The sequence below is a fragment of the Abramis brama genome (genome assembly GCF_963993115.1).
Source record: "Abramis brama genome assembly, chromosome: 21".
Lineage (NCBI taxonomy): Eukaryota > Metazoa > Chordata > Actinopteri > Cypriniformes > Leuciscidae > Abramis > Abramis brama.
In genome coordinates, this window is record NC_139983.1 from 549,508 (window position 1) to 617,500 (window position 67,993).

General features: G+C 41.7%; 1 protein-coding gene across 1 annotated transcript; it reads left to right on the forward strand.

Annotated features, from left to right (window-relative positions):
- Positions 1–8,828: 8,828 nt before the first annotated feature.
- LOC311071955 (nuclear factor 7, ovary-like) lies at positions 8,829–38,047 on the forward strand. The gene is made up of 6 exons (XM_084096592.1): positions 8,829–9,465; positions 24,902–24,997; positions 25,223–25,453; positions 25,531–25,553; positions 25,635–25,753; positions 34,169–38,047. Exons 1-6 carry the CDS (start codon positions 9,064–9,066, stop codon positions 34,654–34,656), a joined length of 1,359 nt encoding a protein of 452 aa, XP_083952718.1. The 5' UTR covers positions 8,829–9,063; the 3' UTR covers positions 34,657–38,047.
- The last annotated feature ends 29,946 nt before the right edge of the window (positions 38,048–67,993 follow it).

Here is a 67,993-nt window from a genome sequence, read left to right on the forward strand (position 1 = left end):
AATAATTAGCGTAGCTGCTGTTCGTAATATTAATGCATTCAATCTGATTCAACTGTAGTATAAAAGGTAGGTATTATGTGAATGCTTGGCTAAAGAGATGCGTCTTTAATCTAGTTTTAAACTTGGACAGCGAGTCTGAGCCTCGAACAATATCAGGAAGGCCATTCCACAGTTTAGGAGCTAAATGTGAAAACGCCCTCCCTCCTTTAGTGGACTTAGATATCCTAGGAATGACCAGAAGCCTCGAATTTAGTGATCTTAAAGAGCGCGATGGATTGTAGGGCGATAGAAGTTCCGTTAAATACACGGGAGCTAAACCATTTAGGGCTTTATAGGTCAGTAGTAATACTTTGTAATTGATACGGAACTTTATAGGTAACCAATGTAGAGACGACAGAATTGGTGTTATATGATCATATTTTCTTGATCTAGTAAGAACTCTAGCAGCTGCATTTTGGACTAACTGTAGCTTGTTTATTGAGGATGCAGGACAACCTGCTAATAAAGCATTACAGTAATCTAGTCTCGAGGTCATGAATGCATGAACTAACTTTTCTGCATCAGAAACTGATAGCATGTTACGTAGCTTAGCAATGTTTCTAAGGTGGAAAAAGGCTGTTCTTGTAACATATGAAATATGATTTTCAAAAGACAAGTTGCGGTCTAATATAACACCCAGGTCTTTTACTGTAGAGGATAAAGTAACAGGACACCCTTCTAAATTAAAGTTGTATTGTAAGAGGTTTTGTGGGCAGTTTTTTGGACTAATAAGTAATACCTCCGTTTTATCTGAATTTAATAGCAGAAAATTACATGTCATCCAGTATTTTATATCTTTAACACACTCTGTTAATTTAGATAATTTATTGTTTTCATCTGGTCGTGATGAAATATATAATTGAGTGTCATCAGCATAACAGTGGAAATTAATTCCATGTTTTCTTATAATATTACCAAGTGGTAGCATATATATTGAAAATAGCAGAGGGCCTAACACAGATCCTTGCGGTACTCCATAGTTTACTGACGTTATCTTCGATTTTTCCCCATTTAAGCAGACAAAATGGTAACGGTCTGATAAGTATGATCTAAACCAGTTTAATGCCTGTCCCTGAACACCAGTGTAGTTTTGTAGTCGGTCTAAGAGTATTTTGTGATCTATAGTGTCGAACGCAGCACTAAGATCAAGTAAAACTAATATTGAGATAAAGCCTTGGTCAGAAGCTAGAAGTAAATCATTTGTGATTTTAACGAGCGCAGTTTCTGTGCTATGATGCGGCCTGAATCCTGACTGAAATTTTTCATAGATGTCATTTTCTTGTAAGAAAGAGCACAGTTGAGCGGACACAACTTTTTCTAGAATTTTAGACATAAATGGAAGATTTGAAATTGGTCTATAATTTGCTAGGTTATTATGATCTAATTGTGGTTTCTTAATGAGAGGTTTTATAACTGCCAACTTGAATATTCTTGGAACATGCCCTAAGGATAAAGACGAGTTAATAATATTGAGAAGAGGCTCTTCCACTACAGGTAACACTTCCTTCAGTAGTTTAGTTGGTATTGGATCTAATAAACACGTTGTTGGTTTAGATGCAATGATAAGTTTATTTAGCTCTTCCTGTCCTATAGTTGCAAAGCGCTGTAGTTTTTCTTGAGGGGCGATAATTGAGGCTGAATCATAAGACACCATTAAAGATTGTACATTTACAATTGTATTTCTGATGCTTTCTATTTTCTCAGTGAAGAAATTCATAAAATCATTACTACTACACTGTAACGGAATATTTTGCTCAGGTAACGTCTGTTTATTTGTTAGTCTAGCCACGGTGTTAAATAAAAACCTAGGTTTATTTTGGTTGTTTTCTATTAGTTTGCGGAGATGCTCAGCCCTGGCTGCTTTTAGGGCCTTTTTATAACGTGACATACTGTCTTTCCAAGCGATTCTAAAAACCTCTAAATTAGTTTGTTTCCATTTACGCTCTAAATTACGAGTTTCTCTCTTTAGAACATGCGTAGCACTGTTGTACCATGGTGCTTTAGTTTTCTCTCTAACCTTTTTTAATCTAATTGGTGCAACGATGTCTAATGTACTAGAGAAAATGGTGCTCATAGTGCTAGTCATTTCCTCTAGTTCATCTGTTTGTTTGGGTTCACTAAGCAGCTGAGATAGATCAGGTAAGCTATTTGAGAATCTATCTATAGTTGTTGGAAGGATTGTTCTGCCTGGTCGATAACGTGGCGCAACATGACAAATTTCAGCGGTACGTAGTATGCAAGTGACCATGTAATGGTCAGTGACTTCATCACTTTGCGGTATAATATCTATATCGGTTGGATTTGTTCCATGTGATATAATTAAATCTAGCGTATGATTAAGACGATGAGTGGGACCAGTTACGTTTTGCTTGACCCCAAAGGAGTTTAATAAATCTGTAAACGCAGCCCCTAACGCATCATTTGAATTATCTACGTGTATGTTAAAATCTCCAACAATTAATGCTTTATCGACATTGACCAAAAGATCTGAGAGAAAGTCTGCAAACTCTTTTAGGAAATCAGCGTAAGGCCCTGGCGGTCTATATACAGTAGCCAAGGCTAGAGATAATAGGGATTTCTTTCTTACATCTAAGAGAGTAACATTTAGCACAAGTACTTCAAACGAATTAAACCTGTGACCTGTTTTCTGAGTAACAGTAAGAATATCTTTATAGATTATAGCAACACCACCGCCACGACCAATCAGACGGGGCTCATGCTTGTAACAGTATCCAGGTGGAGTAGACTCATTAAGACCGAAATAATCATTTGGTTTAAGCCAGGTTTCAGTAAGGCAAAATACATCGAAACTATTATCTGTGACCATTTCATTTACAATAACCGCCTTAGGTGTAAGCGATCTAATGTTTAAAAGACCTAGCTTTATAAATTGTTTTTGTTCACTAATATTGAGATTTTCTGGTTTAATCACAATTAGATTTTTCCTAGATCCTGCAGTAGATTTATTATTTGATCTCACTAAACGAGGAATAGACAAAGTTTCAATATAATGTTCTACATTGGTACTTATATCAATTAAGTTTGGACAGCAAAGAGTGTGATTTGGACTTTGACTTACTAGTCATATGGTGTGTAGCATCTTGGAGATGTTGTCCGACAGAAGAGCCGCTCCGATTCTGCTGGGGTGAAGGCCATCAGCACGGAAGAGCCTAGGTCGCTCCCAGAAAAGATTCCAATTATTTACAAAGAGCAGTCTCTGTTCATTACACCATGACATTAACCATTCATTTAGAGCAAATAATCTACTGAACCTTTCGTGTCCTAGTCGGTAAGTGGGAAGCGGTCCAGACACGATGATCGTTGTTTCAGGCGATGTACTGCGTACCGTCTCGATCAGGCTCCTGTAGTCCTTCTTCAGAACCTCCGACTGCCGCAGCCTGATGTCGTTCGTTCCCGCGTGCAGCACGACAGCTCCGACGGGCTCGTCACCATTCAGAATCCCGGGAACCTGTGCAGCGACATCGAGAACACGAGCACCAGGAAAGCAGTGAGTGTAGGAAAGCACCAGGAAAGCAGAACCAGGGCTGGTTCTGCCAGAGTGGTGCCACTGAAAGGACAGCACATGAAACTTCCAGTATCCGACTGAGGACCTGTGGAAGCAGGGCTACATTAGGGAAGGCATAAAGGCCACTTCTGAGCTATATTGTTTTGACCGCTCGGGGGTGGAGTCTCCATTCGAGCATGGGGAGACAGGGGAGTCCACCGCATGACAACATGTCTGCTCCCACTGTTCGAAGAGCCCGGCGCATGAACCGCCCTCACCGAGCGGAGGTTCCTCTGTGCCAATAGGAGAAGATGGTTAGCCAATCTGCATAGAGGGCGAGACCTGAGACCTCAGTGGTGGTTTATGAAGGCAAACACCGTCCTGTCGTCCGAGTGGACCAGGACATGATGACTCCTGAGTTCCAGCTGGAACTCCTTGAAGGCCAAAGTACCGCTATCATTTCCAGGCGGTTGATGCGCCAATTCGACATACGGGTCACCCATGAGCCGAAAGATATTCTGCCATCGCGCAGGGCACCCTGGCCTGTCTTGGAGGCGGCTGTCACGACTACTTTCCTCCTAGCAACTGAGCTCAGCGTAATCCCATTTTGGTAAAAACAGGGTGATTTTTAAGGGACCAGGGCTCTGACACAGCTGCGGGACACCTTGTGAGTGTGTTGGCTAGTGCGCTAGGCATGGGGTGGGACAAGACCTTTCGACCAGAGCTGGATTGGTCACATGTGGAGCAAGCCCAGCAGAATAACCGAGGAAGCTGCTGCCATGAGGCCTAGCAGCTTCAGAAACCTCTTGAGGGGGTGAAAAGATCCCCACTTTGAACTCTCAAATTTGCTCTTTTAGTGGTCGCCGGATGGCCGCAGGGGAGATTGCTGAGTCAGCTTGCTGACGCATCTTCGTTCCACTGTGAGGCCTGTTCCATGGCAAGAAATGTGGCTTCAGTCTCCTTCGGAGCAATGAGATCTTCGTGCTGAAGGAGAAAGATTCTGACAAGGCCTGGCATTTCTGTGGTTTATATAGGCAGCCAACCCCACCCTTTTCGGTGGTCTGGAATGGCATTTGTTTGTGCACTGGCCAGAGATGGGGACTCGAGTTTGAGACTCGGACACACAGTGACTTCAGACTTGACTTGAGACTCGTCCTCGAAAGACTTCAGACTTGACTCGGACTCGAGCTGCGGGACTCGTGAACAATGTTTATTTTTAGAAAACGTCTGATGAGCTCGCTGTTATTCCCCTCCCTCCGTTGCCTATAACCTGCCTACGTAACACGTGAAGTACTACGTATCTGCTGTGCGCAACCACACATGAGAGGACAACAAACATGTCGACTGCACCGGCCGCTGCTGTGCCATTCATCGTAAGCTTTGGGTTTAAAAACTTCAACAGAGCTGCCAACTGTCACGCATTCACCGTGAGACTCGATTGACACTTTTCACACGCTCTCACGCCACACATCCATTTTCTCACACACAGAAAAATCGCGAAGCAAAGAGGACATGGAGACCGACAGACTAGACAGAGCAGGTTACTTACTCAGGTTACTTCATTACTCAGCTCTCAAATTCTGTCAATTCTATTATGAAATTCAAAAAATAAATACCGTTTTGGCGCTTGTAAATGTGACGTGACAGATCCCTAATGGCACGTGAACCGACCCTTTCTACTAGCTAATAGTAAATAAACAAACACTGTTGAAAGATACAGTACAACTTACCGAAATGTATATTCCATCCTCATACATGATATTGATCAATCAGTGTTTCTCATCCGCGGAAAGGGGTCAATAAAACAGCAGGAGAACAATGTCACATAACATTTACCTCAGAAAAGCCCTTTAATGATCATAATATGGGCTATAGCATGTTAGTTGGCTAGAAAAAAAGAGCTTTGAGAGTATTTTGCTAAATATGTGTACTATATTACGTAGGCTATTTATTATATTTTTACTTGACGCATTTTATTTTACTTTTACTAAAGTTGTGATAATAAAAAAACGCATTATATTTGAGTTATTTTTAACCTTAAGTAATACTACCAGCTGATAGGGCTCTCTGTAGCTATGTTTACATCATTAGGTGAGATTTATTTTTCTTGAGAAACATTAACACCTATATTTTGTACCTAATATTTATCCAAATATTAAATCAAATCACAAGAATTTAATTTAATTGAAATCGTGAAATTTGTGTCAAGCAATAACAAAACGTAGCTTACCAGAAATTGTACCATGTTAACATTGTAACATGTTGCCACTAAACCTAATAAAATTCAGTTTTTGTCATGTTGCAATAGCCTGTTTACACTGATTATATACCAAAATCAAAGTTGATACTGTATGATAATAAATAAAGGAGTCATAATAACATATTACATGCTTTGAATTCCTTATATATAGCTATGCAGTGTTCTAAGCAGCCTGGATGGGTCGCTGTACATGATGCAACACTTATTATAACCACAAGAGACTTGACTTGGACTCTAGCTCAGAGACTTGTGATCATCTCTGGCACAGAGGTGAACAAATCATTCAGGATTTGGGGAAAACAGGAGTAATGCGAGTAAACCGTATCGAAAGAGACCGAAAGTCCCCCTGTGGTGAAAATCCAGATTTTAATATTGTATGTGTCTATGTGCTGTTTTTAATATGCTTAAGACAAACCATGAGTAAATTCATTAGTCAACTCCATTGCTGAGTATTTTCTCCTTAAAACTGCAGACAGTCTCAAAAACACGCTTTGAAAAATCGCTGGTGTTTCTGACGTCACAAACTACCTTGTAACCAATCAGGGGTGCGTTTCCCAAAAGCATCGTTAGCCAACTATGGTCTCAAGTTCCCTCGTTACCAATAGAGTTCAATGGACATTGCGATGAACTTGCGACCATAGTTTGCCAACGATGCTTTCGGGAAATGCACCCCAGATCAACGTGTGATCGTCAACCAGTGGATCTCTGAGCTGAGTGAGTGGAGGCGGGGCTCATTTACATATTCATATGTAACCTTTGGTTAAATATAAAAATACCCGACTACGCCACCTAGGTTCCTTCTCTACCCAGGAAAGTATAAAATACAAATAACCCAAAAAGAAAATTAAACCAAAAAGAATTACAACAAAAGGAAGGACCCTGCTGGTTCAGATTGCACTGAAGACAGAGACGTGACTTTCCAAAAATATACCAGATTTATTTATTACAGGGAAAAGATCATTCACTTAAAAACATCAAAATAGGTCTCAAATACAGCTTACCAATTAATACCGACAGAAACAAGAGACCCCAATTTGAACACTTTAACAGAAGGGGAAAACACAGCAAATCAGTGAATAAACAAAACGTAAAGCAAGTGTCACACCAAATAAAAAGAATATAAAAAAGAAAACAAATACACTCCCCCTTCTGTTAAGCCTCAATATCACAGTTCTGGCCACCAGCGGATATAACTGGCAAATGGATTTACCAAAAAAAACTAACAAAAAAAGAAAAATTACACCACTCAGTCACAGTAACATCATGTTTCACTTCTCAATTAAGACTAATGTTAATATTGTTTGCACTGCTTTAAATGGACCAGGCTACCAGCATAGCAGTTTACTATAACTTAATAGCCCATCGAACATACATTAGGCTACGTCAGTATTTCAACACATTTCTTACGAGCAGCTCGTTAAAGAGCTCGATCGTTAGCGGTTCAAACCGCAATATCCGCTGCCGTCAGTTGTACTAGGACCATGAAACAGTGACAAAATAAATATAAAAAACAGCAGCTAGCGCTCTTGGGCCGCACCTGCAATAAAAACACTAATAGTAAATACATTGAATAATTTCCCCCCTCCCAAAATAAGACACCAATTATAACACTTCTTACCTCGTAGGGGAATTTAAGCTATAGTAACCTTTATATTCCCTGCGCTCGCCACTTCACGCCCACGCATTCCTGATGGCAAACATAGGCTATATTTAGACCATGATCTGCGATTGAGATGGGAACATACGGAAAACAACTCACCAGAGAGGCAAAGCAACTAGAAATGGGTAGCCGGTTACTTCACACCGCACAGAGAAGAATAACAATCAACCAAACTTAGACAGGGTTTTTATCACGCCAGTAGACACAGACGCACCCTCATTATTGCACCGCACAGGTGTACTCAATATCAACTGCGGCTCAACGCCGGTGGGCGTGTCTAGTCATTTGCAATATGCAACCATTACAAGTTCCCCAATTCCAATGAGCAAAACTGAACGTTAGATTATCAACCTGTCACACATAGATCTGCGTATACTAAATGAGGCAAGGGTGTCGAGTTTCATTCATGCTATTTTAAGGCATGAAGACATTTTTTTGCAAGGAAAAAAACCTTAAATATGTAATTTTGGTGATCAAAAATGAGTTTTAAGGGATACAGTTATTGACTACATGGGGACTTTAAGACATTGAAGTATTTTCATGTTTACAATAACTTCTCATTCAATATAAAGCAAGGTCTTTTCACACAAAATGTTATATCAGAACAGGATTTGCTTTCTAGCATGTATTACTTGATTGTGGATTTTATAGAGCGTAAAAAGCATCCCACAAAGGTTATTTCGGTGAGTGCTGATAATGGCACTGGTTTCAATTCAGTTCAGTTGTGTCTTGTGAAAAATCTCCCACTGTTGTTTGCTGACATTGTTCCTCCAGGACACAACATTTGATTGTTGACCACCACAAACCTTATAACTTTATTTAAGTATATAAATAACATTTTAAGTACTTTTATCCACATAAAAATATGATACCACAGTGTAAAAAAAAATACATTTACAGTAAATGTTGGTTGCCAGCAAGCCTGTAAATGAACAAGTTTATTGTAAATCAACTACAATTGTACTGTAAAAACACAGCATAACTGTGAAAACAGTGAAACAAGGGCAGCTGTGAATTGACATGTAGCATTTGAATCCAATGGTCATGATAAGGAGTGCCAAAACAGATTAAATAACAAAAGGATTTATTAAACAAACAAAACACAGATAAGGATACTTGAATAAATAAACTATGTACAAATAAAGAGCAATAAATAAAACACACAAATAAAGTGTCTTTGAGTATATTTTTATTGTCAGTATTTGTTTGTTTTTTTTCCTGTTCTTTAGTGTTTGATTCAAGGTTTTGTAGCATTATACCTGAGAAAGTTTCAATGCAAGTTTTGTTAAAATTTAACTGGAAGAAATCCTGATGTTGGTCTTTGAACCAAAGGTATTCATAAACTCCACCCTCATGAACTCCACCCTCTTACATCACTTACCAGGAAGAGACTGACTTATTTCTATTTTCTGACATGCTGACTCACTTCTCTCTCGACAAATGCAATAAAGAAGCAGCAAACACTTTCAAGAAGGATTTGTGAGACATTTGTTTCTGAACAGACAGCAGATTGTTGTGATTCTCAAGGTTATTAACTTTTAAACCCGTCGTTCAGAAAGTGACAGTAAAGTTTGTGTTGCTGGAGCTCAAACGTTGAAAATGGCTTCACTAAATGTCTCTGCTGAAGAGCTTTCTTGTCCCGTGTGCTGTGAAATCTTCAAGGCTCCTGTTCTTTTATCATGTAGTCACAGTTTCTGTAAAGAGTGTCTTCAACAGGTCTGGATAACCAAGAACACTCAGGAGTGTCCTGTCTGCAGTAGAAGATCCTCAAGAGACAATCCTCCATATAATCTGGTGTTAAATAACTTGTGCGAGTCGTTCCTGAAGGAGAGAAATGAGACGCGTTCATCAGGATCTGAGGATATCTGCAGTTTACACAGTGAGAAACTCAAACTCTTCTGTCTGGAGGACAAACAGCCTGTGTGTTTAGTGTGCTTTACTTCACGACAACATGACAATCATAAATTCAGACCCATCGATGAAGCGGTTTCATCATATAAGGTAAGACAAATGTCTCTTGTCACGTAAGTGAAAGGCCATGTATGCGAGTAGTGAACAAACACGAACACACACACACACACACACATAAATAAGATATATTTCCCAATATATGAATATGAATCATATATTGTGTTAATATATTATAATATATTGAATAATACATAAGTAATTGCCGCTTTTCATATATTGAAAAATATGTGACAATATATTTACTAATATATCATAATGTATGTAATTTTATATTCAGTAATACACTTCATAATATATAGGTACATATGTGATCAGATATGGTTCTGCATGTGTAATGTATTGCAGATATATTTACTCATGCATTATAAACACATATATAGAGAAATATTTAATGTAATATATGCCTTATATTTTATAAATATATCCATTATATCCATATTTTCAAGCTAGTTAACAAAAGTACAAGCACACCTGCATGTACTAACTAGTGTATTTAGCCAAAAGAGAAGAGACAAATAGGGGTTCAATCTTCAACTGGCAGGCAGGAGCCCACTGACAGATCATGTGACCTGCCAGTGGGTGGTGGCAGCTGGCAGTCTTCCCTATCACTCTCACTGCATGGAAACACATTATTTTATTATTATGAATATATTCTTAAGACTCTATTATTTTGTATTATTGATGTTTTAGGTGGGTTTCTCCCAAATAAAGCAGTCAAATGAACGTGATCACGACCAGTGTTTGGAATAACGCCGTTTAAAAGAACGGCGTTAGGTAACAACGTTATTTTTTTAGTAACGGGGTAATCTAACTATCTAATTACTTTTCCCGACGTTACAACGCCGTTAACATTACTGGACGTTAAATGCGGTGCGTTACTATGCATTGATTGAATAAACTGTTTAATCCTATGGTTTAATCCGAACGCACCCCTGGCTCGCACAGCTAGTGAGGAGGTGGGTTAATAATGAGGTAAGCGATTATGATTGGCTAAGGCAGTGTCATGTGTTTCATGGTAGCCAATCAGAGCCAGTGTTTTTACACACATGCCAGCACACGCGCCACACACACACACACCAGCTAAACAGAGATTCTATGAAGCAGCAGAGATGACGAGTCAGGAGCAATCCTGACTGAAAAGTTGGCAGGCGCGATCGAAAAGTTGCAAAGTGTTTACATTTGTGTGCGTGTGTGTGTGTGTGTGGGGCGCGGACGCGATCGAACAGTGGAAACAAAAACATAATCCGTAATTTTGTCTATACAGGACATCCAAACTGCAAAGTGTTTAAGTTACTGCTAATTAAAATTTTAAGGAAAACAAATATATTAATCTGAAATTTAGCTAATTAATTTTCAATTAATTTAGGTACAATTACCAAACATATCTCAAGGTCTTTTTGTCTTTTTATTAATTTAATTATTAAACTAATTATATAAAACATATATAATGTTATATCTGTCGACGTGCAATAAATATCGAAAGTTATGTACAAACACCTGTCTGTTCTACTCATTTCAACTGACTTGTGAAAACTGCTCAAAAAAATCCAAATTCTTTGACATATAGCAACTTTTTTTTTTTAACAGTAACGCAAATAGTTACTTTCCCTGGTAACAAGTTACTTTTATTATAGAGTAATTCAGTTACTTTTTGGAACAAGTAGTGAGTAACTATAACTAATTACTTTTTTAAAGTAACGTTCCCAACACTGATCACGACTGGTTGCTTACTGACGCGACTTCGCTGGCCGCTCAGTCCAAGGAAATTGTTTTGATTTTTATGGGTACTGCCGCTAGTTGTGATGATTTAACAATTTATTTAATGTAATAATGTAGATGCAGATAAATTGCCTATTAAAACATGAATTATCCCAATAACATGAATCTTTCTCATTGCCTTGAGTATTTTCAGCGACAACATGACAAACAGCAGCAAATGTCTTTTCAATAATTCAACAAAAGAAAGCAAACTTAAACTGTAAAATCATGTAGCACCGACTATATCAGTATTTTCACATTTACAAAGACAAAGACTATTTACAAATAAAATTAGTTAAATAATTTTTATAAGACTTGTATTATAATGAAGTGGTTTGGTAAAGTCAACAATCCATTATTTTTGTAGTGGCAAGCCTTCAAATTCCAGACAATATTGCCGAAACTTACCTCCCACTTAATTTTAAGATCCCACATTTTATAGTGGGCCAGGTAGTTTATTCAAAACTCTCAGACTCTGGCATATTTTTCAAAAGGCAATTTGTATGAAATTTACGAGGTGACTAATTCGTATGAATACATACGACCTCATTCATACGAATTTGTGCGTTTTTTGCTAAATCGTAAAAAAATGTGCTAGTTGCCCAATTCGTATGAATTCGTACGAATGACCAACCCCTGACCCTGCCCCTAAACCTACCCATCACGTGGGTTTAGACAAATTGTACGAATTTGTACGAATTAGCCACCTTTTACTCAAGAATTGGTCGTGAGATAGCGTTGAAAGTTTACATACGTCAATGATCGGCTCAATTATTTTTTCCCGCTTAATGAAGTGGCAACATGCCAAACACTTCTTTCGTCATAATCCTCCTGGGATCCTCCTTTTAGGCAATTTGAAACAGTCAGATACCGGCATATTTTACATACTTGATGTTACAAACAATTTTATCTAAATTATAACATTGTTTAGTTCAATTCATTATATATATATTGTAGCGCACAGACTCTTGATAATTGTGGTTAAATTATTGTATTATTTTTGCACCGGCAGTTATAGGGTTAACGTGGGGGAGTTCCCAGGCGGGAATAAAGAGGAGACTAGTGAGTGAGTGAGCAGGCTGGTGCGCTTCTGTTATAGTTGTAGTAAAAAGGTCAGAATCAATGCCTTCCTTGTCTGTCATTCTTCAGACGTTACACTGGTGTCAGAAGTGGGAATGTTCCAGCGCGAATTGGAGTGTGTTCTGCGCGGTCTGAGCAGTCTCGTGGAGGAGATACGAGACAATGTGGGAAGCCGCGGCAGGGAATATCCAGCAATGCGCACAACCTCGATGGGAGAGAGAGAAGTGTCTGGAGCCGGTGCACAAACTACTCAAGGCAAAGGATAGTTGATGTGCCCCCGGGTCATACGAGAGGGGAAGCAGCTGGGCAGAATAGTCGAGCACCCGCATGGTACTGGCAGGTCGAGTTAGCTTCAGAGGCCAAACCAAAGACCACCTTCACCATCGGCCAGGGGCTATGGCAGTTCCGGGTAATGCCGTATGGCCTTTGTAATGCTTCAGCCATTTTCTTCCGGTTGATGGAGCAGGTCCTGGCAGGTGTCTCTCGCCACTGTTGCGTAGTGTATATGGATGCACCAGACTTTGAGGGGGCACTGCAACACCTCCAAGTGGTCTTTGCTGCTATCCGCAGATCTGGGTATGACTCAATCCAAAAAAGTGGCACTTACTAAGGAGAGAAACCACCTTCCTTGGCCGCCGTAGTCGCCACCGATTCGCCCAAAGTAGCAGCAGTGAAGGGGTGGCTTGTTCCAAAGAACATTGTAGAGCTGCGGAGCTTCTTGGGCCTGGCATCGTACTCCTGACGCTTCGTCCAAAACTTCTCCACCATCGCCAGCCCACTGCACCAGCTAACGGAAAAGGGCAGACTCTTCGTCTGGGAGGAGGCATGTGAGGCCGCCTTCAACCTCTTGCTTGTAGTAATGACCAAGGCTCCAGTGCTAGCATACCCTGATCCAGGCCGGCCATTCCTCATTGACACCGATTCCAGTAATGTTGGTATTGTTGCCGTGTTGTCTCAGGAAGATGAAGATGGAGAACATGTCATTGCATACTTCAGCCAGGCCCAGTTACCCGCCGAGAGCTGCTAGCAGTGGTGCTGGCACTCCGTCACTTCCGGCCCTACTTGTACGGAAAGAAGTTCCGGCTGCAGACAGACCAGGCATCCATCACCTGGTTGATAAGCTTCTGAAACCCAGAGGGTCAGGTGGCTCGGTGGTTGGAGATTTTCCAGGACTACAATTTCTAAGTGCAGCACCAGGCCGGCTGTGAGGTGAGCAAAGCAGGAAGAATGAGAAAAGGCCGCAGACAAAGCTATGGTGCGGCAGGTTGATGGTAAGGATGGGGCCTGTGACCCCCTGGAACCTTATGAGTTGCAACAGCAGTAGGAAGCAGATCCCAACCTAAAGAAACTACACGAGTGGATGGTAGCAGGTCAGCGGCCTGAGTGGCAGGAGATAATGGCTCTCAGACCGGAAGTGAAAGCCTATTACTCCCAGTGGGCCACCCTTACTCTCCGTGATGGTCTGCTTTACCATCAGTGGCAGGCACCCGATGGTGAGGCCAATGTCCTGCAACTGCTAGTGCCCCTCTCCTTACGGTGCCAGGTCCTATGGCTCTTGCACAGTTCAGTGGGAACTAGCCATTTAGGGCTGGGCGATATGGCCAAAAAACATCACGATAATTGTCTTATATAAGTCGATATCGATAATTATCACAATAAATGTCAAATCTATATTTCTTTCAAGTTTAAAGGGATAGTTCACTTTAAAATGAAAATTCTGTCATCATATACTCACCCTCAAGTTGTTTCAAACCTGTATGAATTTCTTTCTTCTGCTGAACACAAAGGAAGATATTTTGAAAAATGTCAGTAACCAAACACTTAACTGGTCCCATTGACTTCCATAGTATTTTTTTCCCTACTATATATATATATATATATATATATATATATATATAGGGTAAGTGTACCCATTAAGCCCATGTATCCTTTAAGCCCACTTTCAACTCTGAAGTCAAATAAAAAAAAAAGAGAAAATAATATTTTATGCTGCTCATTATTTTAAACAATCCAGTGATTTGTTACTTCCCTGGCATTTTTTTATTGCATACCAATCACATTTTGCAATGTTGAGTTAGCCCCACCCATGTGCATGCTGTCTCAAGGGACCTCACACTGTCACCCCAAAACTTTGGTGTTTCGAGACCCTTCAGAAATCAACACATTTCTGCAGTTTTCAGCCATTTCTTTGGTAACTACATTGATATTATGTCAAATAAGAGATAAATGTATTGTTTTTTGTGTATGAACAAATAGTACTTTATCATTTTATATAATTTTCCTTTAAATGGAAAGATGAGTTTTATTAACTTGCGTTCAAAGCTAATCTCTAGGTCAAACCATTAGCCTTACAGAAAGGCTAGACTGCCAAAGAATTAAGCATGTAAACTGCAAACAATGTTTTGTGATTCATTTTACATTAATTTACAAATAAATACATCATAAATTGTTTTGTAGAGAAGATTATTTTCATAAATGAGCTTTTTTTTTAAAGATGGGCTTAACCCCCTGGGGTCGGCTATCGCGATAGGCTCGTTTTTTTCCTTATCAGTGAAAAAAAATAAATAAATAAATAAATATATATATATATATATATATATTTTATCTTATATGCTTGTGTTATACATCAATCGATTCTGTTAAGTGTGTATTATTTTTATGTATACTCACAATAAAAACAAAGTGTTGTGCTTTTCGCCAAATAAAGAAAAATAAACATGATGCGAGTTCTGCCTTCTCTCTGTCAGTGAAGTCCATTCTGAAACGCGTCCGAAAATGAACCATAACTCAGCGAATACTCAGTCAAACAGACATACAGACACACAGGCATGAAGCTTGAATTCTCTTCTTTTAAATGAAGTATTTTTTATAAAAAACAAATATTCTCTGTTTATGTAATCTTTATGAAAAGAGAGAGATGTCAGTCGTTCTCATCTCAGCTAATTATTTTTAATGTGACTCCGCCCACGGAGAGCGCGCGCTATTCAAACGCAAATGACTAAGGCGATCCGTGCAAACTGTGAACGCCCCCATATCAGCTCGAGAAAACACATCAAGCTTATACAGATCATTGTACTTGTTTACACCGTCTCGCAGCGCTGTGAGAATAATAATAATGGAAAATGTACCTCAGAAGTGCTGGTATTTCGAGGAGCAGATGCAGCTGAGCTGAGGAATACTGTAGTATGTTTTTTTCATTCTCAAGTGAATCGCGTTTCTGTGTGAATGAATGAACGGCAGAGATGCACTGTTTACCACAGCTCGCACGCTCGCGTTTCTGTGTGTGAATGAATGATCTGCTTTTAGCAAACTGTATTGCTATACTGAGATGAGTAAAAATCGACTGAAATATGTTGAAATAAAATGTATTTGTATAAACAACGTATTAAACTGCAAATTAACATTTATATTCCTTATAAAAAAACAAAAGACCTATGTTACAGACATATGAAAGACAACATTTCATTGACTAGTTTTGGATAGATTATATATTTTTACTGTAAAATATCTGCCATCTCAAATAAGCTTTTGTTTGTTAATTTTTGCTAATATGTTAAATATAGTATTTTTTGTCAATGTAGGCTATATTCAAAGTAATGAATCCTTAACTTTGAAATATGTATGATAAAATGTATACTTTAGTTTTTACAAAGAAAGATTACACTTGAATTGTTGTTGTAATTGTAACCTTTTTAATAAAAAAAATATATATTTACAAGGTAGATGTAAACAAATGTTAAAAGGTAAATATAAGCCTTTTCTTTAAATAATTTTTATTGTGTTTTATTATTGACAAATTTGGGGAGAGGATACATATTCCAAAACTGAAAATACAGTATGAGAATTAACTGCACAATTACTAGACATGTTTTCCTTGGATATTATACAATTTGCAAGCACAATTTGTGGAAAAATAAAATAAAATTGAGATGCTTCCAACTGTGAACCAATGCTCTTGCATTCTTTCTTGTGGCTATAGGTGACACACCTGAATGAATGGCTCATTAAGTATGTGGGCCCCATTGTCTCCTCAGGTGTGAATCACTAAATATGCATGATGGTGTTGAATCGTTGACACCCTTTGCGCATATTGCCTTTCCAAACAAAAAGTGTTTTACAAGATTTAAATCAATGTATTGTGTTATGTGAATGATTAGGCAGGATGATTTTCACATCATTTTGAAGAAAAAACTCTAGGCAACCATTAGTCAAAAGTCTTATTGACACATATTTAGTATGTGTTTTGTGGCCTTATTTCAGAAACTTTAGTTTTTAGTTTTCTCAATAACCATGCATAAACATTATTCTCTCAAAAATACAAACATGTACATACATGTTGCTCACATATTATGGTAGCCCTGTTTGTGCTAAATATAGTGTAATTACACCTTTGCCATTAATATGTTTATAAGCAACTGAAAAAAGCAAAAATGTCAGGGCATGTCAGAACATCTCAAGGACCCCAAAAACCCCTTAGACCCCAGAGGGTTAAATGGTACAGCGTCACAAAACACATGCAAACTATAGCCAGCACAAGCTAACCTTGAATGAAAACATTTCTCAATGTGGGCACATTGAAAATTACTATAATACTTAAGCTCTAATATTTAAGCTCCATGCATGTATTTGTAAACATATCTTACATTTTTAAAGGTAAACATTGTCTTTTTTCACCATTACTCACTGTGGAACCATTTAAGCCCACATTATGTGTTTCAATGAGGAGTCCCTCTAATTGCAAACTTTGATCAATTTTCTGAAAGTGTTTAATGATAACATTTCTTTGTGTGCTTTTACCTTACTAACCTTTTAACCCTACCTTACTTACTACTTTAATTTACAACTATATTTAGATAGGCCTACAAAATACACACATTCATTCAAATGAGATAGAGCCCGTTTTGTCCTAAAGTCCTTTATGTATAACCGGGCATAATTCGGGAGCCTGAGTTAACCCTCTGGGGTCTAAGGTGTTTTTGGGGTCCTTGAGATGTTCTGACATGCCCTGACATTTGTGCTTTTTTCAGTTGCTTATAAACATATTAATGGCAAAGGTATAATTACACTCTATTTAGCACAAACAGGGCTACCATAATATGTGAGCAACATGTATGTACATGTTTGTATTTTTGAGAGAATAATGTTTATGCATGGTTATTGAAAAAACTAAAAACTAAAGTTTATGAAATAAGGCAACAAAACACATACTAAATATGTGTCCACAAGACTTCTGAATAATGCATTTTGTCGCCTAGAGGTTTTTCTTCAAAATGATCTGAAAATCATCCTGCCTAATCATTCACATAAAACAATACATTGATTTAAATTTTGCAAGACACTTTCTGTTTGGAAAGGCAATATGTGAGTGGGCGTCAACGACTCAACACCATCATGCATATTTAGTGGTTCACACCTGAGGAGACAATGGGGCCGCATACTTAATGAGCCATTCATTCAGGTGTGTCACTGAGCCACAAGAAAGAATGCAAGAGCAATATATATATATATTTATATATATATATATATATATATATATATATATATATATATATATATATATATATATATATATATGTGTATATTCTACCAAATTGGTTCACAGTTGGAAGCATCTCATTTTTATTTTTATTTTTTTCCACAAATTGTGCTTGTAAATTGTATAATATCCAAGGAAAACATGTCTAGTAATTGTGCAGTTAATTCTCATACTGTATTTTCAGTTTTGGAATATGTATCCTCTCCCCAAATTTGTCACTAATAAAACACAATAAAAATTATTTAAAGAAAATGCTTATATTTACCTTTTAATAGTTTGTTTACATCTACCTTGTAAATATATATTTATTTTATTAAAAAGGTTACAATTACAACAACAATTCAAGTGTAATCTATCTTTGTAAAAACTAAAGTATACATTTTATCATACATATTTCAAAGTTAAGGATTCATTACTTTGAATATAGCCTAGGCTACATTGGAACAAACACATAATAACATATTATTTGATTACTTTATTTTTGACAAAACATACTATATTTAACATATGAGCAAAAATTTGAGGTGGCAGATATTTTACAGTAAAAATTTATAATCTATCCAAAACTAGTCAACAAAATGTTGTCTTTCATATGTCTGTAACATAGGTCTTTCGTTTATATAAGAAATATAAATGTTAATTTGCAGTTTAATACGTTGCTTATACAAATACATTTTATTTCAACATATTTCAGTCGATTTTTACTCATCTCAGTATAGCAATATAGTTTGCTAAAAGCGGATAATTCATTCACACACAGAAACGCGATTCACTTGAGAATGAAAAAACTTACTACAGTATTCCTCAGCTCAGCTGCATCCGTTGCTCCTCGAAATACCAGCACTTCTGAAGTACATTTTCCATTATTATTATTACGATAGTATTATTGCTCACAGGGCCGCGAGACGGTGTAAACAAGTACAATGATCTGAATAAGCTTGATGTGTTTTCTCGAGCTGATATGGGGGCGTTCACAGTTTGCACGGATTGCCTCAGTCATTTGCGTTTGAATAGCGCGCGCTCTCTGTGGGCGGGGTCACATTAAAAATAATGAGCTGAGATGAGAATGACTGACATCTCTCTCTTTTCATACAGATTACATAAACTCGGAATATTTGTTTTTATAAAAATTACTTCATTTAAAAGAATAGAATTCAAGCTTCATGCCTGTGTGTCTGTATGCCTGATTGACTGAGTATTCACTGAGTTATTGTTCATTTTCGGACGCATTTCAGAATTAACTTCACTGACAGAGAGAAAGCAGAACTCGCATCATGTTTATTTTTCTTTATTTGGCAAAAAGCACAACACTTTGTTTTTATTGTGAGTATACACAAAAATAATACACACTTAACAGGATCGATTGATGTATGAAACTGGTTTGTAAGATCAAAGTCAACAAAGTATTTGGAGTCTCGTTTGAACTGATAAGAAAAAAAGCGAGCAAATCACGCCGGCGTGATTGTCGACCCCAGGGGGTTAAGGCTTGAGATTCCGGGCATGGAAAGGTCCCATAGGGACCCTACATTGCCCACAGTCCTGAGCCCCAGGGACCGTCCGGCTTAAAATACCACCACTTCCTGTCCAGCTTTGACCGGGCAAAACTCGGGACCTAAGTCGAGTTGGGGCTTCGGATGGAGGGGTCACCCAGTGGGCCCCCTATGCCGGGAGTATTGAGCCCTAACTCCGCTTTCTTCCCGAGATATGGTCACTTGATCGGGCATAACTCCAGAGTCGAGCCGACCTAAGGCTGCATACTCCCGGTGTGGGGGCCCACTAGGAGACCCCCCGAAACCCCAGAGTCTGAAGCCCCAACTCTGCTTCCTTCCCGAGATACACCCGGTTAAACTTCCACCTTTGACCAGGCATAACTCCAGAGTCAAGCCGACCTATGGCTCCAGACTCCCGGTGTGTGGGGGCTAGACATGTGCCGGTATTCGGTAATGCGATAAATCGCGGTAATGAATATGCACGATATTGTTATCGCGGGCACTTCAAAATACTGTGAAAAATAATAGATCAGAATTTATATTTATAGAACGCGCATTGGCTTATTTTCCATCAACCGCTTAAACAAACACTGCGTATATGCTGCGCGAAACACGTGTGCACTCTGATGTAAACAATCCCCACATGAAGCACTGTGTGCATGCGGCGCACTGCGCAGTGCTCTAGTCTAATGTAATGAATGCTCACATGGAGAAGAAGCACGGCGGAAGGAGGAACGCTGCCGTCGATTTATCCCCCTTCTAAAAGCAGGGCTGCCAACTCTACACATTCAGTGTGAGACTCACGCAATTTACACTTTTCACACGCTTTCGCGCCACACATCCATTTTCTCACGCAGAGAAAAATCACGGAGCAAAGAGGACACTGACACCGACAGACTAGACAGAGCAGGTTACTTTTGATATGAAAAAAATTCTCAGCTCTCATGTTCTGTCCATTTTATTACGAAATTCAGAAAATAAATACCGTTTTGGCGCTTGTAAATGTGACGTGACCGATCGCTGTAGCGCCTCAGTTCAAGTAAACCGTACGTCTGTTACTTTTTATTGAAAGATACAGTACAACTTACCGAAAGGTATTTATGCCTCATACATAATATTGATCAATCAGTGTTTTTCAACCACGGAAAGAGGTCAATAAAACTGCAGGTGAACAATTATGTCACAGAACGTTACATTTACCTCAGGAAAGCCATTTAATGACCAACACGTTAGTTGACTAGAAAAAATAGCTATAGAGAGTATTTTGCTAAATATGTGCACTTTATTACATTTGTATTATATTTTTACTTTTGTAATAATTTATTATAATGAAAACCAAATTATATTTAATTTAATTTGTTAATTTTTAACATTTAATAATACCAGCTGACAGGGCTCTGTATGTTTACAGAATTATGTGAGATATATTTTTTCTTGAGAAAAATTATGCCCAGAGTCTGGAGCCCCAACTCACCTTAGGTCCCGAGTTTTGCCCGGTCAAACTTCCAGCTTGACTCCAGCTACTCCAGTCACTTGAGGGTAAGAACAGACCAGCAGAGAGAAAAGGAGATGGAAGCATGAGGAGTGACAGAGACAAGAGAGGGGGGAGAGGAAAAAAATTATTTCTTGATCCGGTTCCTGGACACACTGCCGCTCAGTCCTCAACCAGCTAAAAGACTCACTCGCGGTGCCATGCGATGCTACTGGACATCCGTTGGGGGACGCCCCGACGCTCCTCCGGTCGAGGGCAGCCGGCAGCGAGTCCCCCGTTCCCTGCTCCGCCCCCATCATGGCTGTCAGCAGCAGGATCCAGCCCAAGGCGAATGGGAGCGTGCCTCCTTTAATGCCTCCGCTCCTCCATGAGAGATACGAGACCGGTGCATCGCGCAGGTATCGCTCATTATCAATCACGTCATCGGCCTCGTGCCGTTCTCTCACAGCCCTCATCCTTGTCCTGCTCGCCACAATCTGCATTAATAGACAGTTTTAGGTAATAGTGGCCCACAGCTGATTAGCAGAAGTATTTCAGTAAGACAGTAATAACTTGAATTAGCTGGTTAGTTGGAAACTTAAACAATATTAAACACAAAGCTACATATTCTGAACACCCAGTAGAAAATATATACATCAATAATTATTCATACTTGTAGGTTGTGATTCTGAGGAGTTGGTCCAAATAAAGTGGGTACTGTCCCATCTTTAATGGTCAAGTGTTTTGTAAATCCCATTCAAACCTCACAGAGAAGCAGTCGTCAGAAGGTTATACTACTGTTGTATTGCTGATAACCACTGATTTAATTTTAATCCTCATCCTTTGAAAGTGTTTACAAAGAGAGTTCCCTTTCGAAAGGGAACTTGCACTGCGTGATGCTATGGGGAACGCCTCCGCGTGAACCGTTGTCTGAAATGCTTATCTAATCACAGCAATCCTATTGGCCAGTGACAGCCTATGACATCACTACTAGTGCGACCCAGAAGTATATAAGGGGAGCCTGGAGAACATGTCAATAGCTTTTTCATCTTCAGGGATTGTTTTGTCTGATCGCTTCTACCTGAAACTTCAAAAAGGTAATCATGGCTTGTGAAAAACGCTTCAGGAAGTGTGTGCATCTGTGTCTAAGATATTTGAACCTGATGACACACACAACTTGTGTGTTTATTGTTTGGGCTCAGAGCACTCACAATCAGTTCCTGAGGGATCTGCTTGTGCCAACTATGAGTTTTTCCCTTGAGAAAACTCCACTCTCGTCTGTTCTCTTCTCGAGGGAAGAGGGACAGACGTCTGTACCAGGCGGGTCCCGCTTGTGCTGAGGCAGGGCAGAGACTAGAATCGTAGGGTTTTTCAGAGGGAACTCGCTGAGGAGTTGGAGAGAATTGTAAATCTCTCACACCCCTCAGAGACTCGCGAAAATGAGATGCCAGATGAGGATGTGTTGCCCAAAAATCCCTAATATTCTCTGATCCAGCAGCAAGTGCTCTGCTGGCTATAAAAACAAACAGCCCAAGAGAGCAGGAGATGGCTGATGAGGGTGAAGAGGATGTTCAACCCGAACCATCACAGCCACCCTGCCCCACGTATGATAAGTTGTGAGTGTTATGTAACGCGCTTCGGCAAGGCTTCAGCTGCTGTTGGAACTCGTGAGGAAAGAGACCGCTCGTGGCAGACTTGACGAATGTTTTTCTTTCCAGGCATAACGCTCCAGCTCTCCAGTTTAAGCCAAAAAAAAGAGAAAGTCAAATGGCAGGGCATACGCGGCGGTGGGTCTGGCTGGTGATGCCTTGCACACAATGGCAGTGTTGAAAGCATACCAGGCTGATCTGCTGTCAAATTTGAATCTGCGAATCTGCACTTCCTCACCCCAAGCGCTTCTTGCATCAACACTGAGGCTGGACCCATGTTATTCCTTCAATGTAGGAATCTGTCTGTGGGTCTGGCATCGGGTTTGGTAGTAAGTGCACTCTTTCGAGCTCGTATGGCTATAGGCCTCCATTTGTGAATGTCGTTTAGGCCATCGCTCTATGCGCAGCAGGTTGAGCTCTGTAGGTCTCCTCCCTTTATGAGAGTTTTTATTAAGGTTGAACAGTAGACCATGGTTCCCTATTAGAAAGTATCATGGGGTGTTAGGTAGGGTTTTTATAGGATGGTGAAAAAAAATGAGGGTCCTGAAGTTCTAATATATAGGTAGACTATGCATACCCTTCCCAGAGGCCTCCTCTTATGTTTGAGTTGCAGGCTTATGTAGTGGGTAGTGCCAATCTGTAGTAGTGAACAGCTTGGCTGTATTATATGGAAAATTCTCTAGTGAGACCACCTTTCATCTGAGCATCAAACAGACATTCTGTGTGAGATGGCTTCCTCCCAAGGAGGAGTTATTCTACTGAGGCTACCGCTCTGTGAAGCTCCAGATAGAACTACAGAGTCAAGCATTTGGCCCTCGTCGGGCCACCTTGATAGCCAACTTAGACTATTTCAGCAGGTCTCCTTGCACTTTGAGAGTTGTTTTGAGATTATAGCTCTGAACTTCAGTCATATAATATTCGTGTGTCAGCCCTCATGGGGCCACCTCAATATCTGGCTTAGGCTTAGTTACTAGGAAAATGGTGGCGGTCTGCTAAGCATTCTCGCATTGAGCCTCTCAGTAACTGAGTGTAGATTCCTTAGAGCCCATCAGGATATTTTATTCCTGTAAATCTAGTTTTTCCTTGTACTGGCCTCCTCTTACTACAAGAGTCATCTAGCCAAGGCCCGCCTTTTGTACTAGGTGTAAAATGCTAGTGGTGTTACAGGGTAGACAGCAGCATAGGTAGCAAGCAGTATGTATAACCAGCCATATTAAACACTGCATGAAAGGGAATATTCGAAAAAACATAAAATAAGGCACTTTAAGACCTTTTAACCAACTTCATGCTGTTGAAAAAGTCCTATTTAAGGGTTTATTTGATTGAATTGGGCTGCAGTAACCAGGACTGGTCGTGTTTAGTCCAGCTGAACCACATTATAAATACATTTAATATAGTGCTGGGCGGTATACCGGTTCATTCCGAATACTGGTGTTTATTTTTGTTATGATATGATTTTTTAATATACCGCAATACGTATAAAGTGTATGTCGCTTTAACAACGATCTGAGCGCGGCGCGGCACGACACTGTTTGAGAGGGTCTCTTTTCACTGTTGCACTGTGTGCACCACTGTATGTGTTACTAAGCATGATGGTAAAGATGGATGGGTTAAACTATAATTGATAGCTGTCAAATTATATTACAGTATTTCCCATACATTGGTGCACAATATCAACACAGCCTTTAGGAAAATCTATTTGTGGTTGGCACTGACATTGAATAAACATGAGAACGGCACGTTTCAAAGTCAAAACGTGGTGCGGGTGTTTTATATGAATGTATCTGAAGTGTACTGATGGTCTTTAGAAAAGTTTTGATGTTATTTCAATTGAATATTTCTTTATCTTTCCTGATAAAGTAGCGTTTATGAGCGCTGCACTGCTTTGTGTACAGCCATTACCGGGGTAACCACTCCTAAAGCACTTCCTGCCTGCACCTCTTTGTAAACAGCCTTGCAAACCTGTATTAATACTAGTGTGGATCTTTTCTACAATATTCACTTATGACAGTAAAATAGAGCATTCTAAGTCAATCTACTGCAGTATTTCCTCTCTCAATCAGTATAAAATGTAGTTAACACCCACTCATGCTTTGAAAAAAAAAAAATACCGCCATATACCGTGAAACCGGTATAATTTAAAAAAATACTATGATATGGATTTTTGCTCATACCGCCCAGCACTAATTTATTAGATTTGAGGAATTAGTGGCAAAGACATTTTCACGCAGGCCTTGTTGGTATTTGATAACTTTTTGCTTTAATAAATGACATTGTCTTTTACAAACTGTGCTTTGTGTTTTCTCAAGCTGCCTTTGTTTTAATTTCTGAATTAATTTAGTATGAGATGTACACAAAAATAGAAGAAATCAGGATGGCTGTAAATACTTTTTCACAGCATTATATGATCATATCACTGTATTGTCTACTCTTCTACTCTTCACTGTATTCTGGTGTTTTATGTATTTTTGTTCAATTCTAGGAGGAGCTCAATACAGCACTGAAGTCCTTAAAGAAGAAACTTAAACGCAATGAAAAAATTAAAGCAGAGTTTGAGAAAACAGTTCAATACATCAAGGTGAGGAAACAGAATCTAGAGTAATGTATAGCATCACTGTATATAGTTATGATTTGATATATTTAATATAATGGATTATAGTTGATTATTTCTGTAAATGACGAGCATAAATCTGCTTCTGGATCCGTTCTATGTCGGGTATCTGAGTTTATCTCTGATATGAATGATGTGAAGTGTTGATGTGTGTCGATTGAGATGATTGAAGTGAATGTGATGTGATTTCAGTCTCAAGCTGAGCACACAGAGTGTCAGATTATACAGCAGTTTGAGAAGCTTCATCAGTTTCTCAGAGATGAAGAAAAAGCTACAGTCACTGCACTGAGGGAGGAAGAGGAGCAGAAGAAGCAGATGATGAAGGAGAAGCTGGAGGAGATGAACACACACATCTCAGCTCTTTCACACACAATCAAAGACATGGAGGAGATGATGAAAGCCAATGACGTCTGCTTTCTGAAGGTCTGATTTCAGATCATTGGTTGATCATTGGTTGATTGATTGAGTTGTTGATGATAGATGGTGTGTTTGTTCTGCAGGAGTTTCCAGTCTCAATGGAAAGGTGAGTGATCTGCTCCTGTCTCTGGTCTCTCTGGTTCTGATCCAGAGCCACTGCAGTTCTGACTCCTGAATGTTCTTCCAGAGTCCAGAGCTCACAGCCGGATCCACAGATGGCTTCTGGAGCTTTGATTCATGTGCCACGATACTTGGGCAACCTGCCGTTCAGAGTCTGGAAGAAGATGCAGGACATCGTCCAAAACAGTGAGTCTGACTGCAGCAGATCTGAGCTGGAGAGTTAAAGGTTCTTCATGACAGAAACTGATAGATAGATAGATATATAGATAGATATATAGATAGATTCAACTTTCTGAGTATGAATTATCAAATGCATTGAAAGACAACAATATACAAGCACTGTAAAAGGTTTTGCCACAAACTCCACTGACTGGCTTCTCTCCTGTATGATTTCACACGAGTCTCTTCAGAACTTACTGTACATGAATTATGAGTTTCCAGAACTTCTGAGTGAGGCTGTGTGTCTCCTCATAATTGAACTCCTTTCCACAAATTGAACATAGAAATATAAATTATGAATAACAAAAATAAATAAGTTTTTTCTTAGTCTTATTAAGTGCAAACAATAAGTGCAACCATAATCAAAGTACTCTCTCAGTATTCAAAGTGCAAAAAGAGACCAAAACAGAGACCAGAGCCACAACTACACAGCCCAGCCTAAGGTTTTATATTGGGAAACAGGCTATTGTATGCAGCCTAATTTGCGCGCATCAGGTAGCTCATGTTTTACTTTCACTTTAGGATCGCACATACTCTGTGTATAGGATGTGCTGGTGCTGAGCGCGCATTCTACAAGATAAGACATTTATCAGACGCTTAGGCTCTGTTACACAACAAATCCTCCGCCATCGTCACGTGATCAGTGAACTGTGATTCTTGCTGCACTGTGTGCGACTGTGCAACTCATGCTGGAGGAGCAGAGCAGACATTTACAATAGTTTACAATTGAAGCAACCGTTATCTTACTTAAGTAAATGTTTTTTATTTCTATAAAGAAAGCAAAACGACTGTAATGGTCACCAGCTGGAGTGCCCATGAGAGCCACCAGAGGGCACTCCACACCAGACATTCATGTTCACTCACAGACTACATCTCCCATCATTCTCTGCCTGGACTCATCAGCACTCATTATCACGTTCACCTGTATCTCATCTTCTTGTTTAGTTCACCCCATATAAGCCTGGTTCACCCCATCACTCACTGCGAAGTTTTGAATGTTGTTGCACTGCACTTCTGAGCGTTTTCCCTGGTTTTATTGTCTCTTGTTTTTTTTGGGATTTCTTGCCTGTCCCGTGGATTACCCTTGTGCCTCTGACCCCTGCCTGTTTTGTTTGTTTGTTTGTTTGTTTGGACTGTCTTCCTGTGCTTGACCCTCTGCTTGTTGGATTACGATTCTGGATAACCCCTTTAATAAAAGCTGCATTTGGATCCTCTACCCTCGTGTCTCAGAGCGGTTCGTAACAGAAAACTTCGCCTCACCAAGATCCAGCAGCCGAGAACTCGCCATCATGAATCCAGCAGTCGAGATTATGCGTCTCCGTCAGGAAAACTGTCCTATTGAGGAATACTCCATGACCTTTATTGAGCTGGCACATTTAACATTTTTGGATGATCTATGCCTAATGATATTTTTTCGTGGAGGACTATCCGAGCCGTTCAGTTCATTCATGCCCTTGCATGATTCTCACGGGACTTTAGAGCAGTATATTAACCTGGCCCTTTTGTTGAGCGGCTCATCGTTTACTGTGGGCGGGGTAGAGGAGGAGCTCCGTGAACCCACAGTATCCCCTCAGCCAGAGCTTCACGTCAGTCCTACCGAGACGGAGCTTCATGTCAGCCCTGCCGTGCCTGAGCTACTTCACGTCAGTCCTGCCGAGCCAGAGCTTCACGTCAGTCCTGCCGATCCAGAGACTGTTCACATCCCTTCTGCCGATCCAGAGACTGTTCACGTCACGTCTGCCGATCCAGAGACCATTCACGTCATGTCTGCCAATCCAGAGACTGTTCACGTCACGTCTGCCGATCCAGAGGCCGTGTCTCATCTTTTTGTTTAATTCACCCCATATAAGCCTGGTTCACCCCATCACTCACTGCGAAGTTTTGTATATTGTTTTGTAATAAAAGCTGCATTTGGACTCTACCCTCGTGTCTCAGAGCGGTTCGTAACAACGTCAGTGGATGCTGTGGGTAATGGAAAATAACCTTTTATCGCATGTCGCGTGGAGTTAGGACACAAGACCTCAGATCTTGAAATTAAACAAATGGAAACAAGAACATTCAAACTGTGAACAAACAAGTTTATTCTTTGACAAAGTCTTTGTTTTAGTAACTCAGTAGCCTATGTATTTTAATAATGTTTTAATGGTGTAATATTTGTGAATTTGATTATGTACAGTGGGGAGAACAAGTATTTGATACACTGCTGATTTTGCAGGTTTTCCCACTTACAAAGCATGTAGAAGAATTTTTATCATAGGTACTCTTCAACTGTGAGTGATGGAATCTAAAACAAAAATCCAGAAAATCACATTGTATGATTTTTAAATAATTAATTTGCATTTTATTGCATGACATAAGTATTTGATCACCTACCAACCAGTAAGAATTCCGGTTCTCACAGACCTGTTAGTTTTTCTTTAAGAAGCCCTCCTGTTCTCCACTCATTACCTGTATTAACTGCACCTGTTTGAACTCGTTACCTGTATAAAAGACCTGTCCACACACTCAATCAAACAGACTCCAACCTCTCCACAATGGCCAAGACCAGAGAGCTGTGTAAGGACATCAGGGATAAAATTGTAGACCTGCACAAGGCTGGGATGGGCTACAGGACAATAGGCAAGCAGCTTGGTGAGAAGGCAACAACTGTTGGTGCAATTATTAGAAAATGGAAGAAGATCAAGATGACGGTCAATCTCCCTCGGTCTTGGGCACCATGCAAGATCTCACCTCGTGGGGCATCAATGATCATGAGGAAGGTGATGGATCAGCCCAGAACTACACGGCAGGACCTGGTCAATGACCTGAAGAGAGCTGGGACCACAGTCTCAAAGAAAACCATTAGTAACACACTACGCCGTCATGGATTAAAATCCTGCAGCGCACACAAGGTCCCCCTGCTCAAGCCAGCGCATGTCCAGGCCCGTCTGAAGTTTGCCAATGACCATCTGGATGATCCAGAGGAGGAATGGGAGAAGGTCATGTGGTCTGATGAGACAGAAATAGAGCTTTTTGGTCTAAAGTCCACTCGCCATTTTTGGAGGAAGAAAAAGGATGATTACAACCCCAAGAACATCCCAACCGTAAAGCATGGAGGTGGAAACATTATTCTTTGGGGATGCTTTTCTGCAAAGGGGACAGGACGACTGTACCGTATTGAGGGGAGGATGGATGGAGCCGTGTATCCAACAACCTCCTTCCCTCAGTAAGAGCATTGAAGATGGGTCGTGGTTGGGTCTTCCAGCATGACAACGACCCGAAACACACAGCCAGGGCAACTAAGGAGTGGCTCTGTAAGAAGCATCTCAAGGTCCTGGAGTGGCCTAGCCAGTCTCCAGACCTGAACCCAATAAAAAATCTTTGGAGGGAGCTGAAAGTCCGTATTGCCCAGCGACAGCCCCAAAACCTGAAGGATCTGGAGAAGGTCTGTATGGAGGAGTGGGCCAGAATCCCTGCAGTGTGTGCAAACCTGGTCAAGGACTACAGGAAACGTATGATCTCTGTAATTGCAAACAAAGGTTTCTAGGGGAAGTGGGCACGTTTACTATGTTGAGTGCGTGATCGAAATGAGTCGATTTTATGAGCGCGGGCCCTGTGTGAAGGGCTATGCTTGTGTGTAGGGATGGGCACTGGGCAGTGGGCATCTGCTCTACACTTATAGCACCATCGGCCGTGGCCGGGACACCAGAAAATACACTCTTTATGGGATTTATCTGGGTAGCCGTAAAAACGGCTTTTGTGTGCAGGCAAGCGGGCAGCTGTTCCGGCTTGTACACTGCAGAATACGCTTGAACAGTCACAATTCTTAGAACTTAACGAGCGGTGCGTTTCGGTGAGAGTCCGGCCGCGGCGGACACAAGGTCCCCCTGCTCAAGCTAGCCCACTTCCCAGTGCCCACAAACACTATGTTCTGCATGTCTCACGGTTTCTGTAAAAACGAAACCTGTGCGCATTCGCGCTGCTCAGGCAGACAGTGCGTTCAAAGCAGTAAATGTGCCCGCTTGCCCGCACCCACACTTACTCACAGACATCATAAGTCCTATGGGACTCGCCCAGCCCTCCCTCACTCGGTTAAACACCGCAGCGGGGTCGAGCGCGAGCATTCTGCCCGCTGTGATCAGCGTGCTCCCCGCCTCAAATGTCACAGGCATAACGCCTATATTACAGCACACCGAAGCGCCTCTGCCGCCCAGCTAGCAGAGCGCGCTTCGCATCCAACCCCTAGCCACCCATGCAGATGCGTGGGCAGCGCTTCCCGGGGTTTCGGAGTGGGTGCTAGACATTATAAAAGGAGGCTATTCGCTACAGTTTTGTCGGCGCCCTCGCCGCTTTACGGCGCGCGTCGAAACCACGGTGAATACAGAAGTAGCACACCTACTTTGAGCCGAAATATCAAAACTGTTGAGCAAAGGGGCTATAGAGACTTTATCTCAAGCTCAGAGCGAAGGGGGGCTGTACAGCAGATACTTCCTGGTACCGAAAAAAGACGGGGGTCTCAGACCCATACTGAATCTAAGACAGTTGAACAAAGCATTGGCGAAACGCAGTTTCAAAATGCTCACGACCAGAAAAATCCTTGCGCAAATTCGCCGAGGAGACTGGTTTATGTCGATAGAGCTGAAGGACGCGTATTTTCAAATACAGATAGCGTCACGTCACAGGCGATACTTGAGATTTGCCTTCGAAGGCCAGGCTTATCAGTACACAGTCCTACCGTTCGGCTTGTCCCTAGCACCCCGTACATTTACGAAGTGCATGGACGCAGCGCTCGCGCCCCTCAGACTCCGAGGCATGCGAGTGCTGAACTATTTGGACGATTGGCTGATTCTAGCTCAATCACGCTCGGAGCTCGTGGAGCACAGGACCGTTTTACTCGATCACCTCGAGAATCTAGGTCTCAAAGTCAATTGGGCGAAGAGTTCTCTGAACCCCAGTCAGATGATATCTTTTCTGGGCACAGTTCTGGACTCGCAGTCTATGATAGCGCGGCTGTCATAACAGCGCGTACTATAAATTCAGCGCGCAGCAAGCTTTTTCTGCTGTGGCGCGACCGTCCCGCTCAGGAAATTTCAGAGGATGCTCGGTCTCATGGCCTCAGCATCATCAGTTCTTCAGCTGGGCTTGCTCCGCATGCGCCCTCTGCAGTTCTGGTTAAAAGCGCGGGTACCGCGCAGAGCGTGGGCATCCGGTCAGCTTCGTCTCAAGGTCGATCAGATTTGCTTTTCAGCTCTGAAACCTTGGAAAGCAAACGACTGGTACCAATCAGGTGTAAGCCTGGGGATTTCCTTGAGGGTTGAAAGTGGTGTCGACGGATGCCTCCACCTCGGGATGGGGAGCGCTGCTCGAGGGCAGACCGTTCTTCGGCCAGTGGTCAGAACGGGAAAAGCTTCAACATATCAACTGCCTGGAAATGTTGGCAGTGGACAACGCGCTGACGCGTTTTTGTCCTCAGATAAAGGGCCACCACGTCTTAGTCCGCTCGGACAACATGTCAGTGGTGTCCTACATAAATCGCCAAGGCGGTCTCAGATCCCAAAACTTATACAGGCTGGCAGAAACGCCTCCTGTTATGGGCTCAGCGCAACCTGCGCTCGCTAAAAGCAGTGCACGTGCCTGGGCTACAGAATTTGGGGCCAGACAGACTGTCCAGGAACAACCTTCCGGCGAGCGAATGGTCTCTACACCCACAAAAAGTCGAACTGTTGTGGGAGAGATTCGGCAGAGCGAAAGTGGACCTGTTCGCGTCTCACGAAAACGCTCACTGCCCGGTGTTCTTCTCCAAGAGCAAGAGCGCGCTGGCCCAAGCGTGGCCGCGCTGCCCGCTCTATGCTTTTCCCCCCGTCTCTCTCCTGCCTCAGGTGATAGAACGGATCAGGGAAGTGAGATGCTCAGTGCTGCTCGTAGCGCCGCTCTGGAAGAACCAACCGTGGTTCCCAGTTCTGATGCAGCTAGCGGACACTGCCCCATGGCCAGTGCCATTGAGGAGGGACCTCCTCTCTCAGGCCAAGGGTTCGATTTGGCATCCTCACCCGGAGCTGTGGTCCCTTCATGTATGGGCACTCAACGGGTACCCGCTGACCTCCCAGAGGGAGTGCTAAATACTATCACTCAGGCTAGAGCTCCGTCTAACAGACGGCTCTATTCCTCGAAGTGGTCGGTATTCTCCGGCTGGTGCACAGCTCGGGGCTTTTCACCCTTAAACTGTGAGGTGACGGAGGTTCTCTCCTTCCTACAAGAGCTGCTGGATAAGGGCAGGGCCCCCTCCACGCTCAAAGTCTATGTGGCGGCCATAGCAGCGTTTTCTAAATCAACGCTCGGTCAGTCAATAGGAAGGAACGATTTAGTCATCCGCTTCCTCAAGGGAGCTAGGAGGCTGAATCCTCCCAGACCTCCCTCAGTCCCTATGTGGGACCTTTCTACGGTGTTGGAAGCCATGAAAGGTGACCCATTCGAGCCTATCCAAACGATTAACCTCAAACACTTGTCTTTCAAAACAGTGTTTTTACTGGCTCTCGCTTCAGTGAAGCGCATAGGTGACCTACACGCGCTCTCAGTGAGCGCGGCGTGCTTAGAATTTGGGCCGAGTGACTCAAGAGTCATACTCAAACCTAGGCATGGTTATGTTCCAAAATCCCTCAACACGCCATTTCGGGCTCAGGTCATTTCCCTGTCCACCCTACCGGTCTCTAACGAGGAAGGGGACGCAAGCTTTCTTTGCCCAGTTAGGGCACTAAGAGCTTATGTGTCTCGTCTGTTTTCAGACAGACAGAGCAGCTGTTTGTTTCGTTCAGCGGACGTTCCAAGGGACTGGCTGTTTCGAAACAGAGCCTATCCAGATGGATAGTTGACGCCATAGCGCTGGCATACACTGCCAAGGGCCTACAGTGCCCGTTGGGTGTCAGAGCACACTCCACGAGAGGTGTGGCCTCTTCGTGGGCTTGGTCTAGTGGGATTTCCTTGCAAGACATATGTATGGCGGCGGGCTGGGCCTCACCGTCTACATTTATAAGGTTTTGTAACCTGGAGGTTCCCGCCTTACAGGCCAAGCTGCTGTCGGTATAGACGAATCAGTGCTGTCTGTTTCGCTGATTCAGGACACTGAGGTCGCTGAGCGCTGCCGACTGTATATGCTATGGGCAGTATTGCGTAAGACCCGCATTTCCCGCATCAGTTCAGGCCGGACCCCGCCCTGTCTGTGTGATGTCACGTTAAACGTTTGCGTCTATGGACGCTATATGGATAGAGTGATTTCCCCTCCTCTTTCCAGGACTCTCTGTGAGTTCCCCTTGGTGATTATGCACTGTAAATCCTGGGCTTCGCCTTCAGGTTTATTAGTGTTAGATCCCAGCACGCACAGCGTTTTGCATTGGGTCCCCTAGCGTAAGCTACTTACGCAGTACGAGAGACCTCTCGTAAGAGAACGTACTCGGTTACTAACGTAACCTCAGTTCTCTCTAGAAGAGGGAACGAGTACTGCATATCTTGCCGTGCATGCAACACACTCTGGTTCACTTCGGCGATGAAAAACCAGGGATCAGCTGCCACGAGCCTTCCTTTTATAGGACTAAGCCACTCCCGTTTTGACGGGACGTGACGCAGAGTCTGACTCATTGGCCTGACGTCACTTCAGTCCTCGCTCGGTAGGCTGATGCAGTTGCCGCAGAGCAGCCAATGGGCGCGCGAGCTGTCTCGCCCATGACTGCATGCTGCCGCAACGCGTTTTGCAATAATACAAAATTATAAGGATAATTTTTTGGCTTCAATATCTCGTGGAAAAGAGGTTTTCCCCGAGCGTAAACTACTTACGCAGTACTCGTTCCCTCTTCTAGAGAGAACCGAGGTTACGTTAGTAACCGAGTACGTTATGAACGATAAAGAAGTCAGAGTCAGAGCAGAGTTTGGAGTTTGTTAGGAGGAATAACAATTAGAAAATTTAGTCTCATAATAATAATAATTTCTCAAGCCAAAATAATTAGTAAGTCAAACACAACAGAAAGTAAGAATAAACTACGATACACAGACTATAAGAGGCAATAAAATGAAGATGATCAGATGCTGCTGAAGATCACACACACACTTACAGTTCTTCATCTACAGCAGAAATCTCAACAGATCTCATTGATTTATTATTTTAACTTTCCCAAAGTATCAGTTTCTCTTGATGGACACAAATGTCTGAATCCCATATTTAATGTTTGTAGTTGATGCCGTTAAATGCTGATGATAAAAACGAGTGTGAAACTAATAACAGCACTGACAGTGATCAGAGGAAGATGTGTTTGATCAACAGGACGTCATAATTCATAATAATCTGTGTTGGGTTCACTGTTGATCATTATATGAAGATCAGAATAAAAGCATCTGTTGATTGTGTCTCATCAGCTCCTGTGATTCTGGATCCAAACACGGCAAATCCATGTCTTGTCCTGTCTGATGATCTGACCAGCATGAGAAACAGCGAGAACAAACAACCTCTTCCTGATAATCCTGAGAGATTTAACTTACTTCCCTGTGTTCTGGGTTCAGAGGGTTTTAACTCAGGAACACACTGCTGGGATTTGGAGGTTATGGAGAGTTCAGTCTGGAGTCTTGGAGTAACTACAGCATCAAACCAGAGGAAGGGAAACATTTTCTTCAAGACTGATGCCTGGAGTGTGACGTACGGATGGACTACACGTTCTGGTTTTCGTATTAAACAGAAGCTTGATCGTGTGAGAGTGAATCTGGACTATGACGGAGGAACGGTGTCGTTCTCTGATCCTATAACTAACACACATCTACACACATTCACAACCACCTTCACTCACACACTCTTTCCATTCTTCTATTGTTCTGACTCTATGAGGATCTTGCCGGTCAATATTCAGTAAACGTCACTCCTGTAGATCTGGATCTTCCTGCTTTCATCATGTTTCCAGTATTTAATCCACATCTCATGAGTAAAAGTGCTGATCTGAGTATCAGTACGGTGGCTGTGATTGGGCCGTGATGATCACATGACTGATATCCAGCACTACAGCAACACTCACACTCTCATGTTGCTTTAACAGATCAATAAACAAGAGTGAAGTTTGTCACTTTGCTAATTTTCACATAATTATATAAAAAAAATTTCTAGAAACTGAGCCTAATTCTACACATGCACAGTTTCAATGAATTTGTAAATAAATAATTGAATATTTCAATTTAAATGATTGTTTGCTCACTTAAGTACATGGATGTAAACGATAAACATTATAGGGAAATGAGAGGGTCTGTATCTCTTACCATTGGAGAAAGAGTAACGGCTAACTTGGATCATGTGACGCTCCTCAGCCTATCGTGTAACGGCAGTGATGTCAGCGCACGCAGTTCAAAGTTTAATGACAGTCAGTTACAGCTTACGTTAATCACTTTCTTGTGGATTATTAGGGCGTGGGTCTTGTGAATAAATTTTAATTTATAATAAAGGTACAGTAGGACTGCATTGTTTGTGGACTGTGCTTTACTAAACGGTAAAAATAGAAACCATATTAAGCATTTTTCTTTTTTTTCTTTTTTAAAGAATTAAGCAATTAAGATTTGATTTGAATCTGTTCATTGGTCATACATAGCAGTGATACTACTAAAAATGTAATTGTAATTTAATTGTTGAAACCTGGAAGCCATTAGAAAGAATACATTAATTTATTAAAATCTTTATATTTTCTTTACCTTCATTAAAAAGTGTTATCATTATTAGGCATACACAGCAGTCATAAATCATTACAATTCAAGTGTAATTAATTTGTTATTAAGTGAATGCATCATTATTTTATTTATTTTCTCATTAAACAACAATGTAATACAATATTTATAATTAAAAAAAAATTTTTTTTTTAAATGCAATATATCAGCATCATAGGTCATGGCAGTCATAGTCATTAAAGTCTTATTATAACTGGTAAAACCTGAAAGCCAAAGAAAGAAAATATTGATTTTATTTTCTTTAGACAATATTCAATATCACTCAAAATTACTCTACACCTACTATTAAAGACTTAATACTCATTAGCTGGTGGCAATGCCGTAAACGAGTCTTACCTGTTGCGACATTCCCTCCTCTTAAAAAATAACCTTTTTATCATAGTAAAATCTACATATCATTCCCAACTAAAGTATTGTTTACTGTAAATCTAACAAAAGATTAGCGAACAGGTTGTTTTTTACTTAAGCTTTTTCCTCTTAAAAGCAGTTTATTCAGTGTAGTGAAGCCTCTTCTCCACTGACATCCATTAAAAGCAAACGTCCTCTGCTCTCCTTCCCTGTGTACCAGTGTTAACGTTAGCCATTACGCTTTTCAGGTTTGTCATCTAGTGGCTTTGACAAAACTCATCCATGACTCCCAGCATGCATTGCAGTGCGAATAAATTATGCAGCTGAAATGTCCCACTATTTTCTTTTATTCTTCTTCATTACTTTCATTTTGCTGTTGTTTTTGTTGACTGTGTCGCAGCTTTTATTTGTGATGTTCAGAGTTGATCTGTTTATCTGAATATTTTGTTGATTGTCACAGTTGTTGAGATTTGTATAAGTGTTGATGTCTAAATGTGTCTCAATGCCTAGTTGAAAATTACTGCATTAAAAGAAACGTCACATTTGAGAAATAAAATCTCTGTTTAACTCATTTTTATTACAACTTTATTTTTATTTTTTTTACCATTTCACTAATGAGCTCTAATGGCCAAAGGTGATGGCTGGCCAGAATCTTCATAGGCAAGAGAGATAGCCTCAACTATCCACTTGGTAACATTCTGTTTAGTTGCAAGGAGCCCTTTCTTATGTGACCCAAAACAGACAAACTGCTGATCAGACTTCATCCACAGGGCAGCTCTGTGGACATAAGTATTCAATGCTCTGACTGGACTAACAAGGTTCAACTTTTCCGGGTCTTGACTCTTGAAAGGAGGAGGACAGAATGCCTGCAGAATGATAGGCCGCGGTATGTTGGTCAGGAATTTCGGAACGTAGCCCGGCTGAGGATAGAGGGAAGCTTTGACCATCCCTGGTGCAAATTCAAGGCACGAGGAGGATACTGAAAGGGCCTGAAGATCTCCTACTCTTTTTAGTGAAGAAATGGCCAGATAGAACACAGTTTTTAGGGTTGGAAAATTCTCTGAGACCGAGTCAAGAGGCTCGAAGGGAGCCGTAGATAAACCTTCTAAGACCAGTGCCAAGTCCCAAGTTGGAACTGTGGTGCAAACTGCAGGCCTCAGCCTCAAAGTGCCACGAAGGAAACGTGTTATCTAAGGGTCTCCCCAACAGATAATCCCCCCAAAGGGACATGGTAAGCCGCTATGGCCGCAACACACACCTTTAGTGTGGGCGGAGATAACCCTGCAGATAAACGATCTTGAAGGAACTCTAGTATTGAACCCACAGGGCAATTAACTGGATCTCAATGTCGTATAGTACACCAAGAAGTAAAAACTTTCCACTTCAGGGCATATAGTTTCCTAGTGGATGGAGCTCTGGAGTGAAGTATGGTCTCTACCACCTTGGTAGAGAGACCAGAGTCTATGAATTGGGCCCCCCCCCAGAGGCCAAACCCACAGGTTCCATATTTCTGGTTGGGGATGGAGGATCACTCCCCCTGCCCATAGGTTAAATTGGGCCGGAGTGCACCAGAGCGCAGCTCCGCCTCCTCGGGTCCACAACACACCATGCCGGAGCTCCGTCTCCTTCAGCACCAAATATTGTTATTCCACTTGAATTATTTTTCATCTCCTGGTAAATACATGGCATATGAGACTGAATAATTAGCAAGACTACACAGATACACCCAGGCTACATGGAATTCAACTGCCCGATGGGCTCATTGTGCTGTCTAATTCTTTATCGAGCATACGTGAGTATTTGGTTTAATTTACCTCAGATAAATAAGATACGTAATTATTCAAACACAACCTACAACTTCATGTTCCCTATCGTTCGGTCACTACGACGTACGTCGTGGTGAACGACGAATAGGAATCTCGCTAGAGAGGCCAATCTACTTTGAGTGAAACTAAAACAAGCCAATGCAATCATCAGCTGTGCAGCCTCGCAGCGCGGGTATTTAACGAGCAGCTGGTGTGATTGCACTTCAGCTTTTTGCTTCGGAGCCAAGCACTTCGATGCGTCTACAGGAAAGAGTGGAGAAACAAGCCGTTGGATCTCTCTTTTACGGTGCGGGTGTCACAACACGGCAGCGGGGACAGTCATCTCTTCTTTGTATTTGTTTTGTTTTCTTTGGTTTATCCGGTACTGAAAAAAAAAAAAGAAAAAAAAAAGCTGTTTTAACAGCTTGGAAGGTGCGCCTTAAGAGCGCTCAAAGGCTGTTGTCACAGCTGGTAAGACAGCGAGAAGAGAAAGAGACAGCGCACAGACGGGTGCACATTCCCGTCTGTGTTCGCAGTGTCTGTTCCCCCTGTGTGTTTCAGCACCAGTGAGAGCAGTCCCTAAAAGAGCTTACACAGATAGAAAGCATCTTTTTAAAGATGAGTTCTATCTGTGTGTTTCTGGATGCGGTCGTTACCTGGGCGCGCAGGATGGTCACGATCGCTGCCTCGTGTGTCTGGGCATTAAACACGCTGAGGCAGCTTTCGTGGATGAGTCATGTACCCATTGTGGGAAGATGACCATCGCGGAGCTGCGGTCGAGACTCACGTTCCTGCAAAGGGGCGGAGTCCCCGTGCCTCTGCCTCGATCCAATCCTCCTCAGAGGGTTGCTTCGGGCAGTGATGCGGGAGACCTGAGGATTACGGTGAGCACGTCTCCTTCGGGGAACCAACCCCCTAGGAGCCCTCACCCCTCTCATGCTCCGCAGCCAGTTGAGTCCCCATTGGAGAGAGCTGGACCATCCTCGCGGTGTGTACCGGTTGTCTCCTTTGGGGCTCCCTGCGAAGACCAGATGTCGATCGCGGCATCGGAGGGTGGGTCAGACTTCTCTGCGGATGACGACTCAGCGCTGTTACCTCCTTCGGGTGTGTCAACGGTGCCTGAGACGGACCCGGAGATGATGGCCATGCTTTCCCGGGCCGCCAACGGGGTCGGGCTCGTGTGGAACCCTCCACCGTGTCCCGAACCCTCGAGGTTGGACGATTGGTATCTCGGGGTGGCGCGCGCTGGTTCTCAGCAACCCACCCCAGTGCCTTTCTTCCCGGAAGTGCATGAGGAGCTTACGGGGACGTGGACGGCACCTTTCACTGCCAGAAACCATTCCGGTGGCTCCTCCTCCCTCACCACCCTTGATGGCGGGGCAGCTAAGGGATACACGCGCATCCCGCCAGTGGAACGGGCCGTTGCTATGCAACTGTGCCCTAACTCCACTTGGCACGGAGAACCGTGTCTCCCTTCACTGGCCTGTAATTACTCGTCGGATCTAACGGCAAGGCTTACAAGGCCTGTGGGGAAGCTGCCTCTGCCGTGCACGCCATGGCGTTGCTGCAGGTTCATCAGGCCAAGGCACTGAAGAACCTGCACGAGGGTGGTCATGATCCCCAAGTTCTTCAGGAACTTCGTATCGCGACGGACCTCGCGCTTCGTGCGACGAAGGTGACCGCGCAGTCGGTGGGTCGTGCAATGTCCACCATGGTGGTCCAGGAACGCCATCTCTGGCTGTGTCTGGCAGACATGCGGGAGACCGACAAGCTCCGGTTCCTTAACTCCCCCGTGTCCCAGACCGGCCTCTTCGGCGACGCGGTCGAGAACTTCGCCCAGCAGTTCTCGGCTGTACAAAAGCAGACTGAGGCCATCCGTCACATCCTGCCGCGGTGGCCAGCTGCTGCTCCCACCCCTCCGTCTACGGCTCCTCAGTCTGCTCGTTGGCGAGGGCGGCCTCCTGCGTCTCCCCCTGCTCCCGCGCCGCAGCAGCAGCCTCCATCCAAACGGCGCCGTGGAGCCAGTTGCAGGTGGGCCGCCCCGCCCGTCCAGGAACCCGTTAAGAAGGACGGCAAAGCCAGGAGAAAGCGGCCCTAGGACGGGCGACCCAGAGATGGCAGGGACTGCTCTCCAGGAGACGATGACTGCATCACTCCATCCCCCGGAAGAGGGCCGGGTGGAAAATCTTTGTTTTCCTTTTCTTTTTGTTCCGCCGCTGGCCTCAAAACCAGCGGTACCCAAATTTTCAATAAAAGAGCAGTTTCTTCCGTCTCTGGGTCCGAAGATGCCCATGTCTTGCGTGCGGAGATCGCAGTCCTACTGGCGAAGGACACGATAGAGCCGGTCCCTCCAGCCGATATGAGGTTAGGGCACTACAGTCCCTACTTCATTGTGCCCAAGAAAGGTGGTGGGTTACGACCGATCTTGGACCTGCGAGTTTTGAATCGGAGCCTTCACAGGCTACCGTTCAAAATGCTCACGCAGAAACGCATTTTCGAATGCATCCGTCCCCAAGATTGGTTTGCAGCGATCGACCTGAAGGACACGTACTTTCATGTCTCGATTCTGCAGGCCGTTTCTGCGCTTTGCGTTCGAGGGTCGAGCATATCAGTACAAGGTCCTACCCTTCGGGCTGGCCCTGTCTCCCCGTGTCTTCACGAAAGTCACGGAGGGGGCCCATGTTCCCATGAGAGAACAGGGCGTTCGCATTCTCAACTATCTCGACGACTGGCTCATACTAGCACACTCTCGAGATCAGTTATGCGAACACAGGGACCTCGTGCCCAGGCACCTCAGCCAGCTGGGCTTTCAGGTCAACTGGGAGAAGAGCAAACTCGCCCCCGTGCAGAGGATCTCTTATCTCGGTATGGAGTTGGATTCGGTCGCACAGACAGCGCGCCTCACAGAGCTCAGAGTCGGTGCTGAACTGCTTGAACATGTTCAAGGGCAGGACGGCGGTCCCACTGAAATTCTTTCAGAGGCTCCTGGGGCATATGGCAGCGGCGGCAGCGGTAACTCCGCTCGGCCTGCTCCATATGAGACTGCTTCAGCACTGGCTTCACGGCCGTGTCCCGAGATGGGCGTGGCATCACGGCACTCACCGGGTGGCAATCACACCGGAGTGCCGCCAGACCTTCAGTCCGTGGTCAGACCCCTCGTTCCTCCGGGCAGGAGTCCCCTTGGAACAGGTGTCTAGGCATGCTGTGGTTTTCACAGATGCCTCTGCCACCGGCTGGGGTGCCACGTACAACGGGCATGCAGTGTCAGGGGTGTGGACGGGCCCCCATCTGCACTGGCACATCAACTGCCTCGAGTTGCTAGCAGTATGACTCGCTCTGAGCCGCCTAAAAAGGCTGCTACAGGGCAGAGACGTGCTGGTCCGTACGGACAACACTGCGACCGTTGCGTACATCAACCGCCAAGGTGGTCTACGCTCCCGTCGCATGTCGCAACTCGCCCGCCATCTCCTCCTTTGGAGTCAGAAGCATCTGAGGTTTGCTTCGAGCCATGTATGTCCCCGGCGTGCTCAACCGTGTGGCCGACGAGCTATCACGAGCTGTGCTCCCGGGAGAATGGCGACTCCACCCCCAGGCGGTTCAGCTGATCTGGAGAGAGTTCGGAGAGGCTCAGGTAGACCTGTTTGCCTCCTCAGAAACCTCCCACTGCCAGTTGTTTTACTCCCTGACCGAGGGAACACTCGGCACGGATGCACTGGCACACAGCTGGCCCCAGGGCCTTCGCAAATATGCATTTCCCCCAGTGAGCCTACTTGCACAGACCCTGTGCAAAGTCAGGGAGGACGAGGAGCAGGTCCTTCTGGTGGCTCCCTATTGGCCCACCCGGACTTGGTTCCCAGAACTCATGCTCCTCGTGACAGTCCCTCCCTGGCCCATTCCTCTGAGGAAGGATCTTCTGACTCAGAGACGGGGCACCCTTTGGCACCCGCATCCGGACCTCTGGAAACTCCATGTCTGGTCCCTGGACGGGACGCGGAGGTTCTAGGTGACTTACCCCCAGAGGTACTTAACACCATCACTTCTGCGCTAACGCACGTCTACGAGACGTGCGTACGCCTTGAAGTGGAGCCTGTTTGTCGAGTGGTGTTCCTCCCGCAGAGAGGACCCCCGAAGATGTTCGATAGGGTCAGTGCTTTCCTTCTTGCAGCAAGGGTTGGAGCGAAGGCTGTCTCCCTCCACCCTTAAAGTACATGCTGCTGCTATTTCAGCATATCATGACCACATAGATGGCAAAACAGTTGGAAAGCACGACCTGGTCGTCAGGTTCCTTAGGGGGATGAGATGATTAAATCCTCCTCGTCCCCCCTCCATACCCTCTTGGTACCTTTCCCTGGTGCTCCGAGCACTTCAGGATGCTCCCTTTGAGCCTTTGCAGTCAGCAGACTTAAAGATTCTCTCCTTGAAGACTTTGCTGCTGATTGCACTGGCCTCGATCAAGAGGGTAGGGGACCTGCAAGCATTTTCGGTCGACGAATCGTGCCTAGAGTTCGGGCCGGGTGACAACCATGTTGTACTGAGACCCCGGCCTGGCTATGTGCCCAAGGTTCCTACCACTCCCTTTAGAGATCAGGTAGTGAACCTGCAAGCGCTGCCCCTGGAGGAGGCAGACCCAGCCCTGGCTTCGCTCTGTCCCGTTCGCGCTCTGTGTATGTACGTGGACAGAACCCAAAGCGTAAGGACCTCAGGTCAGCTCTTTGTCTGTTACGGAGGCCAGCAGAAGGGAAAGGCTGTCTCCAAGCAGAGGATGGCCCACTGGATAGTGGATGCCATCGCCTTGGCTTACGAAGCTCAAGGCGTGCCCTGCCCGCTCAGGTTGCATGCACACTCCACGTGAGGCGTTGCATCCTCTTGGGCGCTGGCACGTGGCTCCTCGCTAACAGATATCTGTAGAGCTGCGGGCTGGGCGACACCTAACACGTTCGCTAGATACTATAGCCTACGTGTAGAGCCCGTGTCCTCCCGTGTTCTCACCCTAAACGGGTAGAAGCACTGTGAGTACCGGCTCTGTCGGCTTGCTGCACCCTACTGTGCACCCTTATTGCTCCAGAGTCAAAATCTGTCGAGTCCTCCAAACACCCTCGGCCCGGACGTGGCAGAGCGTCCGGTGCCAGGCCTTTATCCGCTGAATCCTTGAGAACCGGGTCTAGGCTGGGTCCCATATGTGTGACCCTACAAGGATCCCACATGTGTATATTTTCCACGGCTGCTCCTAAACGGAAGCCCGTGTCTTTCCCTTGGGCTAAGTCACCCATTATTCATATGCAGAACAACCCTTGGGTTAGTCCATATGTGTATTCCCACATAACTCTTCTTAAGAATGTGGCTCCCGCAGCGTTCCCCTCCCTCAGTTCAAACATGCTTTCCCAGTGTTATCCAATAATCTCACTGTATGGGTTATCACGGAACAACAGTGAAGGATACTCTTGGTGTAAGCCCTCTCCTATCGTCCTTCCAGGCAAGAAGGTGTAGAGGCTTGCTCAGGGCGCTGGATGGGGTGCAGCAGCTGTGGCACTTTGGTAGGGATTCCTATTCGTCATTCACCACGACGTACGTTGTAGTGACCGAACGATAGGGAACGTCTCGGTTACATATGGTAACCCTCGTTCCCTGAGGGAGGGAAAGTAGAAGTACGTCCCGTCGCCACATCTGCCGCTACCCGCCGGGGCGACCAGCTTTTCAGGCTTGGCTCCTCAGCAAAAAACTGAAGTGCAATCACACCAGCTGCTCATTAAATACCCGCGTTGCGAGGCTGCACAGCTGATGCAAATGATTGCACGCCAATGTGCATTGGCTTGTTTTAGTTTCACTCGAAGTAGATTGGCCTCTCTAGCGAGATTCCTATTCGTCGTTCACCACGACGTACGTCTCTGTTCCCTCCCTCAGGGAACGAGGGTTACCATATGTAACCGAGATGTTCTAATGTGACTAATGTAGCCTCGCTCGCACTGTTTAGTTTTTCATTTGATTTGTCTGCTAAGGCCAACTCTCGCGCATTCGCGCTCTCACGTGACGCCACACATCAATTTTCTCACGCACAGTAAAATCGCAAAGCAAAGAGGACACGGAGACCGACAGACAAGACAGAGCAGGATACTTATGTTATAAAAAATAATCTCATCTCTCAGATTCTGTCAATTTTATTTCGAAATTCAAGCAATAGATACCGTTTTGGCGCTTGTAAATGTGACTTGACAGATCCCAATGGGCCAGTTGTTCAAAAAGTTTAATCGGGATCAGAATGATCTGGATTTGGAAATCCCATGTTTTGCTATCCAGGATCAGGTAATCCATCTTACTTTTGTGCCGGTTTTTCAAAGCAAAATTGGATTGGATCACTCTGATCTGGATGTAGACTTTTTCCGATTACCAAATCTGGATTACTGGTGATCTATGGAAGCCCCAAAGGGACATGGTCATGTAAAAAATATGAGTTAGGGAAAAAAAATATTTCAATGCTTTTGCGTTCTCTCAGAAAAGTTTTGTATAGCGTTCACCAAAAATAACTTTGTGTTAGCTTGCAAAGATCTTTTGACTGGTTCATCTCTTATGATTGTGCCAATGTAGTTTAGAAACAGTGATAAAACAAGTCCAGGCACTCAGTGGCTACAAAAAGTAATACAAAAGTCTTTATTAGAGGGCTAAATTCTTTTTAAAAACACCAACGCGTATCGGCCCACTGGCCTTCATCAGGGTGTTAGTGACAAACAAACAGGAGCAGTTATACTGCTATATATATGTTATACTGGATCTATTCTCTGAGGGCCACCAAACATCCAGGTCTTAATGAGGATTTTGATCTCTCACCTTTTTTGTGATTTTTGTGCCTCTATAGGTACAGTTTGTTGTCGTCGAATGTAGTACCCATTTCTGGTTAATTCTGTTTTGAATCATCTTGTCTATGACACTAGAGTTATGAGAGGTAACTGTAGCCTATTCACACTTATTGATCTTATATATTGTGTGGAGAATATTAGATACTTGAAGTGTTGTTTTTCCACTAAGAGATCTTTTTTATTGTATTTTGCCTGTTACTTGTATGAACCTAACTTTTGCCTCTAGTGGCCAAAGAGTTGTGTTACACGTGCCAGAGTGGCACACCTGAAATCAATTACTGTATAAGTACTGCTCCTGTTTGTTTGTCACTAACACCCTGATGAAGGCCAGTGGGCCTTGGTGTTTTTTATTTTTTTTTAGCCCTCTAATAAAGACTTTTGTATTACTTTTTGAGTGCCTGGACTTGGATTTTTTCCTACGTTTTTTTCAATTATTACCCTTCCAAAAGCACCGGAGGATACAAGGGATTTCAGAAGCGCTCCAGTTCCCTTTTGTTCAGTGATAAAACACTTTGAATTAAATATAATATTTTTGTTTGATTTTTACAGCTGTTTGGGGATTATTTAATGGCGCCAAAATCTCTTTTTTTACTTTACAGTAGGCTACCTAAAGTCTTAATATGTAGCCTAATGTCTACTTCTAATGTATTACTTTAACAGTTAAGATAATCAAAAGCAAAATAAAAATATGAGTGTGTGTGTATATTACATGATACAAATGTTGTATTTTTGACCAATTTTGAAGTTTTACTACATTTTCTTCCTGGAATCCACCTTGAAATCCTACCCCCTGTTGGGATCAGGATAATCCTGTTTTTTTGGATCAAAGTTATCCAAATCCTACTGACAAGTTTTGAACAACACAAACTGAAGGTTTGATCCAGATTAAAACTAGGATTGGATTCCGTGATCTAATCTGATTTCAGATTCCTTCTTTCCCTTTTGAACAACCCATTTTCAAGATTTGATCCAGTCCGATAACCAAAATCCGATCAGCTTACCTTTGAACAACTGGCCCATGGATGTAAACTTTTTGGGCCAGTTGTTTAAAACATTTAATCTGGATCAAAATTATCTGGATTTGGAAATCCCATTTTTTCTTGTTCAGGATCAGGTAATCCGTCTTACTGTTATGCCGGTTTTTCAAAGCAACATTGGACTGGATCACCCTGATCCAGATACACAGTTTTCAAGATTACCAAATCTGGATTACCAGTGCTCTAAATGGGACAACATATCACAATGTGGGCTACCAGCGATGTAAAGAACAGGTAGAAGAGCCAACATGGGGTCACTGTAAGTGTTTCTTATTTTAGGACAAAACACAAAAATAACATAAACATCCACTTCCATTCATAATTTCTTTTATGACCCCTCATCTGAGCCACAACAAATAAAACACACATATATACATTAACAAATACATTGTGGATATTTTGAAAACATCTTAAAAAAAATAAAATGGCTAAATGTCCAATAGTTAACAAAATAAAGAATGTTCAGGGTTCTTCTTCATCTCTGATGATTGTTTCTTTGAAATTAATATACAGAGATGAATGACAGAAAAATGGAATATATTATTTTTGTTTGTTATTGAAATCTGTTTGGGTGATTATTTCATGGGGACAAGATCATTTTTATTAGGGCCCAAGCCCTGAAAGGGCGAAGGCCCTATTGTTTTCGTAAGGATTATTTTTTTAGGGCCCAAGCCCTGAAAGGGCGAAGGCCCTATTGTTTTCGGTAGGATTATTTATTAGGGCCCAAGCCCTGAAAGGGCGAAGGCCCTATTGTTTTCGTTAGGATTATTATTATTAGGGCCCAAGCCCTGAAAGGGCGAAGGCCCTATTGTTTTCGGTAGGATTATTATTATTATTATTATTATTAGGGCCCAAGCCCTGAAAGGGCGAAGGCCCTATTGTTTTCGGTAGGATTATTATTATTATTAGGGCCCAAGCCCTGAAAGGGCGGAGGCCCTATTGTTTTCGTAAGGATTTTTTTTTTTTTTTTTTTTTTTTTTTTTTTCATTATTTTTTTTTTTGCCTTTTTGCCACTTTTGGGGCCCTTAACATGCTCAAAAACTCTTGAAACTTTGCACACAGGTCAGAACCCGCGGCCATCAGGGCCGGACTGAAGCTGGTACCCGGGCGTGGCAGGGGGGCTCGACAGCGCCCCCTGGAATGGGGTCCGAAATCTTGGTCCATATATCAAACACGCTTGCATGTAATAATATGAAACTCAGTACACATATAGATCTCATCGGGCCGAACAACTTTCGTGCTCTAAGTTTTACAAAAGCCCAACAGGAAGTCGGTTATTATACGTTGTTTGGAAAACGCATACAATGGAATGTGAAATACTCCTCCTAGGGAATTCATCCGATCGCCGCCAAACTCAGTGTGAATGAAGTCAAGACATTGAGGATGAATTCTTGCGAACAGATTTTTGATATCTCGAACGGTTTGGCCGTGGCGAGGAAACGAATTTATGGCGAATAATGGGACACAGGAAGTGTGTTATAACTTCTGCATACATTATCTGATCTTGCTGAAACTTCAGCAGTGTGTTCGTTGTAAGAGGCCGATCACATGGATGTGACCTTTGTGAGTCAAAGTTATAGCGCCACCAACTGGCAACAGGAAGTGTGTCACTTTCAAAATGCTTTGAAATCACTTTCTTATTTTTACCCGATTTGCTTAAAACTTTATGTGTATAATGTAGACACACGGCAGATGTAGACCTGTGAAAGGATTATTGATATCTTAGATACTGTTGCCGTGGCAACGCATCAAACTTTAATATTCTTTTCGGATGCTTTTGAGACTCTTCACATGCTTGAAAATGCATGAAACTCGACAGACACATCACATTTATTATACAGTAGACATGTGCAAAGTTTCAGAAATGGGCGTGGTGGAATGGCTCAGTAGCGCCACCTTTAGTCAAAAATGGGGGCTTAGTTTTTCCTAGAATCACAAAACTTGGTAGGTGTATTGTTCTCATCAAGCAGGACACCTTTCTAATTTACAGTCATTACCTCAGACCCACAGGAAGTCAGATATTTTGGTTTGAATGTGGATTTTCTGGAGAATTTTCTCTCTCTCTCTGTGTGTCTGTGTGTGTGTGTGTGTGGGGGGGGGGGATTTGTCTATTCCATTTAATCTTTGTTCTTCAAGGTTTCAGGGGCTTTTGGGGCCCTTAACGTGCTCAAAAACTCTTGAAACTTTCCACACAGGTCAGAACCCACAGTCATCAGAGCCGGGCTGAAGCTGGTACCCGGGCGTGGCAGGGGGGCTCAACAGCGCCCCCTTGGACACGGTCTAAAAACTTGGTCCATATATCAAACATGCTTGCATGAATTAATATGAAACTCGGTACACATATAGATCTCATCGGGCCGAACAACTTCCGCACTCTAAGTTATTAGCTCCGCCCAACAGGAAGTCGGCTATTATGGGTTGTTTGAAAAATGCATGCTGTGGAATTTGATGTACTCATCCTAGAGAATTTATCCAATCGCCTCCAAACTCGGTCAGCATGAAGTCAAGACATTGAGGATGATAAATTCCGGACGGATTTTTGATATCTCGAACGGTTTGGCCGTGGCGAGGAAACAATGGCGAGAAAAGAGAAACACAAAGTAATATAACTTCTGCATACGTTAACTGATCTTAATGGATGTAACTATTGGGAGTCAAAGTTATAGCGCCACCAACTGGCATATGTATACCAGTATACATGTATACATATACTTTGACTCCCAATAGTTACATCCATCTGATCGGCCTCTTACCACGAACACACTGCTGAAGTTTCATCAAGATCAGTTATGATCAGTTAGATCATCTTTTCTCGCCATTGTTTCCTCGCCACGGCCAAACCGTTCGAGATATCAAAAATCCGTCCGGAATTTATCATCCTCAATGTCTTGACTTCATGCTGACCGAGTTTGGAGGCGATTGGATGAATTCTCTAGGATGAGTACATCAAATTCCACAGCATGCGTTTTTCAAACAACCCATAATAGCCGACTTCCTGTTGGGCGGAGCTAATAACTTAGAGTGCGGAAGTTGTTCGGCCCGATGAGATCTATATGTGTACCGAGTTTCATATTAATTCATGCAAGCATGTTTGATATATGGACCAAGTTTTTAGACCGTGTCCAAGGGGGCGCTGTTGAGCCCCCCTGCCACGCCCGGGTACCAGCTTCAGCCCGGCTCTGATGACTGTGGGTTCTGACCTGTGTGGAAAGTTTCAAGAGTTTTTGAGCACGTTAAGGGCCCCAAAAGCCCCTGAAACCTTGAAGAACAAAGATTAAATGGAATAGACAAATCCCCCCCCCCCCACACACACACACACACAGACACACAGAGAGAGAGAGAAAATTCTCCAGAAAATCCACATTCAAACCAAAATATCTGACTTCCTGTGGGTCTGAGGTAATGACTGTAAATTAGAAAGGTGTCCTGCTTGATGAGAACAATACACCTACCAAGTTTTGTGATTCTAGGAAAAACTAAGCCCCCATTTTTGACTAAAGGTGGCGCTACTGAGCCATTCCACCACGCCCATTTCTGAAACTTTGCACATGTCTACTGTATAATAAATGTGATGTGTCTGTCGAGTTTCATGCATTTTCAAGCATGTGAAGAGTCTCAAAAGCATCCGAAAAGAATATTAAAGTTTGATGCGTTGCCACGGCAACAGTATCTAAGATATCAATAATCCTTTCACAGGTCTACATCTGCCGTGTGTCTACATTATACACATAAAGTTTTAAGCAAATCGGGTAAAAATAAGAAAGTGATTTCAAAGCATTTTGAAAGTGACACACTTCCTGTTGCCAGTTGGTGGCGCTATAACTTTGACTCACAAAGGTCACATCCATGTGATCGGCCTCTTACAACGAACACACTGCTGAAGTTTCAGCAAGATCAGATAATGTATGCAGAAGTTATAACACACTTCCTGTGTCCCATTATTCGCCATAAATTCGTTTCCTCGCCACGGCCAAACCGTTCGAGATATCAAAAATCTGTTCGCAAGAATTCATCCTCAATGTCTTGACTTCATTCACACCGAGTTTGGCGGCGATCGGATGAATTCCCTAGGAGGAGTATTTCACATTCCATTGTATGCGTTTTCCAAACAACGTATAATAACCGACTTCCTGTTGGGCTTTTGTAAAACTTAGAGCACGAAAGTTGTTCGGCCCGATGAGATCTATATGTGTACTGAGTTTCATATTATTACATGCAAGCGTGTTTGATATATGGACCAAGATTTCGGACCCCATTCCAGGGGGCGCTGTCGAGCCCCCCTGCCACGCCCGGGTACCAGCTTCAGTCCGGCCCTGATGGCCGCGGGTTCTGACCTGTGTGCAAAGTTTCAAGAGTTTTTGAGCATGTTAAGGGCCCCAAAAGTGGCAAAAAGGCAAAAAAAAAAATAATGAAGAAAAAGAAAAAGAAAAAGAAAAAGAAAAAGAAAAAAATAAATAATTTATTAAATATAAATATAGCTGCGAGCAGCGATGGAGGGCCCAAGCCGGTGACACCGCCACCCCGGTGGCTTTAGTGTAACTAAAGGCACCAGGGTGGCGGTGCCACCGGCTTGGGCCCGCAATCGCTGCTCGCAGCTATATTTATTATTATTATTATTTTTCTTACGACTATTCAGGCACTTTTAGGGCCCTTAACATGCTCAAAAACTCTTGAAACTTTGCACACAGGTCAGAACCCGTGGCCATCAGGGCCGTGCTGAAGCTGGTACCTGGGCGTGGCAGGGGGGCTTGACAGCGCCCCCTGGAACAGCATCCGAACACTTGTCCATAAATCAAACACACTTGCATGTAATAATATGAAACTCGGTATACATATAGATCTCATTGGGCCGAACAACTTTCGTGCTCTAAGTTTTACGTCAGCTCAACAGGAAGTCGGCTATTAAGGGTTGTTTGGAAACGCATGGTCTGGTATTTGAAACACTTCTCCTAGGGAATTCACCCGATCACCACCAAACTTGGTGTGCATGAAGTCAAGGCACTGAGGATGAAAAATTGAAGTGTGTTATAACTTCAGCATACATTAACTGATCTTGATGAAACTTCAGCAGTGTGTTCATTGTAAGAGGCCGAACACAAGGATGTGACTATTGTGAGTCAAAGTTATAGCGCCACCAACTGGCAGCAGGAAGTGTGTCACTTTCAAAATGCTTTGAAATCACTCTCTTATTTTTACCCGATTTGCTTCAAACTTTATGTGTATAATGTAGACACACAGCAGATGTAGACCTGTGAAAGGATTATTGATATCTTAGATACTGTTGCCATGGCAACGCATCGAACTTTAATATTCTTTTTTGATGCTTTTGAGACTCTTAGCATGCTTGAAATTGGATGAATCTCGACAGACACATCACATTTATTAGCCAGTAGACATGTGCAAAGTTTCAGAAACGGGCGTGGTGGAATGGCTCAGTAGCGCCACCTTTAGTCAAAAATGGGGGCTTAGTTTTTCCTAGAATCACAAAAATCGGTATGTATATTGTTCTCATCGAGCCGGACAACTTTCTAATTTAGAGTGATTAGCTCCGACCAACAGGAAGTCAGATATTTTGGTTTGAATGTGATTTTTTGGAGAATTCTCTCTCTCTTTCTCTCTGTATCTGTGTCTCTCTGTGTGTGTGTGGGGTGTGGGGGATTTGTCTGTTAGGAGAAAGTTGCTTTTATAATTGTTTTTCAAGGTTTCAGGGTCTTTTGGGGCCCTTAACCCTCTGAGGTCTGAGCTGTTTTCTGGGCCCTGGAGGTGTTCTGACATGCTCTGACATTTCTGGTTATATCTGTTACTTGTGACATTTTCATGGCTAAAGTCTAATTACACTGTATTCAGCACAAACTCTGCTACAATAATATATCAACAGCATGTATGTAAAAGTTTGTAGTTTTGAGATAATGACATTTATGCGTGGTTTTTGAAAATACAAAAAAAAATTCTCACTGAAATAAGGCCATGAAACCCATACTGATTATTTCTTCACAAGACTTTTGAAAATTGTATGACGTAGCCTAGAATATTTGCTGCAAAACTATGTGAAAATCACCCTGACTGCTCATTCAGATAAGACAATATATTGATTTAAAAATTTTACGACGTGTTTTGTGTGAAAAAGCCTTATGCGAGAGCTCATTAATATGTAAGCTTTTCTCACCTGAGAAAGACAAAGAACCTCCCCTAACGGCCCTATTAGGAGCTATCAGGCCCCTATCATTCTGAGCAACCTTGCACAATACTGTAAATGAGGAGATTTAAAAAAGAATGGCTTTTAAATTGTTTGGATTTATTTACAACACAACATAATCCAAAGATACACAACAAATGCCAAAAAAGCACTTCAAAGACAGAGACCTTTGTGCCATTCCTAAAAACACTGTACATACCTTTCATTTCCAATATTTTCACTTTACCATGTTCACGTACTGAGACTCATGTGAATGTTGAAGTCCTCAGTGGCATCTGGGACCTGAAAAAAAAAAGTGAACATACTGATATCAAGAGAAAGGCCTGCACGATTTTGGAAATAAATATTCGATTTTTCTGGTTAAAATTGCTTTTTAAAATTCCTTTTTAAAATTCACAGAATACACACACACACACACACACACACACACGTTTCCAACGATATATAATATAATGAACACCAGGTTTGTTGTGCCTTGTAGGCATAAGGTATATGCGCAGTGCGGATAAAATAATAATAACAATAAATAACCTATAGCAGCCTATAAATCTTCCAAAAGATTTCAGTAACAACTAAGCTAGAGAAAAATATATTGATTATCATGTTACTTCAAATGTTTCCATCCGTTATGATGATATGAAATGAGATAATAATAAAAACATGAAGCCGTTTGGTGCGTTTTGCTTTCATCCAAAATATGATACATTCAAACGCGATCGCTTGCAAAATATGATACATTCAAACGCGATCACGCTCAAATATAAAACATTATGGTTACCATAAACATATCTATGTTTGAGCAGATATCCACAAACACAGTAAACACGGGTCTAAATATTATAATATTCCCCATATATCTAGCAACAGTTCAACTGCAACGTGACATGTATGCAACAATAACAAACTAGGCTATGTAAGAATTTCTTACCTTATCTTTCTTGTCTTCAGATCGCGTTCTTCTTCTTCTGAGGTAGCCTAAATCCAATGTAAGCTCAGGCACGTCTTTCAAACTCGACGAAAAGTGAAGTGAAGTGTTTTGTTGTTGAGGTAACGAGCGCGTTCGCGTTCCATGTGGAGATTTGCATGTGAATATCTTTTGCGCAAGTAGGCGTGGCCAAATTAACTGTAATGAGCAAGCGTTTGAGAAGCTGGACATCTTGTTGGTTTTATACAAATTACGTAAACAGAGAATATTTGTTTTCGTTTTGAATCCGATTATTTAAAAGTACACACTTAAATGTTTATAAAGGTATATGGCTCATAAATGTGTGACAAGTATTCGCTGAGTTTTGTTTCAGTTTATAGACGTGCTCAAGAAAAAAAAGTTCACCGCGACAGAGAGGCAGAACGCACACCCTGTTTATTTTCTTTATTTTACAAAAGCACAATGTTTTGATTTGATTGTAAGTGGACACATACAAAAGGAGAAATATCACAGATTCTTTTTTTATATTTCTTTTTTCTGTATGACCATAAATGATGGAGTAATTTAAGTTTATAGTGCTACAATGTGGAGAAAATCCGGCAAAACGCGCCCGCGCGTTTGTCGACCTCAGAGGGTTAACGTGCTCGAAAACTCTTGAAACTTTGCACACAGGTCAGAACCTGCGGCCATCAGGGCCGGGCTGAAGCTGGTACCTGGGCGTGGCAGGGGGGCTCGACAGCGCCCCCTTGAACGGGGTCTGAAAACTTGGTCCATATATCAAACACGCTTGCATGAATTAATATGAATCTCGGTACACATATAGATCTCATCAGGCCGAACAACTTCCGCACTCTTAAGTTATTAGCTCCGCCCAACAGGAAGTCGGCTATTATGGGTTGTTTGGAGAACGCTTGCTGTGGAATTTGAAACACTCCTCCTAGAGAATTAATTCAATCCCCATCAAACTCGGTGTGCATGAAGTCAAGACATTGAGAATGCTAAACTGCGGACGGATTTTTGATATCTCGAACGGTTTGGTCGTGGCAAGTAAACGAATTTATGACGAGAAAAGAGAAACACGAAGTGTTATAACTTCTGCATACATTAACTGATCTTGATGAAACTTCAGCAGTGTGTTCGTGGTAAGAGGCCGATCAGATGGTTGTAACTATTGTGAGTCAAAGTTATAGCGCCACCAACTGGCAGCAGGAAGTGTGCCACTTTCAAAATGCTTTTGGCAAAAGTGTGGGGGGGTAGTTTTACCAACAGTTACAAAAATCAGTACGTATATTGGTCTCATCGAGCCGGACAACTTTCTAATTTACAGTCATTAGCTCTGACCAACAGGAAGTCAGATATTTTGGTTTGAATGTGGATTTCTTTGCAAAATCAGCCTCTGCATTTTTACCCACTCCTCTTAAGTGGTTTATTTTATTCCCACCAAACTTTTTCAACATGATGAAAATACATTAAAGATGCTAAATTGTGAATGGATACTAAATATCTCAAACGGTTTTGCTATGGCGTGGGATTAAAGTAATGTCAAAAAAGGAAACAGTAAAAGCCTCATATATTCTAAAAATAAAATTATACACCATTTATTTCTATATAAAATTATACAAATATCACAACTAAACCCATTTTTTTTTTAATAATTGTTTAAGTTTAAAAATAGCCAGAATGTTTTTTTAGTCCAAAAAATAAATAGTTTCATTCATAGTGCTATACTGCCCTCTTGTGTTCAAAGTCAGGTAGGCCTATTGTATCTATATAAAAATATACTAGGTATCTGAGGGTGAGGAATATTTAACCACCGGTTAATCAACGTGTGACACCACTGGGAGCATTTGAATTGCTAACTTAAAAACGAAAGTAAAATATGTTCGTCCTCACTGATATGGACGCACACCATATATATATATATTTTTTGTTACATTTATTATATATATATATATATATATATTATATATATATTTATATATATATATAATATATATATATATATATATAAATATAGCTGCGAGCAGCGATGGAGGGCCCAAGCCGGTGACACCGCCACCCCGGTGGCTTTAGTGTAACTAAAGGCACCAGGGTGGCGGTGCCACCGGCTTGGGCCCGCAATCGCTGCTCGCAGCTATATTTATTATTGTTGTTCAAGGGTTCGGGGGCTTTTGGGGCCTTTAACATGCTCGAAAACTCATGAAACTTTGCACACAGGTCAGAACCCGCGGCCATTAGGGCCGAGCTGAAGCTGGTACCCGGGCGTGGCAGGGGTGCTCAACAGCGCCACCTAGAATGCAATCTGAAATCTTGGACACATACAAGAACGTATTAGTATGAAACTCGGTACACATATAGATTTCATCAGGCCGAACAACTTCCGCACTCTATGTTATTAGCTCCGCCCAACAGGAAGTCAGCTATTATGGGTTGTTTGAAAAACGTACGCTCTGGAATTTGAAATACTCCTCCTAGAGAATTCATCCAATCCCCTCGAAACTCGGTGTGCATGAAGTCAAAACATTGAGGATGCTAAATTGCGGACGGATTTTTGATATCTCGAACGGTTTGGCCGCGGCGAGGAAACGAATTTATGGCGAGAAAAGAGAAACAGGAAATGTGTTATAACTTCTGCATAAATTGACTGATCTTGATGAAACTTCAGCAGTGTGTTCGTTGTCAGAGGCCGATCACATTGATGTGACTATTGTGAGTCAAAGTTATAGCGCCACCAACTGGCAGCAGGAAGTGTGTTACTTTAAAAATTCTTTGAAATCACCCTCTTATTTTTACCCGATTTGCTTCAAACTTTATGTGTATAATGTAAACACACGGCAGATGTAGACCTGTGAAAGGATTTTTGATATCTTTAATACTGTTGCCATGGCAACGCTTCAAACTTTAATATTCTTTTTTGATGCTTTTGAGACTCTTAACATACTTGAAATTGAATGAAACTCGACAGACACATCACATTTATTAGCCCGTAGACATGTGCAAAGTTTCAGAAACGGGCGTGGTGAGGGGCTCAGTAGCGCCACCTTTAGTCATAAGTGGGGGGGTTAGTTTTATCAACAGCAACAAAACTTGGTATGTGTATCGTTCTCATCAAGACGGACAACTTTCTAATTGACATTAACTATCTCCGACCAACAGGAAGAGAGATATTTTGGTTTGAATGTGGATTTTCTGAAGAATTTTCTCTCCCTCTCTCTGTGTCTCTGTGTGTGTGAGGGGAGGGGGGGATTTGACTATTGCTTTTATATTGTTAATCAAGGTTTCAGGGGCTTTTGGGGTCCTTAACGTGCTCAAAAACTCTTGAAACTTTGCACACAAGTCAGAACCCCCTGCCATCAGGGACGGGCAGAAGCTGGTACCCGGGCGTGGCTGGGGGGCTCAACAGCGCCCCCTTGAACGGGGTTCTAAAACTTGGTCCATATATCAAACACGCTTGCATGAATTAATATGAAACTCGGTACACATATAGATCTCATCGTGCCGAACAACTTTCCCCCGGTCAAGTTTTACGCCAGCCCAACAGGAAGTCGGCTATTATGGGTTGTTTGGAAAACGCTTGCTGTGGAATGTGAAATACTCCTCCTAGAAAATTCACCGTGTCCCCTCCAAACTCGGTGTGCATGTAGTCAAGACTTTGAGGATGCTAAATTGCAGACGGATTTTTGATATCTCGAATGGTTTGGCCGTGGCGAGGAATCGAATTTATGGCGAGTAAAGAGAAACACGAAGTGGAATAACTTCTGCATACATTAACTGATCTTGATGAAACTTCAGCAGTGTGTTCGTGGTAAGAGGCCGATCAGATGGATGTAACTATTGTGAGTCAAAGTTATAGCGCCACCAACTGGCAGCAGGAAGTATGTCACTTTCAACATGCTTTTGACAAAAGTGGGGGGGTTAGTTTTAAGTACAGTAAAAAAAAAATAGTTTTTATATTGTTCTCATCAAGCCGGACAACTTTCTAATTTACATTCATTAGCTCCGGCCATCAGGAAGTCAGATATTTTGGTCTGAATGTGGATTTTTTTTGCAAAATCAGCCTCTGAATTTTTAGCCACTCCTCTTACACTATTTATTTTATTCCCACCAGACTTTTTCAACGTGATGAAAATACATTAAATATGCTAAATTGTGAAAGAATAATAAATATCTCAAACGGTTTTGCTATGGCGAGGGATTAAAATAATGTCCAAAAAGGAAACACTAAAAGCCTAAAATCTTCTAAAAATGTAATTATATACCATTTATTTCTATATAAAAGTATACAAATATCACAACTAAACCCATTTTATCCTGTTTTTAAAAAGAATTTTATTCTAATTTTATTCTAAAATTAAAAACAGTAAAGTAAAAAAACAAAAAACAAGTCATACATAGGGCTATACTGCCCTCTTGTGTCCAAAAGCACATCAAAATAGTATATAAAACTTTTTACCAGGTAGGCCAATATTGTATTTAAATATACATTTATTAGGTATGTGTCTGAGGATATTTTCCCACCGGTTATTCGACGTGTGACACAAGCGGATGCTTTTAAATTGCTAATATAAAAGTGAAAGAAAAATACAGACTTCTACACTGACATTGATAATGTTGCACACACAAATCACACACACGTTGGAAAGAATGATGCTTTTAAACAACACTAAACCGCCATTAGGTGTCGCCAGGCATCCATCTTAATAAGCGAGTCATTGATTCATTCGTTCAAACGATTCGTTCGAATGAGTCGATCATGATTAAGACAGATGTTTATGGATTGATCATTCAAACTTTGAGTCAACCGATTCCTTAAAAATGCTGAATCGTTCAGTTATGAGAAAACACGTGATGCGTGATGGTTCTGCTGTGATCTTTAACTATTTTCGCTGCTCAAACAGAACAAAAACAGTCAATACTGCATCTAAAATGTAAGTGACTTAATTGTAACTGTTTATTAACCTGTTGTATGAAATCTAGGGGTGGGAGAAAAAATTTATTCTTAGATGCATCGCGATGCGGACGTGGACGATTCTGAATCAATTCACAAATGTCAAAAAATCGATTCTCTAAAAAAATATTTTTCTAATAACGTAATATTGACGGAACGCAAAAGGCGGAACTCTAAGCGGACGTGCGTGCAGTCTGTGGCGCGCACATAACAGAGAAGTTTCTTCTGCTCACCAAGGCTGCATTTATTTGATTAAAAATACAAACAAAAACAGTAATATTGTAAAATATTATTCCAATTTAAAACAGCTGCTTTCTATTTTAATATATTTTAAACTGTTATTTATTCCTGTGATCAAAGCGGAGTCACTGTCACATGATCCTTCAGAAATTATTCTAATATGATGATTGATGCTCAAGAAACATTTATTATTATTTTAAATGTCGAAAACAGTTGTGTACAGTCTTTGATGAATAGAAAGTTCAAAAGAACAGCATTTATCTGAAATCTAAAGCTTTTGTAACATAACACTACCGCTCAAAAGTTTGGGGTTAGTAATAATTTAAATTTTATTTTTGTGGGAAATAAATAAAATAAATCAATACTTTTATTTATGAAGGATGAGTTAAACTGATCAACAGTTACAGTAAAGACATTTATAATGTTAAAAAAATTATATTTGAAATAAATGCTGTTCTTTTGAACTTTACATTCATCAAAGCATTTTGAAAAAAAAAAAAATCTGTACACAACTGTTTTCAACATTGAAAATAATAATGAATATTTATTGAGCATCAATCATCATATTAGAATGATTTCTGAAGGATGATGTGACACTGAAGACTGGAGTAATGATGCTGAAAACTCAACTTTGATCACAGAAATTAATTACTATGTAAAATATTTTAAAATTGAAAACAGCTGTTTTAAATTGGAATAATATTTCACAATATTACAGTTTTTGTTTGTATTTTTAATCAAATAAATGCAGCCTTGGTGAGCAGAAGAGACTTCTCCTAAAAACATTAAAAATCTTACTGACCCCAAACTTTTGAACGGTAATATATATATATATATATATATATATATATATATATATATATATATATATATATGTATATATATATATATATATATATATATATATATATATGTATGTATGTGTGTGTATGTATATATATATATATATATATATATATATATATATATATATAAATATAGCTGCGAGCAGCGATGGAGGGACAAAGGCAGCGGTACCGCCAACCCGGCACCGGGGTTGCGGTGCCACCGGCTTGGGCCCGTAATCGCTGCTCGCAGCTATATTTATTATTATTATTATTATTATTATTATTATTTTGTCAAGGTTCCGGGCACTTTTGGTGCCCTTAACATACTCGAAAACTCTTGAAACTTTGCACACGGGTCAGAACCCGCGGCCATCAGGGCCGGGCTGAAGCTGGTACCCGGGTGTGGCAGGGGGGCTCGACAGCGCCCCCTGGAACGGGATCCGAACACGTGTCCATAAATCAATCACGCTTGCATGTAATAATATGAAACTCGGTACACATATAGATCTCATCGGGCCAAACAACTTTCATGCTCTAAGTTTTACGCCAGCCCAACAGGAAGTCGGCTATTTAGGGTTGTTTGGAAACGCATGCTGTGGAATTTAATGTACTCCTCCTAGGGAATTGATCCAATCGCCTCCAAACTCGGTCAGCATGAAGTCAAGACATTGAGGATGCTAAATTGCGGACGGATTTTTGATATCTCGAACGGTTTGGCCGTGGCGAGGAAACGAATTTATGGCGAATAATGAAAACAGGAAGTGTGTTATAACTCCTGCATACATTAACTGATCTTGATGAAACTTCAGCAGTGTGTTCGTGGTAAAAGGCCGATCACATGGATGTGACTATTGTGAGTCAAAATTATAGCGCCACCAACTGGCAGCAGGAAGTGTGTCACTTTCAAAATGATTTGAAATCACCCTCTTATTTTCACCCGATTTGCTTCAAATTTTATGTGTATAATGTAGACACACGGCAGATGTAGACCTGTGAAAGGATTTTTGATATCTTTAATACTGTTGCCATGGCAACGCATCAAACATTAATATTCTTTTTTGATGCTTTTGAGACTCTTAGCATGCTTGAAATTGCATGAAACTCGACAGACACATTACATTTATTACCTAGTAGACATGTGCAAAGTTTCAGAAACGGGCATGGTGAGGGGCTCAGTAGCGCCACCTTTAGTCAAAAATGGGGGCTTAGTTTTACGTAAAGTCACAAAAATCGGTATGTATATTGTTCTCCTCGAGCCGGACAACTTTCTAATTTAGAGTTATTAGCTCCGACCAACAGGAAGTCAGATATTTTGGTTTGAATGTGATTTTCTGAAGAATTTTCTCTCCCTCTCTCTGTGTCTCTGTGTGTGTGAGGGGAGGGGGGGATTTGACTATTGCTTTTATATTGTTAATCAAGGTTTCAGGGGCTTTTGGGGTCCTTAACGTGCTCAAAATCTCTTGAAACTTTGCACACAAGTCAGAACCCCCTGCCATCAGGGACGGGCTGAAGCTGGTACCCGGGCGTGGCAGGGGGGGCTCAACAGCGCCCCCTTGAATGGGGTCCCAAAACTTGGTCCATAGATCAAACACGCTTGCATGAATTAATATGAAACTTGGTACACATATAGATCTCATCGGGCCAAACAACTTTCCCCCGGTCAAGTTTTACGCCAGCCCAACAGGAAGTCGGCTATTATGGGTTGTTTGGAAAACGCTTGCTGTGGAATGCGAAGTACTCCTCCTAGAGAATTCATCCCATCCCCACCAAACTCGGTGTGCATGAAGTCAAGACATTGAGGATTCTAAATTGCGGACGGATTTTTGATATCTCGAACGGTTTGGCCGTGGCGAGGAAACGAATTTATGGCGAGAAAAGAGAAACACGAAGTGGTATAACTTCTGCATACATTAACTGATCTTGATGAAACTTCACCAGTGTGTTCGTGGTAAGAGGCCGATCAGATGGATGTAACTATTGTGAGCCAAAGTTATAGCGCCACCAACTGGCAGCAGGAAGTGTGTCATTTTCAACATGCTTTTGACAAAAGTGGGGGGGTTAGTTTTACCAACAGTTACAAAAATCAGTATATATATTGGTCTAATCGAGTCAGACAACTTTCTAATTTACAGTCATTAGCTCCGAGCCAAAGGAAGTCAGATATTTTGGTCTGAATATGGATTTTTTTCAAAATCAGCCTCTGAGTTTTTAGTTACTCCTCCTAAAAGGTTTATTTTATTCCCACCAAACTTTTTCAACATGATACAAATATATGAATGATGCTAAATTGTAAACGGATATTGAATATCTCAAACGGTTTTGCTATGGCGAGGGATTAAATTAATGTCAAAAAGGAAGTAGGAAACGTCTCATATCTTCTGAAAAAAGTAATTATACACCATTTATTTTTATATAAAATTATACAAATATTAGAACTAAACCCATTTTATTCTGTTTTTGGAATTCAAGGAGTATGAAAAAGTTAAAAACAGGCTATTTAGTGCTATTTGGTTAAACAAAAAAAGCAAACATAGGGCTATACTGCCCTCTTGTGTCCAAAAGGATATCAAAATAGTATATACAACTTTTTACCAGGTAGGCCTATATTGTAGTTAAATTTAAATTTATTAGGTATATGACTGTGAGGATATTTTCCCACCGGTTAATCGACGTGTGACACGAGCGGTTGCTTTTAAATCACTAATATAAAAGTGAAAGTAATATACGGACGTCCGCACGGACATTGATAATGGTGCACACACAAATCACACACACGTTGGAAAGAAGGATACTTTTAAACATAACACTAAACCGCCATTAAGTGTCGCCAGGCGACCGTCTTAATGAGCGAGTCATTGATTCATTCGTTCAAACGATTCGTTTGAATGACTGAGTCATTCATGATTAAGACATATGTTTATGCATTGATCATTCAATCTTTGAGTCAACCGATTCGTTCAAAATGCTGAATCATTCAGAAATGAGAAAACACATTGCTGAGAGATGCGCGTGATGGTTCTGCTGTGATCTTTTTGTTTAACTATTTTCGCTGCTGAAACAGAACAAAAACAGTCAATAATGCATCTAAAATGTAAGAGACTTGATTGTAACTGTTTTTTAACCTGTTGTATGAAATCAATGTCACAGTTTCAATCGTGATTGTATTCAGGAAACAGCCTTCTCGTCAAGTGAGGTTGCTTAACTGTTATAAAATATATCAAAACTCCATATTTATAATTTTTATAGTCAGTAAGTTGTTAACTGAGTTTGTTTTTTGTGTGCTGATCTCATTTGTTTACATTTCTCCTGGAGAAGCTGCATGAGCCTCAGCAGCGCAACCTTGTTACCATTGATCAACTGATTACTGGTAATACATTTATTAACAACTGTTGATTGCAACTTAAAATGAATGTAATAAAATTAGAATAATCTCTCGTTTTAGTGATTCCCAAGTTATTTTTTTGTCATTGACGTTCTAATCAGGCTACTCTGGTCGGGCAAGTAAAATTCTCTTTCAGGTTGGCCTATTGTATTTATATATAAATATATTAGGGATGTGACTGTGGGAAAATTTTCCCACCGGTTAATCGATGTGTGACACCGCTGGGGGCTTTTGAATCGGTAACTTAAAAAAGAAAGTAAAATATGTTCGTCCGCACGGACATTGATAATGGTGCAGAGCGAGCGCATTGCAATCTTGATATCGCAGTCTGTTCATTATAGCCTTAATAAAATATAATAATAAAATAGTCAACCTAACATATAAAAATTACACTGCTCTGAATAGTATGAATTGTACTGACTATATAAACACAGTAATCACCGCTAAACTGTGATGTTTCCAAGCACATATTTGCGCATGTGAAGAGGATATTTTTTCCCTTCAATAGTGGAACGTGAGTGAAGTACAAAGCCTATAATAAACAAATGTTTAGCATCCAAAAAATGTTATATATATATATATATATAAATATAGCTGCGAGCAGCGATGGAGGGCCCAAGCCGGTGACACCTAAAGGCACCAGGGTGGCGGTGCCACCGGCTTGGGCCCGCAATCGCTGCTCGCAGCTATATTTTCTTTCTTTTTTTTTTTCTTCATTATTTTTTTTTTTGCCTTTTTGCCACTTTTAGGGCCCTGAACATGCTCAAAAACTCTTGAAACTTTGCACACAGGTCAGAACCCGCGGCCATCAGGGCGGGGCTGAAGCTGGTACCCGGGCGTGGCAGGGGGGCTCGACAGCGCCCCCTGGAATGGGGTCCGAAATCTTGGTCCATATATCAAACACGCTTGCATGTAATAATATGAAACTCAGTACACATATAGATCTCATCGGGCCGAACAACTTTCGTGCTCTAAGTTTTACAAAAACCCAACAGGAAGTCAGCTATTATACGTTGTTTGGAAAATGCATACAATGGAATGTGAAATACTCCTCCTAGGGAATTCATCCGATCGCCACCAAACTCGGTGTGAATGAAGGCAAGACATTGAGGATGAATTCTTGCGAACAGATTTTTGATATCTTGAACGGTTTGGCCGTGACGAGGAAACGAATTTATGGCGAATAATGGGACACAGGAAGTGTGTTATAACTTCTGCATACATTAACTGATCTTGATGAAACTTCCACAGTGTGTTCGTTGTAAGAGGCCGATCACATGGATGTGACTATTGTGAGTCAAAGTTATAGCGCCACCAACTGGCTGCAGGAAGTTTGTCACTTTCAAAATGCTTTGAAGTCACTTTCTTATTTTTACCCGATTTGCTTCAAATTTTATGTGTATAATGTAAACACACGGCAGATGTAGACCTGTGGAAGGATTATTGATATCTTAGATACTGTTGCCGTGGCAACGCATGAAACTTTAATATTCTTTTCGGATGTTTTTGAGACTCTTCACATGCTTCAAATTGGATGAAACTCGACAGACACATAACACTTATTAGCCAGTAGACATGTGAAAAGTTTCAGAAACAGGCGTGGCAGGGGGGCTCAACAGCGCCACCTTGAACAGGGTCTGAAAACTTGGTCCATATATCAAACACGCTTGCATGAATTAATATGAAACTCGGTACACATATAGATCTCATCGGGCCGAACAACTTTCCCTGGTCAAGTTTTACGCCAGCCCAACAGGAAGTCAGCTATTATGGGTTGTTTGAAAAACGCATGCTGTGGAATTTGATGTCCTCTTCCTAGAGAATTCATCCAATCGCCTCCAAACTTGGTCCGCATGAAGTCAAGACATTGAGGATGCTAAATTGCGGACTGATTTTTGATATCTCGAATGGTTTGGTCGTGGCGAGGAAACGAATTTATGGCGAGAAAAGAGAAACACGAAGTGGTATAACTTCTGCACACATTAACTGATCTTGATTAAACTTAAGCAGTCTGTTCGTGGTAAGAGGCCGATCAGATGGATGTAACTATTGTGAGTCAAAGTTATAGCGCCACCAACTGGTAGCAGGAAGTGTGTCACTTTCAAAATGCTTTTGACAAAATAAAATCAAATCAAATCAAGTATATTTGTATAGCGCTTTTCACAATACAGATTGTATCAAAGCAGCTTCACAGTATTAAAATAAAATAATACAACAAAGTTTGTTTCTAGTGGAATTTATTGATTGATAGAATAAAATTAAATATCCCCAAAATATCCCCAACTGAGCAAGCCAAAGGCAACAGTGGCAAGGAACCGAAAAACTCCATCAAGTGACCTAATGGTGTCCTAAAACTCCATCAGGTGACCTAATGGAGAAAAAAAAAAACCTTGGGAGAACCCAGGCTCAGTCGGGGGCCAGTTCTCCTCTGGCATTTATGAACTAGAGGCCGGATTGTAGTTTGAAACTGTGAGATTAACAATATTATATGAATGCCTGGCTGAAAAGATGCGTCTTTAATCTAGTTTTAAACTGGGAGAGCGAGTCCGAGCAACGAACAGTATCAGGAAGGCTATTCCAGAGTTTTGGAGCCAAATGTGAAAAAGCTCTCCCTCCTTTGGTTGATCTGGATATCCTAGGTATGACCAAAAGCCTCGAATTTATTGATCTTAAAGAGCGCGATGGATTATAGGGTGATAGAAGATCCGTTAAATAGACTGGAGCTAAGCCGTTTAGGGCTTTATAAGTCAGTAGCAATACCTTATAATTAATACGGAACTTTATAGGTAGCCAATGTAGTGATGATAAAATCGGTGTTATATGATCATATTTTCTTGATCTAGTAAGAACTCTAGCGGCTGCATTTTGGACTAACTGTAGCTTGTTTATTGAGGATGCAGGACAACCGGCTAATAAAGCATTACAGTAATCTAGTCTCGAGGTCATGAATGCATGAACTAACTTTTCTGCATCAGAAACTGATAGCATGTTACGTAGCTTAGCAATGTTTCTAAGGTGGGAAAAGGCTGTTTTTGTAACATATGAAATATGATTTTCAAAAGACAGGTTACAATCGAGTATAACACCCAGGTCTTTTACTGTAGAGGATAAAGTAACAGGACATCCTACGATGTCAAAGTTGTATTGTGAGAGGTTCTGTGGGCGGTTTTTTGAACCGATAAGTATTACCTCTGTCTTGTCTGGATTTAATAAAAGAAAATTACGCGTCATCCAATCTTTTATATCTTTAACACACTCTGTCAATTTGGATAATTTAGCGTTTTCATCCGGCCGTGATGAAATATATATTTGAGTGTCATCAGCATAACAATGGAAACTAATTCCATGTTTCCTTATAATATTTCCAAGTGGCAGCATATATATTGAGAATAACAGAGGGCCCAACACAGATCCCTGTGGCACTCCATAGTTTACTGGAGTTATGATCGATTTTTCTCCATTTAAATAGACAAAATGGTAGCGGTCTGATAAGTATGATCTAAACCAGCTTAATGCTTCTCCTTGAACACCAGTATAATTTTGTAGTCGATCTAAGAGTATTGTGTGATCTATAGTATCGAACGCAGCACTTAGATCAAGTAAAACTAGTATTGAGATGCAGCCTTGGTCAGAAGCTAAGAGTAAATCATTTGTGATTTTAACGAGCGCAGTTTCAGTGCTATGATGCGGCCTGAATCCTGACTGAAACTTTTCATAGATATCATTTTCTTGCAAGAAAGAGCCCAGTTGAGTGGACACAACTTTTTCTAGTATTTTAGACATAAAAGGTAGATTTGAAATGGGTCTATAATTTGCTAGATTTTGCGGGTCTAATTGTGGTTTCTTAATGAGAGGTTTTATCACTGCCAGTTTAAATGTTCTTGGAACATGACCTAAAGATAAAGACGAGTTAATAATATTGAGGAGAGGCTCTTCCACTACAGGTAACACTTCCTTCAGTAGTTTAGTTGGTATAGGATCTAATAAACATGTTGTTGTTTTAGATGAAGTGATAAGTTTATTTAACTCTTTTTGTTCTATAGTTGTAAAGCACTGTAATTGTTCTTGCGGGGGGAAAATTGAGGCTGAATTATAAGGTGCGATTGAGGATTGAACGTTTACAATTGTGGTTCTGATGTTTTCTATTTTCTCAGTGAAGAAGTTCATGAAATCATTACTACTAAACTGTAACGGGATATTTTGTTCGGGTGACGTCTGTTTATTTGTTAGTCTAGCCACGGTGTTAAATAAAAACCTAGGATTGTTTTGGTTGTTTTCTATTAGTTTGCGGAGGTGCTCAGCCCTGGCCGCTTTTAGGGCCTTTTTATAACGTGACGTACTGTCTTTCCACGCGATTCTAAAGACCTCTAAATTAGTTTGTCTCCATTTACGCTCTAAATTACGGGCTTCTCTCTTTAGAACATGCGTAGTATTATTGTACCATGGTGCTTTAATTTTCTCTGTGACCTTTTTTAATCTAACGGGTGCAACAACATCCAATGTTCTAGAGAGAATGGTGCTCATAGTGCTAGTTAGTTCTTCTAGTTCATCTGTTTGTTTGGGTTCAGGCAGCAGCTGAGACAGATCAGACAAGCAACTCGAGAAATTATCTATGGTGGATGGAAGGATTGTTCTGCCTGGTCGATAACGCGGCGCCGCATGACATATTACAGCAATACGTAATATGCAAGTTACCAAGTAATGGTCAGTGACATCATCACTTTGTGGAATGATATCTATATCGGTTGGATCGGTTCCATATGATATAATTAAATCGAGTGTGTGATTAAGACGATGAGTTGGTCCGGTGACGTTTTGTTTGACCCCAAAGGAATTTAATAAATCTATAAACGCAGCCCCTAACGCATCATTTGGATTATCTACGTGTATGTTAAAATCTCGACAATTAATGCTTTATCTACACTGACCAATAGATCTGAGAGAAAATCTGCAAACTCTTTTAGGAAATCAGCGTAAGGCCCAGGCGGTCTATATACGGTAGCCAAGGCTAGAGATAATATGGATTTTTTTCTAACATCTAAGAGCGTAACATTTAGTACAAGTATTTCAAACGAAATAAACTTATAACCCGTTTTCTGAGTAACATTGAGAATATCTCTATAGACCGCTGCAACACCGCCGCCACGACCAATCAGACGGGGTTCGTGCTTATAGGAGTATCCAGATGGAGTAGACTCATTTAGACCGAAATAATCATTAGGTTTAAGCCAAGTTTCAGTAAGGCAAAGTACATCGAAGCTATTATCCGTGACTATTTCATTTACAATAACTGCCTTAGGTGTGAGTGATCTAATGTTTAGAAGACCTAGCTTTAGAAATTGTTTTTGGTTACTAATAGCAAAATTTTCTGGTTTAATAACAATTAGATTTTTTCTAGATCCTGCAGTAGATTTATTATTTGATCTCACTAAACGAGGAATAGACACAGTTTCTATGCAATGTTCTACACTATTTATATCAGTTAATTTGGTGCAGCAGAGACTATGATTTGAACTTTTGGTTACTAGTCAAAAGGTATTTAACATTTTGGAGATGTTATCTGACAGAAGATCCGATCCGAATCTGCTTGGGTGTAAGCCATCAGCACGGTAAAGCCTAGGACGCTCCCAAAACAGATTCCAATTATTTACAAAGAGTAATTATTTACTCATTGCACCATGATATTAACCATTCATTTAGCGCGAATAATCTACTAAACTTTTCATGACCTAGTCGGTACGTGGGAAGCGGTCCTGACACAATGATCGTTATATCAGGCGATGTGCTGCGTACCGTATCGATCAGATTCCTGAAGTCTTTCTTCAGAACCTCTGTCTGTCGCAGCCTGATGTCGGCCCCTCCCGCGTGCAGGACCACAGTTCCGACGCGCTCGTTCAGAATCTCGGGAACGTGAGCAGCGAT

Excerpts from the sequence above, each read along its gene's own strand:
- LOC311071955 (XM_084096592.1), top strand. The coding sequence starts at position 9,064 with ATGGCTTCACTAAATGTCTCTGCTGAAGAGCTTTCTTGTCCCGTGTGC. Across the intron at positions 25,554-25,634 it reads TTTCCAGTCTCAATGGAAAG|AGTCCAGAGCTCACAGCCGG; the intron begins GTGAGTGATCTG and ends ATGTTCTTCCAG. Across the intron at positions 25,754-34,168 it reads GCAGGACATCGTCCAAAACA|CTCCTGTGATTCTGGATCCA; the intron begins GTGAGTCTGACT and ends GTGTCTCATCAG.